This window comes from Lolium rigidum, chromosome 2 (genome assembly GCF_022539505.1).
Source record: "Lolium rigidum isolate FL_2022 chromosome 2, APGP_CSIRO_Lrig_0.1, whole genome shotgun sequence".
Lineage (NCBI taxonomy): Eukaryota > Viridiplantae > Streptophyta > Magnoliopsida > Poales > Poaceae > Lolium > Lolium rigidum.
The window spans coordinates 293,262,565-293,332,394 of NC_061509.1; the positions used below are offsets into that span (position 1 = coordinate 293,262,565).

General features: G+C 46.4%; 8 protein-coding genes across 9 annotated transcripts; 3 read left to right on the forward strand and 5 right to left on the reverse strand.

Moving 5' to 3' along the window:
* Positions 1–3,316: 3,316 nt before the first annotated feature.
* LOC124689089 (auxin-responsive protein SAUR36-like) lies at positions 3,317–3,799 on the forward strand. The gene has a single exon (XM_047222686.1). It carries the CDS (start codon positions 3,334–3,336, stop codon positions 3,754–3,756), a length of 423 nt encoding a protein of 140 aa, XP_047078642.1. The 5' UTR covers positions 3,317–3,333; the 3' UTR covers positions 3,757–3,799.
* A 1,666-nt stretch (positions 3,800–5,465) lies between these two features.
* LOC124689090 (auxin-responsive protein SAUR36-like) lies at positions 5,466–6,232 on the forward strand. Its single transcript, XM_047222687.1, has one exon. The coding sequence runs from the start codon at positions 5,485–5,487 to the stop codon at positions 6,070–6,072; it is 588 nt and encodes a 195-aa protein (XP_047078643.1). The 5' UTR covers positions 5,466–5,484; the 3' UTR covers positions 6,073–6,232.
* Positions 6,233–13,131: 6,899 nt separating this feature from the next.
* Positions 13,132–15,331, reverse strand: LOC124691147 (pentatricopeptide repeat-containing protein At4g28010-like). The gene is made up of 2 exons (XM_047224421.1): positions 13,421–15,331; positions 13,132–13,217 (listed from the first exon to the last, which is right to left on the reverse strand). The coding sequence occupies exon 1, from the start codon at positions 15,329–15,331 to the stop codon at positions 13,439–13,441; it is 1,893 nt and encodes a 630-aa protein (XP_047080377.1). The 3' UTR covers positions 13,132–13,217; positions 13,421–13,438.
* A 17,761-nt stretch (positions 15,332–33,092) lies between these two features.
* LOC124693643 (cyclin-D2-2-like) lies at positions 33,093–35,481 on the reverse strand. The gene is made up of 6 exons (XM_047227129.1): positions 34,959–35,481; positions 34,552–34,638; positions 34,357–34,455; positions 34,067–34,268; positions 33,832–33,956; positions 33,093–33,744 (listed from the first exon to the last, which is right to left on the reverse strand). Exons 1-6 carry the CDS (start codon positions 35,238–35,240, stop codon positions 33,514–33,516), a joined length of 1,026 nt encoding a protein of 341 aa, XP_047083085.1. The 5' UTR covers positions 35,241–35,481; the 3' UTR covers positions 33,093–33,513.
* A 2,617-nt stretch (positions 35,482–38,098) lies between these two features.
* Positions 38,099–40,103, reverse strand: LOC124693645 (dolichyl-diphosphooligosaccharide--protein glycosyltransferase subunit 4A). Its single transcript, XM_047227132.1, has 2 exons — positions 39,993–40,103; positions 38,099–38,425 (listed from the first exon to the last, which is right to left on the reverse strand). The coding sequence occupies exon 2, from the start codon at positions 38,423–38,425 to the stop codon at positions 38,312–38,314; it is 114 nt and encodes a 37-aa protein (XP_047083088.1). The 5' UTR covers positions 39,993–40,103; the 3' UTR covers positions 38,099–38,311.
* A 1,187-nt stretch (positions 40,104–41,290) lies between these two features.
* On the forward strand, positions 41,291–44,851 carry LOC124693644 (ADP-ribosylation factor-like protein 1). Of its 2 annotated transcripts, none has more exons than XM_047227130.1 (7): positions 41,291–41,341; positions 41,819–41,981; positions 42,137–42,277; positions 43,195–43,303; positions 43,416–43,477; positions 43,938–44,041; positions 44,352–44,851. In XM_047227130.1, exons 2-7 carry the CDS (start codon positions 41,889–41,891, stop codon positions 44,452–44,454), a joined length of 612 nt encoding a protein of 203 aa, XP_047083086.1. In that variant the 5' UTR covers positions 41,291–41,341; positions 41,819–41,888; the 3' UTR covers positions 44,455–44,851. The 2 variants fall into 2 exon arrangements, with proteins under 2 accessions (XP_047083086.1, XP_047083087.1); XM_047227131.1 differs by lacking the exon at positions 41,291–41,341 and adding an exon at positions 41,352–41,374.
* Positions 44,852–44,987: 136 nt separating this feature from the next.
* LOC124693642 (AP-4 complex subunit mu-like) lies at positions 44,988–49,451 on the reverse strand. Its single transcript, XM_047227128.1, has 13 exons — positions 49,320–49,451; positions 49,145–49,239; positions 48,185–48,388; positions 47,871–47,987; positions 47,618–47,746; positions 46,995–47,121; positions 46,505–46,608; positions 46,300–46,404; positions 46,090–46,184; positions 45,898–45,985; positions 45,683–45,743; positions 45,536–45,609; positions 44,988–45,327 (listed from the first exon to the last, which is right to left on the reverse strand). Exons 1-13 carry the CDS (start codon positions 49,375–49,377, stop codon positions 45,229–45,231), a joined length of 1,356 nt encoding a protein of 451 aa, XP_047083084.1. The 5' UTR covers positions 49,378–49,451; the 3' UTR covers positions 44,988–45,228.
* Positions 49,452–50,060: 609 nt separating this feature from the next.
* On the reverse strand, positions 50,061–52,916 carry LOC124689092. The gene is made up of 2 exons (XM_047222688.1): positions 51,391–52,916; positions 50,061–50,359 (listed from the first exon to the last, which is right to left on the reverse strand). The coding sequence occupies exon 1, from the start codon at positions 52,914–52,916 to the stop codon at positions 51,756–51,758; it is 1,161 nt and encodes a 386-aa protein (XP_047078644.1). The 3' UTR covers positions 50,061–50,359; positions 51,391–51,755.
* Positions 52,917–69,830: the final 16,914 nt, after the last annotated feature.

Genomic DNA, 69,830 nt, shown 5'->3' on the forward strand with positions numbered 1-69,830 from the left:
AGTTTTAACCATTGATTATAAACTTTAATGGTTAAGATTTACAAGATAATGCGTAAAAATATTTTGGTTAACAGGTACAAAATAAGTCCAATGCAGGTATATGTTATGGGTTATAAGAAAGTTACGCAACCAAGCTCAGCAGGAAAAAACAAAAAGAACGAGCTCAATAAGGCGTGTTGTTAGGTGTCCAACTTTTTAGGGAGTCCGTCCCATCACGTCTTAAATAGGGAAATCCAATTTATATCTCGGCTACAAATGAATATGTTGTGTGTAAACACATTTTAAACTGTCAAAAATATTGAAATACTTTTTTTTTACATATACATCTAGATATTCTATGTTTGTACATAACTTACGAGAAAATAATATTTGTACATGTTGGACTAGCGTGTCAAGATCTTTCCGTGCTGTGAAAAGTCATTGTCATATACGGCCGCATGCTAGAAGTAGATATGCAAGTCTTCTACAAAGATCAATAGGCAATGTTTTTTTCCTATTCAATACTACGTAGTGTTGAATATGAACTTGTACAAAGGAAATACATGGACATGACATGATAAGTACATGTTGATTGTAGAATAAATTTGGGATGTACAAAAATATATAAATATAAATCTCCTACTTCCAACGAGGAGGACGGAGCGCAAGCGCAGTGGCGGGCCCATACTCGATTTATCAGGTCGGGCGACCTTCGTGGGAGCCTTCCAACAGCGAGCAGAGAGGCAGGCAACAGAAAGGGCGGAAGTGGAGAAGATTTGAAAAGGAAAGAGGAGAAGAATATTTGAATTTAAATTTTAAATTTGCGGCCAGTTTGGTAACTTTTAAATGTATGAGTAACTTCTCTGAAAAAATATGCATCCCAGAGACAGATTATCCCAGACGGGACATGCTACTTTTTTTTACAAAAATGCCATTGAAAAACTGATGAAGACATGCTTAAAGCGTTTATTTTACCCATGGAATTTATTAGCATATCATTTACTATGATTATGGAATTGTACTAATCCATCCTTTCACAATTAGTCTGTATTCTAGACTTAGTCAAAGTCAAACTTTGCAATATTTGACTAAATATTTAGAAAGAATATAAACATTTGTAATGCAAAAGTTATATCGAGCTTGAAAAAAAAGGCTATACCAATATAATTGACATAAGCTATATATTTATGTTATATGAATTTGCTCTTATGGTTGTTAATATTTTTAAGATATTTTTAATCAAACTTCATAAGTTTGACTTAAAAAACCCTAGAACGCCAGATAACTAAAAGAAGGAGGGAGTGCATTAGAACACGCAATACACACTATTAAATTATTTCCGGACATATTTTAGATTATGTCGTCGCATTTGCGAGGGCCGCCATGCTAGTTGGGAAAAAAAACAAAAAACTCCAAAAGGTAAATCATTTAAACAAGATATTTCCAGAAACAGCAGAGCGTGTGGTATCGACCTAGCCAGCATTCTTCAGTGCATAGACCTATACCACCAAAGGAACAGCTCAACTAACACAACTGGAACTTGCAAAGAGCGTAACAAAGTATGCCCTCACTTCCCACTGCAAACACTCACAAGGCAAAGAAGAAACCTGAAAAAATGTTAGAAGAAATCCGGTGGATTCATTCCTTGCAAGTTTTCTAGCTTCGCATAGAAAGAAGGAGAATGAGATTGTGCATTGTGTCAATTTCAATGAAATGGTTCGCAGTCTTCCTGCTGCCACTGCGAGAAAATTACTATGTGATGCACTTCTGCTCTTGCAAGGTTGCAAGCACTCTTCACATATTGACATGCACAAGTACATGAAGGATTTGAAGGAAACCTAGAACTAATTTGGCAAAATGATATGGGAGAGAGTTGAAGAAACCATAGTACTTGCAAAAAAAAAAACTAGAATTAATTTGGCAGACTATCGATCAATAAGGTTCTAGGTAGTCACATAATTTAAATTTTTGAGCCTGTACTTAAGTTCATAACAAAAAAAAAAAATTGTGCATGTCATTAGCAGCTCTTTCCAGCTTATGTTCCTATTTTATAGTTTTTCTGATAATGTTTCTAACAGTATATCTGCACTCGTGCATCTACGGTTTGAACTGAGCAATGTGGTCCAAACGAGCTGCTCATTTGATAGTGATCAGATAGATGTAATCTTGTAGGTCATTGTAGTAAAGTCTAAGAAGAAGAAATGAAATGAATATGTAATCAACTGACATGAGATACCACTGATCAAACACCTTCAACTAAAGAGGTGATATGAACATGTGGAGCAACTGGTTATGGGCAAGTATGAACAACTGTCAGACTAGATATCAACATCACGATCAGGGGCCAGTCTATATATTTCACTTCACTAGGATGTCATCAAGCAGGCCAGTATGGCAGCACACTGTGATGTCCAAGGCTCCAAGCACCCAAAGCAAACACTACCAACAAGTGGCAAACTGATGGCCCAAGAGAAATCTAATCAATATCACACTGTTTGGCCTTTCAGTGGCAGCATTACATGTTCTGAGCTCATGGCACTGTCCCTTGCCAACTTGCTATAATAGGTACTCTTAAGCTGAATGATGCTTCTCTTCCTCCTGACCTATAAAATCCATCAGCTGAGCCCCGTCACCTCATCAGTGCATCCAAACAGGCTAAAGTAGCACTACTACACCTAGCCAAGAAAGAAAAGATGCAATGGAGACTACATGACACGAGATGCTGGACTGGAGACAGGAAGACATGCATGGAGCAGATCATGGGCTGAAGAAACAGCGACATCTGTCAAGCAAGTTAACTCAGGCAGAGGCACACCATCTGACTGATCAGCATTAAATCTGGGACAGAAGGTTCAACCGGTCAGACCATGAACGATTTCCTGGTCATTATTATGACATGTTTTCTTTTTCTTTCAGCTCGTCAAGGGCCAATTCGGACCTCCCAATAACAGCACAGTCAGCGACTCTGATGATATCTCAACTGGATACATCCATATCTGAAGAACGGAATAGATAATGGCATTGTCCCTCACCAGCTTTACCATGCCGACAGCTGATATGAGAGCAAACCAATGATTTGATGCTACCGCTATTGGCTCCGGCATGCACCAAACACTTGGCCCCGGCACAAATTAATCATGCAGCAACACTGCATGCGCCGATCCCATGGCCTTGTCCCTTGCCAACTCTTCTCAATGACAACAACTCTTCACCTTCACGACGCCCTTCCCCTTGCCTATAAATTCAGCGAGTGGCTAATCTCAATGCCATCAGTTCCTCATCCACCACCAACCGAGCATAACAACACCCATACCTCACTTCTGTAGAAGCTCAAAAGCAAGACCAGAACCAACCATGGTCAGCGCCAATAGACTTGCTCAATTGGCAAAGAAGTGGCAGAGGATGGCGGCACTTGGGAGGAAGAGGGTCACAGCGACAACCAAAGAAGATGAAGAATCATGTTCCTCAGTAGCGGTCAAGGGCCACTGCATCATGTACACGGCTGACGGGAGGCGTTTCGAGGTGCCATTGGTGTACCTCAGCACAACTGTGTTTAGCGAGCTCCTGAGGATGTCCCAGGAGGAGTTTGGCTTCGCAAGTGATGGCAAGATCACACTGCCTTGTGATGCCACAGTGATGGACTATGCCATGTGTTTGCTCGGCAGAAATGCATCTGCTGAAGTCGAGAAGGCCTTGCTGAGCTCAATGGTGACATCTTGCCACTACGGTGTTTCTGTGATGCCAACTGCTGGAGCCAGACAGCAAATTTGCTGTTAGTAAACCCTGAAAAACACACAGAGACCATGTTGTATTCTGTTGTTGTAGTTTATACCTGGATAGTGTAAGAGAGTTAGATAGTTAGATAGTTAGATAATAGGCAGTAGGAAAAGGAACATGTTATGTAGAAACCTGAAATAATGTTAAAAGAAATCCAGTGGATTAATTCCTTGCAAGTTTTCCAGCTTGGCATAGATAGAAGGAGAATGAAATTGTGCATTGTGTCAGTTTCAATGAAATGGTTCGCAGTCTTCCTGCTGCCACTGTGAGAAAATATACTATGTGCACTTCTGCTCTTGCAAAGGTTGCAAGCACTCTTCACATATTGACATGCACAAGTACATGAAGGATTTGAAGGAAACCTAGAACTAATTTGGCAAAATGATATGGGAGAGAGTTGAAGAAACCCTAGTACTCGCAAAAAAACTAGAATTCATATGGCAGACTATCAATCAATAAGGTTCTAGGAAGTCACATAATTTAAAATTTTGAGCCTGTACTGAAGTTCATAACAAAAAAAAAAGATGTATGCATGTTCTTAGCAGCTCTTTCCAGCTTATGTTCCTATTTTATAGTTTTTCTGATAATGTTTCTAACACTATATCTGCACTCGTGCATCTAAGGTTTGAACTGAGCAATGTGATCCAAACGAGATGCTCATTTGATAGTGATCAGATAGATGTAATCTTGTAGGTCACTGTAGTAAAGTCTAAGAAGAAGAAATGAAATGAATATGTAATCAACTGACATGAGATACCACTGATCAAACACCTTCAACTAAAGAGGTGATATGAACATGTGGAGCAACTGGTTATGGGCAAGTATGAACAACTGTCGGGCTAGATATCAACATCACCATCAGGGGCCAGTCTATATATTTCACTTCACTAGGATATCATCAAGCAGGCCAGTATGGCAGCACACTGATGTCCAAGGCTCCAAGCACCCAAAGCAAACACTGCCAACAAGTGGCAAACTGATGGCCCAAGAGAAATCTAATCAATATCACACTGTTTAGCCTTTTTCACTGGCAGCATTACATGTTCTGAGCTCATGGCACTGTCCCTTGCCAACTTGGTATGATAGCTGCTCTTAAGCTGATTGATGCTTCTCTTCCTCCTGACCTATAAATCCATCAGCTGAGCCCCATCACCTCATCAATTCATCCACAGGCTAAAATAGCACTACTACACCTAGCCAAGAAAGAACCAATGCAATGGAGACCACGTGACACGAGATGCTGGACTGGAGACAGGAGGACATGCATGGAGCAGACCATGGGCTGAAGAAACAGCGACATCTGTCAAACAAGTTAACTCAGGCAGAGGCACACCATCTGACTGATCAGCATCAAATCTGGGACAGAAGGTTCAGCCACAACCGGTCAGACCATGAACGAGTTCCTGGTCATTATTCCGACACGTTTTCTTTTTCTTTCAGCTCGTCAAGGGCCAATTCGGACCTCCCAATAACAGCACAGCCAGCGACTCTGGTGATATCTCAACTGAATACATCCATATCTGAAGAACGGAATAGATAATGGCATTGTCCCTCACCAGCTTTACCATGCCGACAGCTGATATGAGAGCAAACCAATGATATGATGCTACCGCTATTGGCTCCGGCATGCACCAAACACTTGGCCCCGGCACAAATTAATCCAAATTAATCATGCAGCAACACTGCATGCGCCGATCCCATGGCCTTGTCCCTTGCAAACTCTTCTCAATGACAACAACTCTTCACCTTCACGACGCCCTTCCCCTTGCCTATAAATTCAGCGAGTGGCTAATCTCAATGCCATCACTTCATCAGCTCATCAACCACCAAGTGAGCATAACAACACCCATACCTCACTTCTGTAGAAACTCAAAAGCAAGACCAGAACCAACCATGGTCAGCGCCAAGAGACTTGCTCAATTGGCAAAGAAGTGGCAGAGGATGGCGGCACTTGGGAGGAAGAGGGTCACAGCGACAATCAAAGAAGATGAAGAATCATGTTCCTCAGTAGCGGTCAAGGGCCACTGCATCATGTACTCGGCTGACGGGAAGCGTTTCGAGGTGCCATTGGTGTACCTCAGCACAACTGTCTTTAGCGAGCTCCTGAGGATGTCCCAGGAGGAGTTTGGCTTTGCAAGTGATGGCAAGATCACACTGCCTTGTGATGCCACAGTGATGGACTATGCCATGTGTTTGCTCGGCAGAAATGCATCTGCGGAAGTCGAGAAGGCCTTGCTGAGCTCAATGGTGACATCTTGCCACTACAGTGTTTCTGTGATGCCAACTGCTGGAGCCAGACAGCAAATTTGCTGTTAGTAAACCCTGAAAAACACACAGACCATGTTGTTGTATTCTGTTTGTTGTAGTTTATACCTGGATAGTGTTAGAGAGTTAGATAGTTAGATAATAGGCAGTAGGAAAAGGAACATGTTATGTAAAAGCCTTTTGATCATGCAAGCAACTGGTACATGGTCAATCAGCACTAGCCATCATTGTTTTACTTAGATTTACATTGAAGACAATGATAAATACGGCTCTTCTTCTAAATGTGAATAGTTTCATACTGCTGCACAGGCAATATAGAACAAGTTTCTGTACAATCTAGCGTGTAAGTTCGGGCCTTTAAAAAATATCATAGACTCTGAGAAAGTGCACATGAAAATACATCTGATCTAAATAGTTGCTCGTAATTTCCAATCTTTGATTCTCGTAAAAAAAATCACTTACCGCGACATAGATAGCAGTATTACTTTCCTAATGTGTGGTTTCCCTATTTGTTACATATTTAAATAACAAAAACGAATTTTATTTTTAATTGACATGGTTGACCTACTACCTCCTAGAGGGCAATAGGTCATCATAATCAATCTATACCCTCAGATTAAAAGGAATGGGTGGTCCAGAATGGTTTTGGAGCGTCTCAAAACCAACTTCATTATAGCTCCAACGGGCCGGATTAATATATCTAAAAGAGTAGAATTAGTAATATTAAAATGCTTTCAGAAGTCACTATGATGCCCAAAGCGCCCTATTTATGTGGGATTGTGACATTGAACTTTATGCCGTGGACTATAATAATCATGTTATACATTTGCCATATCAAGATGCCATGTTAAATAGCACGATACCACAAGGAAATGCATATTTTCAAGGAAATCCATTGCTGCTAATAAACTTTTTATATCTTCTTACCACAGTCACACACAGAAAACCTCATATTAAGGGCTTCTAGAATGAGAAGCATATACAGCTGAGCATAAAACAACAAATTATAAGATGTCCAGGACTGGCTGATTTTTTAAGATGGACCCAAAACTTATTTGAGAAAATAAACTTGCCAAGAACAAGAATGATCTCTAGTCCCGTAGTAGTGCCAAGCTGATTCTAAGAAAGAGCAGACTGGAATCCCCTCAAATGTTAAATTTAGTAGCACTGTCGTGCAGATTAATTGGCCCACGATAACTAGTCAAGCCATATACAAACTCCAGCCGAAACTTCATAATGTATATCACAATTGCAGGAGTGACAAAAGGTAAGAACTTGTTCAGCGTAATGAAGGGAAAGGTTGGATTTCGCCACTCCCAAATCCCAATAATAACATTGCCAATTTTCCACCCATGTATCACTGGTATGTGGTTAATGAGGAAAATGTCACGGAGACATGAGGTAACAAACAGAGATCAAATTGCCAATCTCTGGAGCGGAAAATGGCACAATTCCCAAATAATAAAAATATTGCACAAAACCATAAAGGCATGAGGTTATACTCAGTAAATAACAATATATACAAGGAAAACTTAATGATAATACAATGTGGAGAAGCCATAATGGAAACTACTAAATAGTAATGAGTATTCAAGTATAATTCAAACAATTTATTTGTGTGTTCCCATCTATATTAGATAATAATAAACTCCTTCAATTAATTGATACAAAAAAAAAATTCGAGAAAACGCAAAAAGCCTTTGCGTTTCATTTCATTGGATAGGTAGAAGGTTTGCGGTTACATGCCCCCAAAGAGGCGATACAACACGGAAGGAACAAAGAGGAAAAAAAGGCTAGTGTACATCCCAGGTCTGAGGAAGGATCAGGCGTAGCCCCTGCGCTCCAGCCCTTGCCCATAATGCTGCCTCCTCCTTGATGTTGTTGACGACGGTGCTGATGGAGGGTTGAGCTCCATTGAACACACAATCGTTGCGGTGCTTCCAGAGCATCCATGGGATGAGCAGGGTGATGGAGGCTAGGCCCTTGTGGCTGAGAGTAGGGGAGGTCCGATGTGCCCTGTGCCACCAAGTCTGGAGCGAGTCGTCACGTTCTGGGGGGTTGCAGGTGGCGCACAGCCAGTGCCAAGACCTCGAACCAAACCCTGCCGGGAGAAGCGACATCCTGTCGAGGAGGTGCTGCATGGACTCCATCTCCCGATCGCAAAGGAGGCAGCGGGGGTGGTGTTGGAGTCCCCGGCGTTGTAGGCGTGCGGCCGTCCGAGCATCGGTCCGGAGTTAGCTAACCAATGGAAGAACTTGACGCGCTGAGGGGCCCAGGTGCGCCAGGTGAGCTTCCAGGCGCCGCAGTGGGTTGATCCCTGGAACATGGCGTTGTAGCAGGACTTGGCGGAGTAGGTTCCGGTGTCGGTCCACTTCCAGGTGAGGGTATCGGCCTGGTTGGACAGTTCCACGGGCTCAAGCTGTCGCCAGAGCAGGAGGTACTCGCCAATCTCTGGGATCCCAATCGAGCCGTGGATGTCGCGCGCCCAGGAGTGGTCACGCATGCCATCCGCGATCGTCCTGATGCGGCGTCTGCGTTTGGGGATGCACGTGTACAGGTGGGGAGCAATCTCGCTGATGGAGCGCCCGCCCAGCCAGCGGTCTTCCTAGAATAGCGCCGTGCGCCCGTCGCCGAGGACCATGGTCGTCGAGGCGAAGAACAGCGCACGTTCCACGGCCGAGAATTGCAGGTCAAGGCCCTGCCAGGCTGTGCTTGGGTCTGTTCGACTGAACCATAGCCAGCGGAGGCGAAGAGCGATGCCAGCCTTGTCTAGGTTTAGGACGCCGAGGCCGCCACGGTCGATGGGACGACAAACCCGGCCCCGCTTGACGTGGCGGCTTGCCACCATGGGCCTCCTTGCGCCCGGCCCGGAGGAAACCTCGCCGTATCTTTTCGATGAGGTGCAACGTCTTCTTGTCCGGGCATAGACGAGGAGCCGGTGGATGGGGATCGCACCGAGCATGGACCTTATCGGTTTCGGCCGCCCGGCCTTGTCCATCGGATGCGCCTTCCAGGTGGGAAGCTTTGCCGCAACACGGTCGATCACGGGCTGCATCCGAGCTCTCGTGGGGCGCCCGATGGCGAGGGAATGCCCGAGTAGGTGATGGGCAACTCCCACAACGGGGCATCCCAGGCCCGTGGTAACTGTGGCTATGTCATCGTCTGTGCAGTTGATGAGGGCCGCCGAGCTCTTGCCGTAGTTGACGTGGAGGCCAGATGCCTGACCGAAGAGGTGTAAGAGCTCACGGATGGCGGTGGTGTCGCTGCGGGAGGGGCGGCAGAAGAGCACCACGTCGTCTGCGTAGAGGGACATGACGGGGACATGGCGACGAGGGTGTAGCTGCTGGAGGATGCCGAGTGTCGCAGCGTGGCTGATCAGGCGGCCGAGCACGTCGACAGCAAGCACGAAGAGCTGCGGGGACAGAGGATCGCCCTGGCGCAGCCCGCGTCGATGCCATATAGGTGGGCCAGGCTCTCCGTTGATCAGCACACGGGTGCTAGCAGAGCTGAGCAGGATGGCTAACCAATCGAGGAACTTGTCGCTGAACCCGTAGCGACGCAACACCTCGAAGAGGAAAGGCCATGAGATGGAGTCGAAGGCGCGTGCGAGGTCGAGCTTCAGCAGTACCCTGGGTTCTTTGAGCTGGTGAAGCAGCCGCGCAGATTGGCGAGCGAGAACGAAGTTGTCGTGCAAGCTGCGTCCCGGGATGAAGGCATTTTGGTTCTTGCTCACCAGGTCGTCCAATTTGGGGGCGAGGCGCAGAGACAGCATCTTGGCGAAGAGCTTGGCCACGAGGTGGATCAAACTGATGGGCCTGTAGTCGCCAAGGGTGGTGGCATCGGGCTTCTTGGGGAGCAGGGTGAGCAACGCTTGGTTTAGCCTGTGAAAGCCACGGCCACGGAGCGCGTGAAGCTGCGCGAAAGCCTCGACGAAGTCCTCCTTCACCGTGCCCCAACATGCCCGCAGAAACTCGGCGGTGAAGCCGTCGGGGCCAGGGGCTTTCCGCGCAGGAAGGCGCTTGATGGTGTTCCATATCTCCTCTTCACCGAACGGGGCGTCGAGGTCAGAGAGAGCTTCGGAGGGCGTGATCAGGTGCTGCAGCTCGAGGGTGAGGTCGCGGGTGGCCTTGGTGCCGAGCAGGTCATCGTAGTGCGCGAAGACAGCTTCGGCCATGTCCGCGTGGTCCGTCAGGAAGTGGCCTCCGGCGCTGATGCTGCGAAGCTTGTTCTTCTGGCGGCGGTAGGAGCAGTGCTGGTGGAAGTAGGCGGTGTTGGCGTCCCCGTCCTGGAGGGAGGCTAGCCGCGAGCGTTGCCTGGCGATCGTGCGCTCGAGCGAGGCGAGGCCCAGATAGGCGATCTTCAAGTCCTTGTGCAGCCCGGTCCTCCCTTGCCTTGTCGAATTTCGAGATGAGCTCTCGGCATATGGCCATCTTGTCGCGGACGCTGCCGACGGTGCGAGAGCTCCAGCTGGTGAGACTCCTAGCGGTTGCTTGCAGCCTTAGCCAGATCCGGCGGAAGGGGTCGGCGTCGTGGACGGACAGCCAGGCCTCGGTGACGACGTCGTGGAAGCCGTCCATGCGCAGCCAAAACTCCTCAAACCGGAAGCGCCGGTGGGTGGTGGGCGATGGCGTGCAATCCAACATCAAGGGGCTGTGATCAGATGTGACGGAGGCTAAGCAGTGAAGGTGGCACTCGCCCACCATGGCTTCCCAATCCGAGGTGCAGAGCACGCGGTCGAGCAGGACGAGGGTCGGGGGATCTTGGCCATTGGACCATGTGTAACGCCGGCCATTGAGGTATATCTCCTTTAGCGCTAGGTCATTGATGCAACGGCGGAACTTGCCCATAAGACGCCGGTTGACATTGCCGTTGTTTTTGTCCTCGTCACGATAGATAAGGTTGAAATCACCGCAAATCATCCAAGGGCCAGGGCAGTCGGCACGCACGGTGCGAAGCTCATCCAAGAACGCCACCTTTTCCTCGTCTTCTTGCGGTCCGTAGACGACGCTGAGCCACCAAGAGGGGGAGGTGGGTGAGGAAACCTTTGCCGTGAGCGCGTTTGTGGTGAACAATGGGTCGGTGATAGACACCACCCTGCTCTTCCACGCAAGGAGGATACCGCCGCGAGTGCCCTCGGCAGGGAGGTACACATAATCATCAAACTCGGCACCAAGGGCCTCAAGCACAATGTACGAGAGAATCAGTTCCATTTTCGTTTCTTGGAAGCAAACGACGGACGCTCCAGAGGAGAGGACAAGCGAACGGATAGCGGCCCGGCGTGCGCGTGCGTTGAGGCCTCGCACGTTCCAGATTAAGATCTTGAGGTTGCTAAACATTAGCAACGACTTCGACGTGATGCGGCCATGGGCCTGAATAGCAACCGTATCTTAATTGATACAAAATTAGCATATAATAGAATATCACTGTCAAGGTAGTAACCGTATCTTAATAAAGCAGAGTCAGCATGTACGAAATGAATATACCTCTTGGACTGTCTGGAAAGCTATAGCAGAGGCCTTAAATATAACCTGTAATACGTCAGCCAGTATCCGCTGTTTGTAAATTTTATAGCTCGTTATCTTAAGTTCTCTCCTTCGCTGTAGTACTTCCACCTCTGAATTATATACCAGCTCTTCATACTTCTTTTACATGCCAAAATAAGCTGTTCTCGCTGGCAAAATACAAGCAAAGATTGATGAGTAACACCTAAATAGGGTGTAACTGAAATAAGACAAAATACAGAAGTAGAAGAGCAATTAAAGAAAGTGACCTTCTCTTGATGCCTCTGCTATCAGATCATGCAACTTTTGTAATCAACTCAACTCAATTGTAAATGGATTTGCTTCAAAGCCATCATCAGCCAGAAATCGCCCAGAAGTGGAGCCTGTTGGCAGCTGAGTGTCTGACACTAGAAAACGTGATGCCCCTAGACTGTGAACCTCAGTTCTTGCCGAATGAGCGATCATGTGGTGAACACTCAGGATATAACTTGAGAACATCATCAGGATAAGAAATACTGAAGTACTTAAAGGAGGAAATGGAAATGAGGTGAGTTTCTTTACTAGAAAACAAGCAAGTGATGCTTAACTATTACTTCAAATTTTAACACACTTGAACAGATAAAATGTTAGAAATGGCCATGGGCCTGAAAATGCTCAATGAAATGTAAAGTCAATACTGCATTCATTACATGCTTATTATCATAGCTTCAGCTAAGTTCACAAACTATGGTTTGTAGCTGGTCGTATGGCCCAGAGGAAAGTTCAGAGAAGGTGCTAACAAATGGATGCCATATGGAATGTTTATAAGTCAGGTCTTCAACAGAACTAACATATGACACTGTTCATCAAGTTGTATGTGTTGCATCAATTAACTCAGCCCCTTAAAAACTTAATCAAAAATTTAAGAACACACATCAAAGTATAAGCACAAATCCAATCAAGTCAGCATCACGTCTGTTAAAGTAAGACCACTGACAGCCGAAAGTCTGAACCATTCTTTTCCTCATGGCAATCAGAAGGCGTTTCTTCCAACATCGCATTGCACAGTAGCACCAAAACTGATCCTGACACGTCGAACCAAGTTTGTATGGGTTCTCTTGCTACTATCCACTACCATGACACTATGACAGTGTATTGTGATGCACCTGGCATGCACCAAACAGTTGGCGCCATGTCAATATCTAATCCCAATCACCTTGCCTTAATCTGCTTGCGGCATTGCAAAACTGTTGCTGGAAGGAAGCGACATGTAACACAGCCAGCAAGTTCAGGGGCTCAGGGCTAGACACGTGACGGTGCCATCGACAACTCCGCCACGACTCAGGCCGAAAGGGTCTGGTGACCATACCACCTGGTAGGATACCAGTGTAGATAGGTTTGGTTCAAAACCCACACCGAACCTGATAAATTGAGCAGATTTGCAGTTTGGGTCAAGCGATCTTAGTCGGTTGTGAATCCTGTGAATAGCCCTACAAGACTTGGTTGTTGTCCTTATAAAATATGGTCAGCCCTATGAACCATGGTCACCCTTGTGAACTACGAATTGAGTATCCACAACTTTTTTGAGGATACTGAATACCACACTATTTAACCAACAATCACTAATACGTGTGCGCCAGATTTGATACTTTGAGTAGGCGCTTTTATGCTCACACGGCATTGCTGTCAGCTCTGCTTTTGATGATATAGCCTGCACTGGAACATTGAGAAGAGAAAAGTGAATTAAGCAATCACTGCAATAATCATGAGGAAGATAGGTACATTAGATGCAATAACCATGAATGTGATGATTCATCAACTTTTAGGATGTGGGCCAACTGAAAGTAAGTTTTGAACAGATCTAGACCAAACAAACATATATTAGATTTCAAACATGAAGGCAACAAACGCACAAGCACCTGAATTGGGTTCAGAGATCAGCAACCAGCGGGAGGGTCAAGTTCTGTGCCAAGTTTATGTAGCATATTCACTACGTCACGGGGCGGAATAACGTCGCCTTTTGCTATTTCTGTATCAAAGCCAGGCAATCTTTGCAACAATGCTTGGCCTTCGTTGCTTGCTCCCAGAGAAGAGAGGATAGTTGAAACAATTTTTGCATCAAGTGCTATATCCTTGGCCAACATTTCACGAATTAACTCGAGTAGCTTCTCTGTATCCCCTTTAGCTCCGTAACCTTGGATCAGCGAATCAAATACAGCAACATCAGGCACAAAGCCACTAGCAGTCATCTGGTTAAGCACCCCCTTTGCTGCTTCTAAGTCTCCAGATTTTGCAAACATGTTGATTAGAATAGAATATGTGACAGCATCAGGAGTCAACCCCTCGTCAAGCATATATTTAAGAAACTCTTCTGCAGTTTTCTTGTCCCCTAATTTGCAAGCACCGTGGATCATAGTGCTATATGCAACAACATCTAGTTTGAATTTCATATCAATTTCATCGAACAAAGTCCTAGCCCGCGCCATCATGCCTTGATCACACACAGCTTTAAGATAAGGAATGTAGTGAACTAGCTCAGGCTCTATCCCGCGAGATCTCATCTCGGACAAGAGACTTTCCACACGGTCAACATGCCACATTTTGCAGAAGCCATTTATCAGTATGCCGTAGGTGAATGAATCAGGCTTCAATCCAGAACTAGCCATCTCATTCATCATCTCCGAAGCCTTGTTTATCTTGTGGACTCTAAGGAATCCCCCAATGAGCAGATTAAACGTCACCAAGTTACACATGCACCCGTTCTCAGCCATCATGGAACGAACTCGGACGGCCTGCGACATCCTACCGGTCTTGCAAAGCCCATGTATAACCGAGTTGAACGTCATCACGTCAGGCTTAACCACAGTCTCACCCTGAATCATCTCCTCTAGCAGCCCCATCGCCTCGTCCATCTCGAGCACGCCAGATAGCCCCGTGATAAGCGTGTTATAGGTCACGGTATCTGGCTGCACCCCCTTCTCCAGCATGTTCCTCCGCAGGTCGAGCGCCTCCCGCACAGCCCCTTCCTTGCACATGGAGTTGATCATCACGTTGTAGGTCACCACGTTGGGCTCCAGGCCCCGCTCCACCATCATCTCCATCACACGTGTCGCCTTGTTCACCTTCCCGTTCCTGCACAGGCTGTCGATCAGACCGGTGTACATCACAACATCCGGCTCGATGCCCCTGTCGGACATTTCCTCGAACACCTTGCCCACGCTCTCCCACCTCCCAGCCTTGCAGTAGCCCTGGAGCAAGCAGGTGTAGACGACCACGTTGGGCTCGATGCCACTGTCGCACATCTCGTTCAGAAGCTCGACGGCGCTGGCGACCTCCGCGGCGTCGCAGAGGCCGCGGATGAGCGTGCCGTAGGTGACCACGTCGGGGCGGACGCCGCGGGATTGCATGGACCGGAGCAGCCCGACGGCCGCGGGACTGCGGCGGTGGGCGCAGAGCGCGCGCATGAGGGTGGTGTAGGAGACGGCGTTGGGGCGGGCGGCGAGGCGCGGCTCGTGCGACATGGCGCGGAGGAGGAAGAGCGCGGCGTCGAGGCTGCCCTGCCGGCAGAGCGCGGCGAGGACGGTGTTGTAGGAGACGGCGTCGCGGACGGAGGGGAGCGCCGAGAGGAGGGCGGGGGAGTCTGGGAGCGGGAGCAGGCGGAGGAGGTGGTTGAGGCGCGCCGCGGCCTCCGCGCGGCCGCGGCGGAAGACGACGGCCAGGAAGGGAGCGGCGCGCCTTGGGACTTTTCGGGAAGGTTCTGCGGAGGCGATGGAGGCGGCGACCGCGACGAGGGCGCGGAGGACGCCGGGGGGAGCGTGGTTCCTGGTCATGGCGGCTGCCGCAGAAGAAGCGGCGCGGCGGCGCGGCACGGTGCAGAGCTTTTGTTAGGGGAAGCTCGGTATTGCGCGGGCGCGGGTGTGACTGACAAGTTTGTCAAGGCCGTGTGTTAGGGCCACTTTTGAGAAATTTGCTGGCTGGGCCTCGACTGACGATGGGCTTATTGCCTCACGCTCATCTAGTGACTATACGTATGGGCCGGCAGCCTCATTGCACCCTGTGGAGGGCTAATGGCCCATGGACCAGCAGTGATACGAAGCCCATGATATTTTTTTTTGTCAATCCCTCAAAGTAATACTCTTGTATTTTTACTCATAAACGCCGAGTAGGTGAGTATCATATATGCGTGCACCCACGTCGCACAGCACCCACCACACCACATGTATGGTGTTCTCATGTACACATGCATATTTTCAAGTATACTCGAAACTATAATGTATAGGTTTATGCTTGGCGGAGTCACAACAAGTTGCGTGTTTTATTTGTTACATCGATACCAAAAATAATAATCAACCAAGCTTTTTGTGTGTGAGGGCATGCTTCCATACATATGACGCCAAAACTAGGATCAAACCAATATCTTATTGGAGCTACAATCACCGTTCACTAACCATCCAACTATTTCTCAAATTGCATCAAAAGCATGAACAAAATCAGGCGTGCATTTCTTTGGGTCGGTACAAAAGAAGTCTCTATAGGAAAATGCAAGATAAACTGGTACGCCGTGTGTAGCCCTACTCAACTTAGCAGGCTTGACATTCCTCATTTGGAGAAATTTGTGTGTGTGTGTTCCTGCTTTGATGGCCTTGGTATAAGTGGAAAGAGCCCAATAGGCGATTGATATGGATCTTTTCTATGCTTCTACTACTATCTCCATATGCAATGGGAGGATCGCGCCATTTTGGAAGTTCCCATGGCTCAATGGAAGAAACCCTAAATACATCAACATGCTCATCTTTGAGCTGTCGACTAGAAATAAATGAAAAAGAAATAAAAATTGCAAATGCGGATTTTCAGATGGGTCCAACGCAATGAACTGATGAGTGATCCCCTAGCCTAGAGCCCTACCAGCTTGCGCCGCTGCTCACGAGCTGATGGGGGCTCACCCCACCGCTGAAGCTGGGTTTTTACTTGCTTCCAGGCCAGGGCCAGGGACCAAGCAGGCAAGCCATGTCGTCGGATTGTACCGGGGGCCGGCAGAGTCACGCAGGTCACCAGGCCAGCGTGCTCCAGTCAGGACCAGCCCGGCGGCACACAGCCCCCACATCTCCTAAACCTTGGCCTGCCTGCCGGAACCCAGCCAGCCAGCTCGACCTACCGAGAGATCGGCCGCTGCGCCGCATTACGCTCGTCACGAGCAGTCGATGCATGCGCCTCCAGCATGCTTGCTTGATCGTATGTTTCGCGTGTGCTGCTACAGCTAGCTAGTAGTTCACGCACGCAGATTAATGTCGCTCCAACGTCTATGTCGGAATGTTCTTCGAACAAATGATCGATTACATGGCGTAGCATGCAGCTGGATGCATGCATGATTGGGTACTTGGATGGATGAATGAATGCGGAGGGAGAAGATCGAGCATGCCCAACCTAGTATTATCGCCGTCACGAGGGAGGGTTGTAGAGGTTACATTACATGCGTGCCTATCTGCACCCTGCTGAATCGCCTCTGGATTCGATCTGGTCACTCATGTCTCACTGACGTAGCAGCAGGATACGCTTTGCTCCTACTACTGCATTTACACCCCAACGGGAAGGAAGAGGAAATACAGATCCAACCCATTGTGGGTGTTCGTCAGAACTCCACGTGCTCCCTCCGTCCTAGAGTATAAGTCACAATTCTCTAATATCTTGGCACAAGGCATAACGTGATTGGGGCAAAAATTATGACTAATTAGGCTGAACTGTGATGTTTCGTAACTGCAACCGTCAATAAAAACAGCTCCATAATTATTGCATGCATGGTGCAGTGAGTCTCCCGCATGGCTGCATGTGAAGGAGAGGAAGGTGCTGGCTGCATGCATGCGCTAATTAACTCTAATTAATGCAAAATTGTGTCTTATTTGCCTCATATGCCGGACAACCTGAAAACGGAAATGTGACTTACACTCTAGGACGGAGGGAGTACTACTAGTTTACTACAGAGTATTTTGGGAGGAAAATGCATTTCGAGTAAAATGCACCGACCCGCCGTGCATCTACTTGACAAACTAGCCCACCTTAGTCGCTCGATTTCGGAATATACAATCCACGGTAACGAAATATGGCTCACGGGCCGTGACGGTCACTGGAGAGGGCACACGTCGTATTGTCGTGGCCTATATTTGAGCCCATGTGTCGGCAACCCGCCATCTAGAGAAACCATTTTTAGATAATAGAAAATTAAAAGGGCTAAAATGGAAAATTGCAAAAGAGATAGGGATCCCACCCCCCATCGGCACGTCGTCGTCGTTGCCTCTTGCGGCCGAGTATGGAGCAAGCAGCGCGACATGTCTTAGCCCTGCACCTATGTCGCCGTCGACATAGGCATGGTCATGCACGCACGACACTGCCATCATAGCTTGGCTCGGTACAACATGGAAAGGCATCCTTAGCGGCGGAAATCGTTACGGCTGAGGTACGTAGGGGATGGGGTGGTCATGATTCTGGGTCTGGATATGAGATTTTGAGGGTCATTTTTGCAACACACAAAAAACGTTCAACTGCAGGTCTAATGGAGGCCACATCAGCAAAATATGACGCTCTACTCTTGCCAATTTTCATAACGGGCTCGTTACCCGTAGATAGCGTGTCCCAAAGACAAGTGACCAAATCATGCTAGGTTGTCTAGTACTTCTTCCGTTCGGATTAAATTGACGTGAGTGTAGGAGAACATATCTAGTGATACCACTCCTTATTTGATACCATGATACCACTCTTCAAAATTTAAATTGTAAGTGTCAAAAAATTCGGAACCAAAATTTTGGGTGTTCACAAGTTGTGTGTTTACATACCCTGTAACTTTCATAACCAAATTCAAAATATCCTTAGAGAAACAAAAAAGAGAAATCTAGCATGAATAGTGTCACATAAAGACAAAAACACAAAATGCCACTATTCACACAACATTTCACTTTTTTGTTTCTCTTTGTGTATTTTAAATTTGTATATGAAAGTTCTAGACAATGTAAACACACATCTTGTGAACAACCACAAATTTATTGTAAATTTTTTTATCACTTAGAAATTTGAATTTTGTGAAGTGGTATCATGGTATCATGTGAGGTGTGGTATCACTAGATATTTTCCCGTGAGTGTAGCAGAGGGAGTAGCTAGGTTATGTACGTACCTACTCTAGTCGATTAAGTGGCTGCATTTTTCTAGGGAACACAAATGATGTGCTCAAGTCGTAGGTACTGGGTCAAACCCGACCAGGAGCTAGCTATACATATATACGCTTGGTAGCTGCAAGCATAATAAACTCCTCACGAGCCATAATAACTCCTGGGTCACTCTCTCAAGTCTCCGCAACGGCAACACGCAAAGCAGGCACATGGCGTCGCGACCCCTGGAATCAAGTCCAATGCGATCGATCTAGATGGCAGATCGCTTTGATCGATCTGCCGATACTACATGGACCTCACACACACTAGAGGAGGAGTCACGAGGAATGAATCCGTCTGCCTGGCCCTCGAATCCGCAACCTCAATCAGCTGGCTGGTGTCGATCGAGCCCTCTTTTTTGGTAGGCGGGTTGTTGCGTCGCATTACGCTCGTCACGAGTGCCCGATCGCCTGACCGGGGTTCTTCTCCAGTTCTCCCCACGAAATCAGTTGAAGCAACGTGGCCCAAAACGCCCCAGAGTTGGTTGCATCGCAGCGACCCGTCACGAGTAATAAAACCCACACGGCGTCCACCACCACCGCGAAATCAGTGATCAGTTCCATACTACTATTCCCTTGTCGCACAGTGCTAGCTGCCACCTCTGTTCTGTTGCCGCCGCTGCATCAGAAGGCAGCAGAGCAGAGCTAACGGAAAACTACCCGTCACTGCACACTGTACTGCACCTCCTTTGGATCATCTCTCTATATATACGATACAGTGAATTGTGACGATTGAGTTTAAATATTTCATCTCTGTGGTTCCAATATAAGTTTCGATTAACCACCACGTAGAATGCAACATTGTGTGGTAGCAACAACTATATGTGTGGTAGCATTGAAGGTGGAGCGTATGTGGCGGCCCTCTAGCTTCCCGCCCGCCAACGCGGGAGACGTAGCAGGGCGTGAGCCCAATCGCTTGGATCTCCGCGGCGCGGCTAGCTGGAATGCCTGAAGAATTGACCGGCCAAGGTGGTCGGTAAATCGGGACTCCCGCACCTCATATCCGACAGTTATTTACCGAGCTCGGCGGGAATCTAGAGTGATATGTGGCTAAAGCGGAGGGGGAGGGTGAAATGTTGATGCGGTTTACCGCATTTCATCCTCGTAACATGTAGTTTGTAGTGGTTTCGCTGGGGTATTTAGGGTTTGCCCAAGAAAAAATTGTGGTTCGGGCCTCTCTATGGTGTCTTCTCGTGTCATTATTTTCTCAAAACTAGAAGGTTATGTGGGTCGGGGCCGGTTGCGGCATGTGCTAGAAATGCTCTCAGTACTCACCACTATTCTCTCCATGGGCCTTGGAGAAAGGATGATCAAAATCGGAAAAAAAAAAATTCAAGAAGACTCGTGTGTATTCATTCATTAAGGTTGAGAAGATTTTTTGCGTTGCATTTATAAGAATGAGTTCAGTCACAAGCGACTCAAACTCAACCCCTAGCACACCCACACCAAGGGTTTTAGGTGATTCCCTTATCGGATCCACTTCCACGTCCACACAATTTGGCCTTTAGCAAGGTTCTGGACCAGAGATGCTAAAGAACACTAAAAGAAGATTCAAGGTTCCATGTTTTACAGAGATCATCATTTTGGCATGTTGGAATATATGGAAGCAGAGAAACAACAGGATTTTTAAAGGAATACCGCCAACATTCAGGAATTGGAGAGCTGGTTTTGTCTCAGATGTTACCCTTCTTAAGTATAGGGTTAAAAAGTGTACTGTTCCCATTTTTCCATCATGGGTTGACAATTTGTTGTAAATATTAGGCTAGTTTCCTTTTTATTTATTTTAGTTTGTAAACCTCTGTACATATTTAATTTGTTTGAAATAAAAGGCTGTGGGGGGCTTCCCTGCAGTACTTAGCTTAAAAAAAAAATTGGCCTTTAGCCGTATGTCGAATTCAGACTTGCTCAGCTGACACAACTCCGCTGTCATGACAACCATCTTGTCAAAGACTCAAGCATTACGTTACGGCCACAGTTCTCTAGCGATCAACGAGACGAGAGAGTTCATTTGCTTCCTATATAAAGAAACATTGACCAACGGGTGGAGATTTTCTCCGTTGGCTATATGCTATTAGATAGATAATGTGATCTCTTCAGCAGTGAATTTATACACGCTAGATAAAAGCTTTTTAATTTGACTCTCCCTATGGCTCGAACTCGAGTAAGCTGGTTGCACAATTACAAGGTTTGCCACTGAGCTAGCACTAAGTTCTCATTTGCTTCCTATTGTGTGATGCAAATGCAACCGCCTCCAACAGACGAGGGCAGCAGCGTTATATTGTGTTGTCAGGGTTAGGGGTAAGCCTCATGAAGTATCAAACCTCTCTCGCATAGCAGCATTGCAGAGTTAGGTGTTGGATGGTTTCCTCTTCCTCGCAGCAAAAAACACATCATTGGGGGTACTCCAAACCCTTTCTCGCAAATCGATCCGCAGTTCACAATCGGTCCTTCATGGCTAGCCAGGTGTGCTGCTTGTACTTCAGGGGAGGCGCCGCATATCCTTTGTCGAAGCCACAGTAGATCGTCCAAGGAAGAAGAGGTCGTAGGGTGGTTTCCAAAATATATTCCATTAGCATTTGGCCGCCAGCTGACCATGTCCTCCATGGCCTTCGTGACAGATAACAGATGAGTTGCCTCCCACAACTGAATGAATCAGGAGGTACGACAACGATCGGATCGATCGATTGCCAGGCGTCGTCAGTTGCGGGGAGGATCTCAACAAAGTAATACTGTGACACTGTCTTGAGCAAAGGAATTATACTCGGCCGAGGGATTTTTACTTCAATGAAGCAACTGGGGGAGTTCAGTAGTTCATTTAAATAATTACGGAACTAGACTACTAGAGGCGAAAGTACTGCTTGTGCTTGCTTGCACGTTCATCGTGTGCTGCTGCTAGCGTTCACGCACGCGGATTAATAGCGCTGCAACGTCCATGTCGGAATGTTCTTCGAGCAAAACGTACGATCTCATTCTCGTCGCGTGGCATGCAGTTCCATGATTCGACGGACGTACGTACGAACGGGCGAGACTTCGGTAGAAACATGAATGAATGCTAGGAAGCGTGACCTGGCAGCTGTTGGGGTGTAGAGGTTCCATGGCTATCTGGTCAGGCATGCATCTCCGACTGTACTTTGCAGATACAGCAGCGGATTAGCAGAGCTCGATCGGGTGCATGCTACTCATTGCTACTGTATTTACTCCCCAACGGGAAAAGAAGAGACAACTGATCCAAATACTGGACCAAATTCTCCAGAAAAAAATAAATTTCGAACTTAAAACGATCTAAACATTTTGAATATAATGCCCAAATCCAAATGAAATTCAAATGGATTGAGATGTTTCACACAATGAAATTCATCGACGGGAGAGGGCTGCGAACTTTGGTTACCGGCCGGTGTATTCCACTCGGTAACCAAATCCATGCAAAACCCCTTTTGGTGTACCGATGTTCACCCTAAATGCTCTGCGTAGGTAGCAGTAGCACGGCCACTACTAAAAGTCGTACGTACGTATGCGTACGTACTGGGTCAAACCCGACCAGGAGCTATACATACAGATGCATACGCCTGGTAGCTGCGGCATGTTAAGCTCTCCTCACGAGCAATAACTTCTCGATCTCAACTCTCAAGTCTCCGCAACGGCAACAAGCAAAGCAGGCACATGCATGGCCGGCACCGCGACCCCTCAAACCAAAGTCCAACGCGATCGATCTATCTGGTACTAGCTAGCTCGTTTGATCTGCCAGGACGAGAGAGGAGAGTCACGAGCGAGCAATGAATCCGTCTGCCTGGCCCTCGAATCTGCAACAACAAAAAACCCCAACAAGCTGGTGTCGAGGAAGGCCAAGTTGTTGTACGTACTAGGCTAGGTTGTTGCGTCGCATTACGCTCCTCACGAGCGTCGTCTATGGCCCGACCGTCTCCATTTCTCCCCTCAAATTAAGCGACGTAGTTGCAATCGCAATCGCAGCAACCCCGTCAGGCCGTCACGAGTAATAAAACCAAGCACCACCGCGAAATAAACATGGACCTTCGCACGCGCATATGCATATCGATTGATCAGTGACCAGTCGGTCGGTCAGTTCCACGCTAGGCGCGTCTTCTTCCCTTGTCGGCGTCGCACAGCTGCTGCTGCTGCTACAGCTAGCTGACACCTCTGTCGCGGCCGCTGCATCAGAATTCACAAGGCAGCAGAGCCAAAAGGGAAAACAAGCCACGGAGAACAACTACTCGTCACTGCACGCACGCAGTACTGCTGCAGCTCCTTTGGATCCTCTCCTCTTGTCTATAGATTTTCTTTGTCAAAAAACGGATGGCAGTTTTTCTTCTTCTTCAATCTATTAATTATAAGCAGCAGCCAATTGTCCCGTCACTTACAAAAACGTAGGGCAATGTTTCTCCTTCGTCAATTAACAGCAAACCAGGGAGAAAACTACTAAACCAACATCACACACATAGACACTTTTTTTATCGGTTTTGCTATCTCAGTCAACTGAGATTTTCTTAAGTCTAAGTCACTTACAAAATGTGCTTTGATTGCACTTTTCCGACTGAAATGTGCAACTGAATCGAGTTGTACTTTTTTTTAAACTGTAGTTGCACTTTTGACTGAGACTTAAGAAAATCTCAGTCAACTGAGACATAAGCACACCTTTTTTTTTTTTGAAACGGCACACGCAGACACTTAAACCAAAGTTTTGTAACTCCCTTATCGCCAAGGCAGATCTGATCAACCCTTTATCGGAAAAGAGATCTGATCAACCTATTCTCCCAATCCGTCGTGACTGCAAACTCACGGCACATTGATTATATCACTTGAAACTAAAGAATAAAGATCTCGGCAAAACTAAAGATGAGAATCATCCATCAAGTAGTTGGCAGTTGCAGACGCCTTTCTTGTGGGATTTTTTTCTTTTTCCTTTACCCATTCAATATCCTTCCCCGGTAGAACGCATCCAATCTATTTGTTGAATACAGGACTAGCCGTCTTGAAATTAACGAAAAACTCACAAGTTCTTTAACAACAAAAAAGGTGTCGACGAAAACAAGGTGTTGGCTGGCCTTTTGAGATGGTGGCACGTAAGCCACCGCTTAACTTATGAGAAATATTTTTAATACTATTCCCCTTTGATACCAACAATGAAAGGTTACGTACTATTTTAAAAATCAATTCGGCCCATGGACTCATATGTTTCCTCTACAAAAAAATATACATTTCGAACTGTTGAATTTTTTGGACAAAAGTTTACATCTCCATAATATATGTGTGTTCGTCAAGTTTTTTTTTAAAATAATACCATTTGTGGTCTATGTAAAAAAGAGAAAAATTATCTTATGAAAACCTTATTTCTAACACCAATTTTTTTTATATCTTGTTTATACACGCCACACGACAAGTCGATTTTTCATGAAACGTCTTTATTGGTGCATAGCACATGAAAATGTATGTATGGAACTTTTTGTTCCAAAATTTTCAGCATTTTCATAGCGTATGTAAGATGTATTTTAAAATAAAAGGAGTATATGCTGCATGAGCGAAAACACGACTCTCCGTACTAGTATACTACTGTACTGTGCAAGTGTACTGCACTAGTGCACCTGCAGGCTGCAGTAACCAGTCTAGTACGTACTCTACTCATCTCTCTTCACGCGGTTTGTGGATCGATCGAATCGACAGGCAGGTGCTACACAACATACAGTTGCGATCGATCGATCGATCGATGGCTCTTGTCCGGTCTGTGCAGGGAGGATTGATCGATGGGTACGGTGGCGCTGCAACAAACTGACAGAGCTATTACATTCGGAATCAGTGCTCGACTCGATTGCTCATCAGAGACAATGTGGCGTCAGTGGCTCAGCAGTGGAGACTTTCTCGTGCTTGGACGCGCCCGTGCGTTGGCTCGCTAGACATGTCTCCGTCTCTGGCTGCACGACATGGATGGTACACACGGACGCACGCGTACAACGGCCAACGGGATGCAGCCAAACGGCGTCTTTGCGCCAGGGCAAACGACAACGGGCGTCCCTGCCTGACTGAGCGCGGCCGCCCTATCACGATCACATCTCCCCCACGTACGGCAATCCGATCGAGCCGGCGAGCGGCGACCGTGGCTGGCACCTGATTTCTACCATGTACACCGCCTCCGCGGTGGCAGCTAAAATTCGGGGCCATCATATCATCTCTAGCTCAACGTCGCCGGCCGACGCTCTCACCCCCTCCGCCCTGCAAGTGTTAGACCATTTGACTGGGTGAGTAATGTATTTGCTTTGAGCTCTTTTACGGTGATTGGCACGGAACTTTGGTTCCGTCTAATCAAATTTTGGTTCCGTCTAATGTAATTTTTTGTGACCGTTGATTAAATCTGTGATAAATTTTCTGTAAGTTCTATAATGATATGACAATTGGGAACGGACGTTTTAATCAGTAATCCAAATAAAAAAATATCTGAATCAGATCGGATTGTGAGATTACATCTCGATAGAAAATGCTGAAAGAACTCCCACGAGTACAGCCGCCGCCCCGCCGACGCCGCCGCCCCGCAGCCGACGCCCCACCGACGCTGCCGCCCCGCAGCCGGCGCCGCCGCCCGTCCCCCCGTTGTGAGTCGCTGCCTGTCGGCCCGTCACGGGGACTCAGCACGAGGGCGCACGCCTCGGTGCTGCAGCAGGCGCCCGCCGCCGCGGCGTCTGGCGTCGCGACCCAAAAGGTCACCGTCCACGACCGGGAGCACGGGGTCGTCCACGAGTTCGTCGTGCCCCAGCCCCCAGGTATGCGTGTGTACCTCTGATTGGTGTCAATGGTGTGGCCATGGCCGCGTACAGGACCAGTACATTCTGCATACCGCGAACAGAACAACTGAATTAAGCAAGATGATGCATGCTGGTATTCCGTTTTGCTGTTGTTGAATTGACTCGAGTAGTTGCTGCATTTTCAGAATTCAGTTGGTACTTAACCTTGAAATTCGCACTCCGCCGCGAGTCGCCGCCCATCGGCCCATCGCGGGGGCTCACGGCCCCGACCTCTCCGTCGTCGCCGCCTTCAGGTATGAAGCACTTTAATAAAGAAAGCAAATCCCATCAAGAAAACTAAACGCTGCATCCTCATACTATTTTACATGGTTAAAATTTTCAAGCACATGTCACTTCACTCATAATTGTGACATCAATAGAAATATTAGGATAGCCGGAAACAAAATATCTATGGTAATCATGAGAGAACCTGAATACAGTCAGTGACGATCTTATTCAGAGTGTGCACTTTGTTCGGTCAAATACATGTGTTGTTCTTGTAGATGGACTTTTGAACTTGTGTCCTTTTAATTTTGCAACAGGAAGATCACTACGGTTAGGTACACAATGAGGATAGAAGCAGTCATTCAATCCTTTTTTTCTCAAGGACAAAACATGCATATTTTCTTCAATAAACTCACATGCCTGCAGGAAGGATGCAAAGTAGGTATCAGACTTAGGAATTCAAGATTAGTAGCTTACTAATGCAGAGTACTTTTCAATGCTGCCATATCAAGAAATTTAGGCCAAATGTAGGAATTCAGTTGGATGCACTGTCTGACCGATGACTCCACCTATGTCTGTCCAGAAAGAATGAACAATCCAAACTACCGATAGTATATACTTGTTTTATAATTCAGTACTTTCTAATTTGTATCTCCTAAGTGGCTGATTTACAGTGATGCAGAGGAGGCCGGCGGTGATTCATGGCCACAAATCATCGTGTGACCTAGACGATGACCGACAAGGGGGCTTCGTCTTTGACGGTGACAATGGTAGCTGGTGGCATAGCGGGGCTTCCGAGCGTCTAGACTACCAGAACAACTCACCATTTATAAACATGGAGTACAGCTCTGGCAGAATAGAAACAAGGCAGGAGCGTGATGACCCTTATTCGACAGAGTCCCAGTGACCCTCTAGTTAGGCTGATGTTGTCATCTGCCTTGAGCTGCATGCTGTCCCAGAATAGTCAGGACACTGAAATTTGGATGAACTCTGAATCTTTCAGGTGTAGACTTGAGTGGACTGATTTGGTGTTGTAACAGATGTATGAATGTGATTATGTTTTAGCCCTGTGTCTTGCAGTTGCACAGATTGCTCTGCATATTCTGCCATTGCTTCTGATAAAATGAAAATGATGAGTTGCTTCTCCCATTGTCATTCAGTTAAGACTCTGCAAGTCAGCTCCTACGCAACTTGGAACATGTAAAACTCATCGTAAGCTGTGTCAGCGTTACAAATATAGTATTTGTGCTCAACTGCTTATATTATTGGTATCGTTCCATATTCACACTGCATTTTTATAAAACTTAAACCGTAGCTTGCGGTCGATCTCTCAAACTTGCTAGTTGTTAAATTACTGTCAGCTCATGCTATAACTTCTAATGAACTTACAGAAGATGGCATGGTATCTTGTATTGGAACAACTTCCAAGGTCAGACACCCTCTGTTTTGCCCCAAAAGAGTACTATGGAACAAACAGACTGAGCAGAAACCTGACCGTGTAAGTTGTAATTCTACAGCTGCCACTCCATACAGTTGTCGAAGTCGAGGCTGCTCGCGCAGTTGCGCAGCGCTGCTCATACCGGCATATGTAGTTCAGGCCGACGAGCAGCTCACAGATCACAAGCAACCGTCTTCTCCCGATTGGCAATGTACAACGTCTGCAGCAACAGCACATTCCCGTGGGAGCAGCACATTACCGGCATATGTTGGCGTAATGTAGCGCAAGCACCGAGCCGCCGATCGTCGATGGCAAGGCCGAAATGCAGCCGTTTCTTCTTGGTCGCCGGCGGTGGTGTGGACTTGCCGCTGAATGGCACGAGCATCCCTGGCCTGATGGTTCTGATGAAGCTAGCGTCTGCCGAAAAGTCGTCCTCAAACCCGCAGTCCTTCCACAACGGCGAGCTTCTCAGGCTCAGGTACTCCATGAGCATGTTCCCTCGGAAATTCGAAGGCCGGAGGTTCGCCGGAGACGGCGCGTCGACAAGATTGACCTTCCTCGCCTAGCACTGGTGGCCGACAGCCACCCACGGCCGCCTCCGCTCCTCCCCTCGCCGGGCTCGACCAATGTCCCCTCCGTCTTCACAGAGCAGCTACAGCTTGTGGTCGGCGGCGTCGCCCTCCCGCCGGCCGGGATGGGCCACGAGCGCAAAGGCAGCAAACATACAAAATCGTCCCGGGCACTCTTCTTCTTCAGGAAAGCAATTCGAAGGCCCGAGGCTCGCCGGAGGCGGCGCGTCGACAAGACTGACCTTCCTCGCCTAGCACCGGTGGCCGACAGCCACCCACGGCCGCCTCCGCTCCTCCCCGCGTCGCCCCCAGGAGAGATACGCACAATTGGTGGTAGCTTTAAGATGTGTGCACCTATACCTAATTAATTATTGCTTTAAGATTTGTGTAGTCTCATTAGCGGCTGAAAAGGACGTTCGTTTTCCATAATGTTCACAAAATATATTTGAGGTTCCGGTCACACAAATTTTGGTTCCGGTCCTACATTTATGGTTCCGTCAGTTTGGTTCCGTCTATTTACTGCCGTCGGATCAGGGTGGATGGACGGTTATTAAAAATGCCAATCACTCTAAAACTTGTAATTTGCTTTTTGTCAATCTAATTCGGTATAGTCAATTCTATAGTTTTATTATTTCACAATCCAATTCCATGTGTTTGGCTTTTTCTTGCGAGGAAACCACGGTAATATTAAAGGGAGAACATTACAGAAAGGAACCCAACAAAGATAAAAATTACACTCCAGCCCTTTACGCAACTCAAAGGCGTCGGCATGGAGCAGGACGTGCCGATGGCGCGCCGCCGCCGCGTCTTCCTTCAAGCCTTGAAACAGAAGACGACCCCTGGCGGACGGGAAGTCGCCGGACCTCGAACTCCGTGGAGCCTCCACCCAACTCTAGCTGCATCTTCGTCTTCCTTCAACATCACCGACTTCATATTCGGCAACCCAGATCCGCCGTCTCGTAAGAACTGGGAGGGGGATGGCGCTCCGAGCAGATCTCCTGATCCGAGGGAGCGGAGGGGGCAGGCACACCGCCGCGGGACTCCACCGAGCTCCGCCACCGAAGGAAGCACGTACCTGCACCAAAATCACCGTCGGCGACCCAACCTCCTCCATGGCGCCGCCGGCTGAAGAGCACACAAACCCTACACTATCTACAACCGAGAAACGGGGATCCCCCGCCCTCCCGCCGCCGGAGCGGCCGACGGAGGACGAGGGATCCGGCGGAACTCCGGTGAGGCCGTGGATCTGCGGGCGGGCGAAAAAATCACCTCTCTCTACTGTAGCGGGAGAGAGGAGACGTCCAGGCTCGTCTAATGTGTTTGGCTTTAAATAGTTTGGTTTGGAATAAAAAAATTACAAAGTTAATTATAGGTGATCGGGCTAGAAGCCGCTTTTGTTTAGAGGACTAAATATATAAGTTAAAAGATAAGAAACTAAATCAGAGCATCTCTAACTAAAGCCTAAAAAGTCTTTAGAGGACTAAATATACGCCCCTAACGCCTGAAACTGCCTATAGCCGAAGTCCTAACAACTTCAGAGGAGAAAAAAATTAGTCCTCAACCTCCGCGGCACCTAAATTTTCTCCTCCGCGGCCGCTGGAGAAAAAGTTTTACTCCTCCGACTTCGCCTTCGCTCCTCCCCCGCAATGTTGCATCGCCGCTGTCAGCTACTCGTCGACCAATCCGGCGACCAGACCGGCCGTCATCGACTCCTGCTAGGCTCCCCGACCCTCCTACCTTCTCCGTGTAGCCACCGACAGCCTATATCGTCGAAATCGGGCGGCTCAACCTCAAGCAAATCCGTCGTCGATGCCAACGGATTCGAGTGACCGCGGCCGGGGTTCATCGAGGTACAGCCGGATTCGCGCGGCCACGCACCTCCAACATGTCTTCTTCGTCCATGCGCCGCCGCAACTCGCCGGATTTAGGGTTGAAGGACCTCAGAAAGCTCGTGCGGGCGCCGGCGGCAGCAACACACCGGCTCCAGCATCAGCTTCGGCGCTGGCAACATCCCCTGCACTAGCACCAGCGCCGGCACCGGCATCCGATCCGCTAATGTGTGTTTTATCCCCTTTTTCTTTAGTTAAATTTAGTGAATTTCGGTGGATGAAGATGATTATTGTTCGTTTAGAAACGTAACAAGAGGAAGAGAGAAGCAAAATGGAGTGAGGATGAGGACAATGATTTGTACTTTGCATGGCATCATCAAACACTTGTTGAGGATCAAGCAATTTTGGGAGGAGATCCATGACAACTTTAATCAAAGAACTAGTGAAGATGTTTGGTCCATGTCATCAAATGATGAATAGGTGGCATGTTCTAGTAATGCGCTCTAATAGGAGGAAGTTTGTTTTAGATGACGGTGGTTAACAAGTGTTTCTTTGTGGTATCAACTTGTATGACTATCAATTTGTCGGGTTCAGATGATGATATCAATTTGTTTGACTATATATTCATTATGAATCTACTTATATGTATTATAAATCTACTTATTTTATATGTTGTCATGTATTCATGTGCTCAAATTTGCAAATTATGTGGAAAACTTTTTTTAATCCTCTAAGTTTTTGTGGTAAGGTTCTACGGCGCAAAATTAGAGGACTAAATGTAGGAAGTTAAGTTATGGGAAAGCTCTTTGTCCCTAAATTTTTATACTTCGGCTAGAGATGCTCTTGTATAAGAGATCGGCTAGGGTGCAGCACAGACACACACGATCGCTCGTTGGAAGCAGCTTGGAGGACATTTCTATATACATCATGAGTACGTAAATATTGTGAACCATCGGGCTGGAATTTTTGAGTCACTAGCGGTGTCACCCGTGAGCAAGGAAAGGTCAAGACAAGATAGAGAGATGGATGTTGCCATTAACCGTCCTCGGTTGTTCTTTTCCCTCTCTTGTTCTATCTTCAGAACGACGACGTAGATGGATCGAGAATCCTAGGGGAGCAGAGAGCGATAAGTATTGATTTTCCTTACCTATCTTGGAGCATTAAGATGCATGGACGGAGCTAAGAAGAATCCTATGGCACAACGGACTAATCAAAACGCGCACGTTAACACACACACACACTAGCTAGCTGGATTCATTTGGCGCCAGATCTGATGGCCTGCGTGTTCGATGCTTCATATTGTTCGATCACTCCAACTGCAAATCTGTCCAAACAAACTGCCGCCTTGCAACGTCAAGTATAAAATTACATATGCCGATCGATCGTGTCACGTCGATCGTTAAATCAATGAACTAGCCGGTACGGGTCTGCAACAGGGAGTAAGCAGTGGTGTTCTGCTGTCAGACAGGAAAAACTTCGATCAGTATTTTGTCTGCCGATGTAAAGAAAATTCTGGATGCACGCATGCAGCGATCCCGATCGATCATCACATGATAAGATAGTGCGAGGGAGATTACGCCGACGGAAACGTACAAAACGGCCATCCATAATTCTCGTGTCAACATGTGCTCGTGTATCCAAGTACGCTCGCATGTGCACATATAGTCCATTACTGAGAGTTTTGTTTCTCGAACAAACAATATCTTCCGTGATGTGCTGGCCCGTTGCCTCTAATTTTTCTTTACCCCGCGCGTACGGAATGGCATCTAAATCGACGTGAAAATGCCACTGGAATCACATCAAATTCGGTGTCAAACTGCCACTCTTCTTACGCAAAGGGGACTCCCTCTTTTCGAAATGCCGATGTGTGTAGATTGTATAGACTAGTGAGGTACTTATATTTTTGATTTGCCATATTGCCACTACTCGGCACATCTCTGTGCACGTGGGTTCTGTCTATCTCCTATCCGTTATGCTCCCTGGGAGAGATTGTTCACCGGTTTCTAATTTCAAAACTAATCTCTCCTGATTTAGCCTGCAAATCTACCAGAAAGTAATTGCGATGTCTGACCAAATTGACCTGAATATGTTAATTAAGTTCCATTAGATGGATGGACCCTATGGTATGCATCATCAGTGTCTACACATGTGTCTCCATATCACATGCTTTGGTTTAGTGGAGGACACCTGACATATGGGCACTCTGAAAATCTCATGTGGTAAGATAATTTTCTCTCTGATGAAATAGTCGGTATCCAAAGCACAAAAGGACTGTAAAAATGATTGGTCGTACTAGGGAAGAAACCCAGCAGCACAGTGTTATTGATAGCGGTAATTGTGTGCACAACACCGAGAATGCGAGTACGGACACTCGAACTCGGGCGGGCTGAGAGCTATCAGCAGCTCACTGCCACCAGGCTATGTCTTGGTTCACAAAACTGTAGCAACTCTGATCTGAGAATGCTTCAATTTTGATCATAAAATTCAATTCCATTGGCTCAGTTTGGGGTCTCTGCCTAACGATGCCAGGGCCTTCATGGGAAACTTGCAGCCATGTTTATCATGGGCCCACGGTGCAGAGACCATAGCAGGTATTGACAGTGGTGAGGCCAACACACCCCACCCCACCCTTGCTTGTAAAAGCAGTTGGCAACTGGCATTGCAGCCTCTACTACTTGACCCATTTCCTTGTGCAGCTCCTGACCTCTCAGGGGCACTGTCCTACCTATATGAAAAAAGAAGCTGCAGGCACCAATAAGTTTTCATTGCAGGCTTCTTACCAGCCCTTTTAGGTGAATTTATTGAACACTCATTCAATTAATTAATCCTGTCCTGACACCTACATTCAGAGAAAAAAAATAGAAGATCAACCAAAGTGAGATTTATATATCATCCACAAATCATACACACCTCTGTCCCTGAACATCAGAGCTGCAAAGTGCCAAGTCTACATAACACTACTAAGGTTGATATGGAGATGAGTCCCTTATGAAAAGAGTAATCTCCTTAGCACTGTCATGTTGTTTAAAGAGCACATGAATCTGTGCCTGTTTTATACTGTGATTGCTTTCTGTGAGGCCCCAAGGTGCTCCTTAAAAAAGAGATGGTCCTGAAAGGTTTTGATCTTATATTCCCACGAGGTAGGTATGCTTTCCTCTTGCTATCTATTAACACTGTTTGATTGGAGAAAAGGGAATAAATAACTCAAGCAACAAAACAAAACACAGACAAGGCCATGGAAATGGCATGATTCCATCATTAGTTTAGGAAATAAATCTCATTAGATAATTATATAAGCCATACTACTAATGGTAAATGGGAGTTCAGAGCTTCAGATTGGGGACCCATCGTGTCTGTCCTCTGCTTTCCTCCATCTCACCACAAAGACAAACGCCATTTGTTTTATATGTGGGAAGCCATACCAAGATTTGTACTTATGATTGGTTTTCTTGATACAAAATATGGGGCATGGAATAGTCACAAAAACAGGCAGTCAACTCAGGAACAGGAATGCAGTGATGAATCAACAGCAATACACCCTTTTTCAGCACTGGAATGCAACAAGCCTTTTTATATGGTGAAACAATAAATAAACAAAACGAAAATCCATTTTTGCTGATTTTCTCACATCTTCCATCTCATATCCACAATGATCTCCTGGAGTAGCCCCCAGAGAAGGAAAAAAGAAAAATAAATAAATAATTAAAATGAAGAAGGGGGAGACAAAATTGTAGGAGCAAGAACACTCCCTCCTCCCATCAGCACACACACCCTCCTCCCCTCTTTCAGAGTTCAAGAAGCCGGTACTAAGCTTATTGCTGCCCACATTTCTCTAATCGGCACAATGCTCACTATAATTACTATTGCACCACAACTTGTTACCCTGATGACTGATGGGATTTGGGGATAAGATGATAATCGAATGAACAAGCCGAGAGCAGTGCCGAGTTATATGTATGTACGGTGTATCAGATTGGTGATGTGCCTAGCCTTCTCTTCTTCGAAGCCGGAGCAGAGGCCTGATCGTTGTTGCCGCTGTTGTTATTGTTTGATGGCGATGATCCTGGTGTTGTGTCATCGCTCCTAAAGCTGAAGCATGCTGCATCCAGCACGCCGATCGGGCTCTGCGGCGCTGAAAGGCTTGCACTCAAGTTCCCTCTCATCCTTACCAACAGCTCATAGCATCTCATAATCATCTCCTGTAGATGTGATTTCAGAATTCAGAAACAGTGCAATTGTAATGGTGCATCAGTTTTCGTTTTCCATAACTCAAAGAGGATGATCACCTTATTTACAGGGATTTCAGATGCTGCAATGGCACTGCTGAAGCCAATGACCTGATTCTCAACGAGCGCCAAAAGAACCACTGCGGCAGCAATCTCAGAAGGTCTGAATGACAAGAATCTGTAGTCTGTAAATCCATGGAACATGAATGCTCTAGTTAGTATATCATCACTAGATATTGGCCATTGGCAATGCAGGTAAAACTATTGATTAATTCATCAGGTACTATCGTCGAACCTTTCACAGTGCCAACAATGAGCTCGGCGCACCGTGAGGCAAGCATGTAACTCGGTGGCTTCCCTTCGCTGAACTTGTCCAAGAAGTAGCAGATGAAAGAGAATGGGGTCACGGCGTGCAATCTCCAATTCAGGGTCTCCATCACAATGAGCTCCATCCTCTTAATGTTCCTAGCTTCAAAGATGTTCTTCGCGCCACAGACCTGTCGTACATGTTATCCCATTTTAGCAACATCATCGAGGGATCATCGAACAATTATCGGTTTTACAATGCTGTAACTCCTCCTTCACCTGAAGGTCTACAGGAAGAGGGGCCACGGTCTCCTCCATCTTGACAGCAAGAGATAGGCAAGCAACTGACATCAACTGTTGCATCCAAGATTTGTCATGCTACAACACCAACATACAAACAAAAGCAAGAAATGCAATGATCAGTAGCAGATTAAGTTTCACAGATGTTAGCAATGCAGAAGTTGAGATTCTTACTGGGAGATTAAACGTGGAGAGGAACCGATCCAGGTAGTTCACGGAGAGGCAGAGGCTGAGTGGTCCAAAATTGTAGTAGGAATGGACCTGCAGCCCACATGAGAGAAGACAAGATGAGTACTCGACAGGTTCTTCTTAAAACCGGTTTGTCCGGATGAAGGAAAGGGGGGGAAGCATCCGCCTCATTGCTAGCATCTGGCAATAGTTGTCAAATTGGCAAGAAAAGCCACAGGAACATGATGCAACAAGGACATACAGCCAGCCACAACTGGATTCACAAAGGGTCTCAGACGCACGCACAGTGCAAGCATGCAACAACCTACTACCTAGAATCAATTAATCCATCACGCTGGAAAAGGAAACTGATTGCAAGAACCAATAAATCCTATAGATTTTATTTTTCTCACCTTGCAAATCCAATCCATGGCATCTTTCCTGCAGGAAGACTCGAATCCTCCTTGCTCCAATCTCTCCAGATAGCCGCCCTTGGGCTGATGATCGATCTCCTTGAGCACCAGCACCCCGACGACCTCGTCACAGTCCACTGGGAACAGAGCGCCGGCCTCCAAGAAATCCAGGCCGCTCCCCGCCTCCACCACCTCGCCGTCGCCGCCGCCCAGACCGAGGACGCTGTTCCTGTCCTCCCCGCAGAGCAGGGTGGAGGAAGCACCGAAGCAGAGGATACCCATCTCAAGATCGCAAGAAACAGCCGCCGCCGCTCTCACTTGGGGTTGGGGAGTAGTATCTGGTTCTTTCGCAAGGATCGGCGTTCTTGGGGCCTAAAGGTTGCTGCTCTTTCCCTCTCCGGCGGTGGCCTAGATAAAGGTGCTCCAATGGAGGAGAAGGCGCCGCTCTCTCTCCACTGTATCGGCGTGTGTCTTGGGAAGTGGCAAAGGGAAAGACAAGATGTGGGGGGAGAGAGAGAGAGAGGAGAGGGTCTCCTGGGGAAGAGAAAGGGAGAAGGGCTTTGGGAGTTTTATAGGGTGTGTGGTTTTAAGTGAGGAAATGATCAAGCAATAATCTCCGCACTAGGTTTAGCGGCACATTTTGGGTATTTTGCTCCGTCCACCCCCTAATGAATCCACATGGTGCCTCGCCCTCTCTGGTGGCGATAAATCTGCCCGGTGTGTATAACCGTCGAGTCGTCGACGGACTAGCGTTATTTGTACTCGTGTGAATGAAATAATGAGCTGGAATGCCGACAAATGGGAGTTGGCCGGTGAATTGTACCCGTGCGATTGAAAAGTTTTACTGGCCACCGGCGAGTTGCAATGCCGACAAATGAGATTAGACCGGTGTATTGTACTCGTGCGAATGGGTTGGTTTTTAACCGCTACTCGACATGAACAGTGGAACTTGGCTGATGTTATTAGTCTCGCATGAATGATAAATCCACATGGCGTGTACAGCCGTCGAGTCTTCGACGGAGTAGTGTTATTGTACTCATATGAATGAAATAATTTTAGCAAGATGGAATACCGACAAATGAGAGTAGGTCGATGAATTGAACTCGTGTGAATGAAATAGTTTTATTGGCCACTGGCGAGTTGGAATGCCGACAAATGAGAGTAGACCAGTGAATTGTACTCGTGTGAATGGGTTGATTTTTAACTCCTACTCGACATGAACAATGGAAACAAATGGAACTTGGCTGATGTGATTCTAGCGCCAAGTCGACAAGCGAAAATGTAGACGTCGAGACTGATGTGTTTTTTCATTCCACTCCTTTGATGAGAGCAAAGAAACTGATGCATCCATCTCTTTCCTTTTGGGGGTCTCCTTTTGTTAGTCCTTTACGACATTGACAAGGTCCTCGATGATATACTTTGGTCATCAATTTGGTGAAATATGTTGAGAATAACTATGCATTCCGAAAGTATATCTTGTGATTGATTTAGTAGTATGAATTTAATGTTGCAATATTGATAAATCTTTATTAATTGATAGCCAAATAAAGTTTTACCGGTGTGGATTCTAAAAGGACAAGTGTTACGAACTAGATAGAATATGTCTTGTTGTTCAACATTTAACTCGTTGCGCTTACTAAAGGTTGTAGTCACACTGCGCAAGGTTTACAAACTCTTCAATTGTTTCGACATCGATGAAAAAATAGCCTCGCGCTAAAGGAATTATATAGATTAAGACACCTATGATTAGTACCCCTAGTGCACTAAATATACGACCATCCCGGTGGTCTCAGTTTTCATTGTAATTCGTGTTGTATTCACCACAAAGAATTAACTACATAAAGACAATAAAATGTAGCACTTCTTTCTTATAATTACCTTACCCTTTGAGATCATGGTCATGTTTCCTTGTTTCTGCATTGCAAGACTAACTTGACATCAGCAAGAGGAGAGGGTCTCCTAGGGAAGAGAAAGGGAGAAGGGCTTGGGGAGTTTTATGGGATGTGTGGTTTTGAGGTAGGAAACTAGGAATGATCAAGGAATAATCTCTGTGGTGGGTTTAGTGGTAGATTTTGATTTTGGGGGGCATTTAGCTCCACACACACCCCACGAAGAACTCACACACATGGAGTTCCACCTTTTGGTAATATGAACCATTTAACATGATTTAGTAGTATGGACCATTGTTTCTCCAATGACAGACTAATAGGTTTTTTTTAGATTGAACGGACTAATGAACTTGACAATCACCAAAATGACAGTGGATTTTCACTAGCCATCAAACCTAAGGATATATGGGCACGATCTAGAGCTATTAAGTTGCCATTTGCTAATTCTCCGTGGGTCGACAAAAGTGGTTTACAAAACCCACTCGGTCAGGTGCTTGAAAAAATCATGTGACAACAGTTCCTCCCACTGCCCTTTTGGATTAGCCGAAGATTTTCATAGATGCAGCTGTCAGCTGTGGGCATGGGACAGGATTGCGGTCGATGCCGATCGAAGCCAGGATGGCAAACGTCCTAATCGCACCCAACTGGTGGCACGCAGGACTGCAGGAGGATTTGGTTATTAAAGAAGCTCCTAGAGAAGTGCACACACGCTCGCTCGATATATAAGTAGCCACCCAACAAAAAAGGTAGCCACTACCACTAGGGAGCGCGCGAAGCTGCCTCTCAGATCTTGATGCCGCCCCCGCGTAAAGCATGAAATACACACTCCCTTTCTTCTTTGGAACAAAAATGATTTGATCCAGAGGCACGATCCGCCGTGGAATATCTGAGGTATGAGGAGTGCGTGTTGCGGAATCGCTTACGTGTCACCGTGTTTACCATGACGACCGCAAGAGGCAATGGCCACCCGTGGCCATCATTGTCCTGCTCGTCATAACAAATACATATACGATTGGCAAGAAGAGTGCACAAAACAGGGATGGGACGTGGAGAGGTTTCAAGTTGTCAACAGTGCCATGATATTGCAATCAACGCAGAATGCAGGCAAATTCCTGCATTCAGACTTCAGAGTGCCTGTCGAGAAAAGATTACTGGCTCGAGAATGCTTGATGACAAGCGTCGACTCTCAGACATCCGAGTGCACAGTAACAACGTCATCACGAGCAGCAAACAACAACTCAGCAGCAGATATAACATAAGTAAAATCGCTTCTTAAATTTCCGCAGTTCACTAGTTCAACGGATTAAACACGGTTCAAGTCGCAATGCCAGAAGCTGCACCTCCAATTTTCACGATAAGCAGTAAATAACAGTCAAGTGCCCCCCTAGCATTAATTAACAGACATATTTCCCTATTTTGATTTGATCCAAGTATAATACGGTGACATCCTCAACAAAAAGGTGATCAGTTTCCCTCGTACTTGGGGTCTGCCATCACAAAGTGGTACGCGATGACCAAGACAAATATGAAGATGCCCAGGAAGTTGGTGAAGAAACCCAGGTCCTGATCGTCAAACATCTGCAGCAAAGGTTGCAAACAATGGTTAGTTACGATCCGAAAACAAGCAATTCATGATAATAACAAAATGTAGTGGTTGCCACTTGTCAGAAGTATATGACATGGAAGTAAAAGCTAAAGTGCAACATACAAACAGAGGTTATACACGAGCTGTGTGTATAATATGAAAGAAGAGATCATGAAACACTACAGGCTACTGCAGGATTATGGTGACAGGTTGTCAATGCAAAATGGAGCAAGTCAAAACGAGTGGAGAAACCACTTCTTAATCATCATATGATCTTGATAATTCAAAACAAAAAATTCTGACAACTGATCCATACTCTGGCAAATCTAACTTGATGACAAAGTCAGCATCACTCTAACTCCACTTTCACCAAATATATAAGTGTAGTCCACTTTTATCACGGTGGAGAATAACTGTCGTTCAGGAATGGAGTTGTGGGGGCTTGGTCGGCTAGCTAAATAAAAGTTTAGTGGTGTAGCGTGATTAAAAATGACCATAGAGACCCGTAAAGAACACACTGCCACTGAAGTGTGGAGGTGGAAAACATAAGATGGTGTAAATCAACCTGCACTACTGTGGGCATGCTACAAAATCTAATAATTCAGGGCTACTAGTATCCAGAAGAAGTTTCTAATAAAAGCATGTCAGAAAGTCAGGAGATACAATACATAAATTTTTGACAAGCAAAACCTATGCTACACATGAGTGGAGGTGAATTTTAGTTGATTGTTGCAGATGAGCACTCTCTCCACATTGCAACAGAGCATGCAGAAAACCTGCATTGTTATTATGCGCACATGGCATACAAATAACATAATCTACCCGTAGCAGCAATTCATGGGTCTTCGAATCTTCGCTACCCTTCCCGAATACCTTTTACCAAGAGGACTCTTAAGGAATGCAACACAAAATTTAAACCCCGCATCAGGTTCAAGGCTAGCTTCTACCTTATGTTCAAAGAATGAAGGGTATAAGACGGTAAGACCTATCCTCCAGTATAAACCTACACAAATTCAGCTCCTCAGCTAACCCATTCAATATAGTTTAACCTGATCTCTGGGTTGCATAATCTCCTAGAGTTAAAACTGGAGAATTACTTTCAAATTCTTCCTAAATGGATATGAGACATAACTGCATCTAGCTCCTGAACCTGACCAAGCGGATTACGTCCACCCACCTATGGCAAGCCACACCCACCGGAAGACTTCCAACGCATATACTGCAACAAATTAACCTCATGTAGCACACACACCTACAAACAAATCTAACAAAGGAGAACAGAATGAACTAGCCCGAACGATTCCCTGCCCGAATTCCGGAATCAAATCGAACGAGATCTCACGACATCAAAAGCTGATCCCGTCACGAGATCGCGGCAAACCAGCGTGACACTTCGTCAGAACCTAGACACAGCGCACACCCAGCTAATGATCCCGCCCCGAAATCGGACGGATCTACCGAAAATCACGACGAACAACGGCAGAAGAAACGGTGGGGGGAAGGGCGCGATTTCCTCCCGCGAGCACGCGATCCGAGAGAGGCGAAGAGAGAGGGACGCACCTTGCCGGCCGCTGCTCGGATCTCTCGGGGAGCCGGGGCAAGCGCTTGCGGTCGCGCTCGCCGTCGCCGCCTTGGTCCTGAGTCTGACTAGTGCACTGCTCTGGAACTGAAACTAGCGAGTTGCGGAGAAGAGGAAGAATGGGCCGAAGTGTTTTATTGCGATTTACATCGGCAAGGATGACTGGGCCGCATGTACCTGGGCCGAACATGCTGCGTTATGTTGGGCTGGTTAGTGCTACGTGGGCCAACTATCATTTGGTACTATCGTCGCAACTCGGTCGCATTCCGAGGGCGGTCAAATCAGCAAATCCTATACACCGTCAGTTGCGGCGCCGATCATTCGTGCTGCGTACCCCTCCTAGGTGTGCTTGCGGTGGTAGGCCAGGGCGCAGGTGGCGGTCGCGTCTTCCTCTCTTCCTCGCGATCGGCCAAATATCTTAGAGGTGGAGGTGCAGGATGCAGCGTCGGTGATGTAGGTGAGGCCAAGTCCTCACGGGAGGCAGGGACAACACGGTTGGTCGCGACATTTACGACAAAGGTGAGGAAGAAATCTTAGGGTAGGGGTCGGGTGCGGTGGGGTCTCGTCGGTGACCAAACTTAGGGGTGCAGGTTCCCACCGGTGCCGGGGGAAGGGGTTTAGAAGGATGGTCGACCGTGGGGCGGCAGACCGACGGAGGTTGCGCCTCGGGCATGATGGGCGGTGAGGCGCCAGCCGCGGGTGATAGGAGACGACGGTGAGGCCCGCGACGAGCACATGGGTCCACAAGTACCAGGAGAAATCTTGTGGCAACCACTTCGCTTACATCGTCGAGCAAGAAGAGAAGAGGGAGGATGATGGTGGGTGCGGCCTAGATGGTTGGCATGTGTGCACTTCCTCCTCTTCCGTTCTAAGAGAAAAATTCCCAAAATCAATATAAACATGTCATAGAGGATCCAGGGTAACATCGAAAATGTTCCGAGGTTACCCTATAGCGGTATATAGGGGGTGTTCCCATCAAGTCGTGGCAGCTGTCCGCCGAAATGAAATGACAACAGATCGCAAAAAAGATAACGAAATGACAACACGACCGATAGGTAGGAGCGTGGGACCCTTTGCCAGCTTCACTACTTCCACTCTATGTTGACATGTGGCACCGACGCCTCACCAGCCCTATGTCCATGGAGGAGTAGTGCGCAATTTCACTTCTTTCCAGGGGGCTTGGCCTACCAAGGATTTTAGGATCGCGTAGGTACAGTGGCGTCAGGCGGTCTCGTCTCGTCTCGTGCCGTGCCCGGGGACGCCGACGCCAACGACCGACGTCGGCGAGGGGCCCAAGCGATCCGATCGCCGCGCGCCGCCGCCTCCTCCGGTGAGCGATCCGGATCTTCGCTTCAGCACCGTGGTTTACACGCTTTTACCCTCTCCTCTCTCGAATTTTGTTTTCGCGACCCCGGATTTGACGCGCATTGGTTTACTTCAACGATTCCGCGGTGGTAATTTTCGGGTGTATGCTAATTATCCCGCTCCTCGACGGAGTTGGGATCTGGCAGGGAGGGTGGGTATTGGTGAACCGGATTGGTCGTGCTTGGGACGAATTGGTACCGCTCGTCCAGTTTGATAATCCGAAATGGTGGCGGTGGATGGTTAGGATTAGCCCAGGGTTTGGAAATGGGTAGTTCGTGCTATCACGCAATGCAAGTGTGGAGTTGATGATACCGTACTGAGTATTCATTGCGATTTTGAAAGCCGGAGCCTGCTCATTATCGAGTGTTTAGTTGTTTCAGATTAATATCTCAGATTAGTTCTAGGAGGAAATATTTGTGTAACTTGAGATTGATTTATTCAGGTTGTGGGATCATCGGTGCACTAAGGTCGGAGCCAGCACGTAGCTGATTGAGAAGAGGGGAATACCAGCAATGTTCTCCTTGTTCTACGGCCTGTGGAACCATGTATTTAGCAAGACAGAGTTCCGTGTACTCATCCTTGGAGTCCATAAGGCTGGGAAGACGGTAATTCATCTGACACTGATGTTTATATGCATGAAGTGTCGACACAATGTTGTCTCCTTTTCTTGTCAGTATCCTTGTGTGAAGATTGAGTTTATTTGAAGTACATGATTAGGTTTATACTAAAACTTGACATGCTTCTAATGATGACTCTGCAGACCTTGCTAGAAAAGTTGAAGTCAATCTATTTGAAAGGAGAAGGGCTTCCACATGACCGTGTCGTTCCAACTGTGGGGCTTAATATTGGACGGATTGAAGATGCAAATGTGAAACTTGTTTTCTGGGATCTGGGAGGCCAGGTATGGTTTCTTGTGCTATGGACAAGCTTCTGCACCATTTGGGGTTGTTTTCAGTTTATCGAAGATAGATTGACATTTGCTCATATGTTAATGGAGATTAAAATGATAAAACCTGGGAGAGAATCTTGCTCAAAAATATTAATTGTAACCATAGTAGAGCTGCACATGGTTTATCTAATTTTGCTAGAACCAGACAATACACTGATTGATATTAGGCTGCACTGGTCACCAGATTGTGTTTCACATCTTATTTTAGTTGATTGTGAACCTTTAATTGATCAACAAATGTGTCCTTCCATTTCAAACAGAATGACTCATTGACGCTACAATCATGCAGTTGTATTTTCTCCATGCCGTCACTCTAATTCCTGGAGATAGAACACTCTAGCTTGATTAGGTAGCTGGCAAGTGTAGGCCAGTTTTCATTCCCTTGTTCAGAAGCCTCAAACATTAAATTTTCCTGGAGATTTGCAAATTATTGAAACATTACTGTCAATGTTCGTACTGAAGGCATGTAACCATCATTTTTTAATAAGTTTTTCCACGTTCATGTAAGATCTTCAGCAAATGTTTATCTTATGTAAAACCTTACTTCGATGCTACAGAGATCTTGGTCTACATCTTTTATGTACCTAATAGCTGTGCGAAAGTTTCTTGTTTACTGCTGTCTGTTCTACTTTCAGCGTTTTACGAATATAAGTTTTGGCTATGAATGATGATTGACAAGTTACACCTTCCACGTTTTGTGATTTATTTTTACTTAGTGAGGCATATTAAACTGTAGATATGATCGTAACTTCATGGCAGCTAATAAGGAGGAATCAACTTCATTCGTAAATGTCACAAATAATACAAGTTTGATAATAATATTTTTCTAGCTATTGCAAATTCCAATGCTGATTACATGTTTTTGACAGCCTGGCCTGAGAACAATATGGGAGAAATATTATGATGAGGCACATGCTATAGTGTATGTTATCGATTCTGCTTCCGCATCAACATTTGAAGATGCCAAATCTGCTCTTGGTAAGTTGCTTCTGTTTCTTCACAGAACATTGGTGCAACCTGTATCTGTCCATGGGACTGGAAATTTTTTGATTTACTGGAGTTAATCTTGACTTGAACATTGTTGCTGCAGAGAAAACGCTTCGACATGAGGATCTGCAAGAGGCCCCACTACTCATATTCGCAAACAAACAGGTTGAGGTTTACCTTTCAGTTATCTGAAATGTCATATATACTACTAAATTACCTTACAAAACTCGATACATTCACTCTTAGTTAAAAAAGGAAATTTCTTGGATGAAAATTGGCCCTTGTGGAAGAATTCTATCATGTGATGCACATTAGTTGTAACTTTGGAATCCAACTCATACTGAGTGTCAGAAGATATCAGTTTACTTTCCATGCATCTTAAGGTGAAGAGCTCAAAATATGGAAGAGTAGAAACATACATTTAACCATGTGCTTGCGCTGATAGTCGAATTCTTTTCGGTCTCAGTGTTGGAGATCACAATATTTTCTAAGTGGAGCAAGACAGACTGGGAAAAACAACTGTCCATATTATTGCTCTGAGTCCTTTGCAAGCTCATTTCATCTTGATATGTTGCTTTCGCCAGTAAGTATTCATGTTTGAAGGCTTACCTGTATCTATCAACAGGATTTACCAGCAGCAGTCACAGAAGAAGAGTTGGACAGACATCTTCACCTTAAAGAGTTTGATGAGAGGCCATACATGTTTGTGGCTGGGTCTGCCTATGATGGGTAAGTAGAGGAACCCCTGAAGTTTCCGAACTTATTTGCCTCACATTGGAAAGATGATTCGTTATTATGCTTACTGTGGTGCATATTTCTACTAATTTCTCCCCTAGTTGGAGAATGAATAATTCAGTTTAGGCTAGTGATTACATCACTTCTCTTTCTTGTTTAAATTTGCACTGTTGCAGAATAATCTTCAATGGTATTCAAGGATAGGACTGCACTAGCCATTTGAAGTCTTTTCTTCTTGACCAGTACTAATAGGAAGAAAGTTTTGCAGACTTCTTGTGTTCTTTAATGATTTTTCTTATGGCAGGACGGGCATCAAACTTGGTATCGACTGGTTGGTAGAAACAATGGGAAAGAGTAGGCGCACCGAAGCTCTGAAGGCACGCACTGATACGTATGCAAAGATTTAGCATCATGACCCAGGACTCTGCCAACTCAGAAAGCATTTCATGACGATGGCTGATGTCATTGATCTCGTCAATACACACTTTGGCACAATGTTCATGATGAACCATCCTCATCAGCACTCTGGTCCATATAGCCCCAGAACAAAAAGCCTTACATGTTTGCACCTGTGCTTGTAGTAGTTCTGTTGTAGCGATGGCCGAAGCAGCCGTTTGTTGGCTTATTGATCCTGATAGCAATACAAATGTATCCAAGGATCTACAGTTGTTACTCGTTAGGGACTTAGGTTTCGTGTTCATATGAGTTCGATTACATGTGACAATGTGGAGCACGTAGCAGCTTTGTAAATCCAGCGAAATCTTCAATAAAGAGTGGAAGCTTCCAAAAATGATAATTTCATTATCTCATTTTGTATCGATAGTGCCAGATCCAGATTTAGATGCAAGACAATGCAGTAGCAGTATGAGCAGCCTATGATGTGTTGCATTATGCCAGGGCTTCTGTTGTGTTTCCGAAATGAGGCAGTTTCAGTTTGTGATTACAGGATGAACAAGAAATTTATTCATTTCTCATAATACAAACACCAGTATGTATTTCCTGCATATTCCAGGAGGAAAATATGACACTAAAAAAAGTTCAGCTACAGGAGCAGAGTGATTTTGGGATCCCCCTATAGAGTTAAAATACATGCCACTCTGTCCAAGCTTGAAGTCTGACCAACATAATTGCACAAGGAACAGCGGGGAAGGACCTTTGAGAGAATTGTACAAACAGTGTCCTCATAGACGAGCTACATATGAGTTGGCCTGCGTCACGTATCTCACCCACCTGTATGGATTGTATGTTTTGGATTTCTTCGCTATCTGTAGATATCTGACCTGCAGGGGGGAAGGGGAACAGTCAGTCGTGTGGGTTAAAAGTGTTCTGCGTAAGTATCTGAAACTGAAGGTGTTCAAGAAGCATCAAAGCTGCACAGAGTTCCTAGTTGTTCAAACATACCAAACAGTATAATATCACCAAGAAAAATGTATGGAATTATATTAGTGTCAGCACAATGATAACAAACTTGACAGCAGATGGTCTTACCTGCAACTTTGAAGCATTGTACATAGGTATAGTGAAATTCATGTTTACTGGTCCGGCTTCCTTTGTGAGATTTCCTGTATTCCAGAAAGATGTGTCACAAAAAAGACACTCAGCATAGACAGGCCACAGCAAAAGTTAAATGCATACCGTGTGACTCCTGGGAAAATGTGAGCTTTGCACGAAGGGTATGCTCAGAACCACCAACAATCTGCGAAAAGTTAAACTTATTCAGCAAAGTACAGCAAAATGGTTAAATCAGGCTTACATGATTGCCAATGATTATCTTCGAATAGGGCGTGCATATAATAGATTGCAAACCCAATGGACAAGAGCAAAGAGATTAAATCTTTTTTTAAACTAGCCTTTTTTAGATTCCACTCCAGTCTCCTAGTTCCTTCTTTAAAATCTGTTGTCTGTCCCATTGCTCCAGCTTCCAGTTCAAAACTTGCCCTGCAAAGTAGTCCATAATACAACTCTTAAACAAATTATCAGAAGCAGACGTCAATATTTCGCTCTTTCTGAACTCAAAGGAACAAAATAAAGCCGCATTTCACCTCATAGTGTAAGAAGGCACTGGCATTTGTACTGTGATTGTGTTAGCAGTGACATTCGCGGAAAAGTCTGCCCGTATTTTCAGTATAACTTCAGCCTACATAACATAAATCAATATCTTCAATTAGATGGCCCAGCTTCTTCAATTAGTGCGGTAATGCGGATATTGAAATATCAGTTTTATTAGTGCCTAAGAAAAACATAAACCATACCCTAGATGGCCCAGCTTCTTCAATTAGTGCGGTAACGCGGAAGGGCGGCTTAAATTCTTGAGTCATCCGGTAGTTCATTACAGAAAATTCTCCATCATGTGGTATCTATTCAATGGTAAATATAATTGTCAAACTTGCTGATGTGTAGTTTTGCAGCAAAGATATCATAAGGAAACAAGACAATAATGTCAGTTGTAGTACATACCAAATGCAGAGTTCTGTCAATGTCAAAACTATCTAGCTGCACTGACTCATGGAAATTGCAATCATCAAGGATGACTGATCCTCCCCCAGAAGAACTTCTGTAATCTGGTATAAAAATAATTGTAGTGTTCTTCATCCACAAGATATTGAAAGATACGACAGTAACCAGATCAAATTTGCATGATATGAACAGCAGAATACATGAAAACTACTGTGGAGTGAAAAAAATAGAGTGAAATACCAATTTTCAGTGAATTATAGTAGTATAAAGGCATATATAGTCTGTCATGGTGAAATATATCAACTAAATAACCTATAACATTCCAAGTATATGCGACTGGTTTAACATTAGATGCACATGATCAAGAATAAAAAAGAAATACAAATTCCATGTTATGTCCAGACATACATAAGTTCGCGAAAATAGTACTACAACATTTTCCTAAGTTAGGTGATAAAGGAAGAAAAGCTAATTGGAGTAAGGGACGTACCATGTGTAGAAGAGCCACTCCTACCAATGCCCAAATCCTCATTCAGGGCTAGACGGATTTCTGGATTTCCACTAAGGTAACTTTTCATTTGGATGGTTCCATCAATCTCTGAGGTAAGTATATAACCCTGTTAAAATGAAAAATCAAATAAAACATAGTGAGCAAATGAAAGCACTAGTGCTGCAATAAAACAAATTCATCAATCATCATACTTATATCACAGTATATAAGATAACAAATGGCTTGCCACTCAACTACGAGGAGTGGGATTATCATATTTAGTGTGTCACAAAGTTCAAGAAAATCCGAGCAGTTCAGAACTAAATGGCCATGTTCATTAGAGTGCAACAGTGCATATCCCATGAATTTGGAATTTTACAGTAAGAGGCAACAATATGGCATCTTCTTCATGTCCAGTGTAAAATTGTAAACACAGAAGATGCTCAAGGAACTGAATGATAAACGTGATACATATTGGTGAAACTATCGGCACTAAATTGAAGTACTTAGTGTTCACTATTAATACTACAGAGTAAACATATTTGAGATCTCAGATCAGGAAGAATAGGAAACAAATCTTGAATCTCTCTGATGAGAAGATGAACTAACAAGGGGGAACTTACACTCGAGCTAAATGTCACACTTATTTTCTCGATGATGTCAACAAAAATTTCCTCTCTCTTTTTCCCACCAGGCTCATTAGCAACAACAGATTTTGTAACAGCTGTACCGGGCATCCGCTTCGTGCCTTGCTGCAGAAGGCCATGTGTCAAATCAAACCACAACATTAACAAAGTAAAATGGAGAATAGCACATTGCTTGGTCAAGTTAGACCCTAATGTCATGCTTTCTTGTGAAAATAGGCAGAAGTATTACCATGAACATAGCAGCAGGACCAAGTGGTGGTAGTCGGCCGGCATCAACCATGATTGGTTCATTAAATATGTACGACTTCAGAGCCTCGGTGGAGGTTGTTTGTGGGTATCCGAAGTCCTAATCACACAATTTAACACATAAATAGTGGCATACGCTTCTACCAAAATATGACTGTATTTTTGTGTCCTAAACAGATGAATCACATTAATTCCATGATAAACAGACAGAATACTTTGCTACTGGCCTAAAAACATGGTCAGCAAAAGGTTGTACCGTTGCATATTTTTTGAAGAAAGGCAGCATGGAGTACTTACAATGACTTCATCGAGCAACTCGTACACTAAAATGAAATTCTTCCTCAGAGAATCTTCATTCAGAACACCGAGATAATCTTTTGTAACACGCGCGATCCTTTGCAAAAGTTCCAAGAGAAGCGATGGCGAGATATTGACCATTGTGGTTACCACAAAAAATAGTCCTGCGACTTTGACATGGATATAATTAACGCCATCGATATTCTGTCATTCACAAAATGTAAAAAAGAAGCCATATGTCAGATCAAGTGGGAAAGCAATGGGTGAATCAACAAAACAAGGAATATAATCATTGTGGTTTCTTCAACACGATAAATATGCCACTTATTTTTTCAACTTTATCAAGACCCGGATATGCTAAAAGATAATAAAATCTCTGTCACCCAGCTTAAGATTTATCCATACACAGATCCTTCAATGCAGGTCCCATGCACATACCACACGGAGCCAGCTAATTGCACGTCACACTATAACCCAGCTCACTGCCCAAAGAACCATAATGCAGAACATGCACTCAAATTTCCTTTCCTTACTGAGTTTAGTTCAACCATGCCACTCCCCCTAAACAGTTGAAGAGTTGCTGGAGGTACTAATTCCATTTTGTTTTCTGCCCATCTAAAGCATCTGCCCTACGAGATACTTACACCACAATGCAAATGTTAACAAACGCTCAATGAAAGTAAAACTACCGATTGGAGTTAGAATGGTGAGACCCGAGGCGGCAACACTATCCTGCAAGGGACCAAACATGCTAGCCCCAATGATTCCAAACAGAAGCAGCGGCACATCCAAATTTGTGAGCGCATGATCTATCTGGAAAGCGGTGGTGCTATCAAGCTTCTCAAAGCAGCTATCAGCTCATCACAACGACTTAGAACACTAGCAGGCCTCAGAATCGGGACGGATTATCAGAATGTTGAGCATGAACAAGGGGCCCGGAGAGGGGGAGCGGATGCGTACAAACACTGGAGGGGCCTCCTCGGCCTCGTCCTCGTTCCAGAACTTGACCTTCCGGAAGAAGATCTCCGCGCTGCCCTTGGGCACCTCGCCGCGATCTGCAACGCAAAAATCAGCACAAGATCGCTACTGATTCCGGGGAAAATAATCAGCACGGGGAACAGGATCCAGATCTTACAGTCGCGGAAGACGATGTGGTCGCCGCGCTGCGACAGCACGAAGAACTGCGAGATCATCTCGCTCCCGCCCTCTACCTCGCCGGCTCCCGCCTCGCCGCCGGCCGCGCGTCTCGTGGCTACGACGGAACGCCGGGGCGATCTGAAGAACGGACAGAGTAAACACGGGGAAGTGGAGAACGAGGGGAAGAAGACGCCGACGAGGCGGGCACACGGGCGGCTGGATGAAGCGATCGTAACCGTTGGTTCCTGATCTGACGGCTCTCAGCCCGGGATGATTCTAATTATCTGAACTGAAGACAGCACAGACTGAATATACTTGCTGAAGCGAACTGGATTCAGTTACTAGCAATTCTTTTACTAATTATTTTCAAAGAAAAATAGCAATTCTTTTAACTGATTGTAGGAAAAGCAATTACCTTTTTCTAATAAAACAATTCTTCGTTTGAGTAAACATAAGCTGGATTCTGAAACATTGCAAGCGTAGCTGCACATAGCAGTGGAACAAGATATTGCAGGTGAATTTTGGTCCTTCTAGATTCCATATATAATCTACACGCAAATAATCATGCGTAAATACAAACAATGGCTCATAGCTCTATTCGCCAACACAAAATGTTGCGGTAGTGAAGTTATTTCCATCATTAGGATAGGAGGCAGAAATGCAGCATGCGCAAAAAGAACACCGAGGGAGTTGCTGCTGCCAAAAACACACTAATTCCAGCAGCAAACATGGACATCAGTTCGAGGATCAAGAGCTAGCTGATTATTATGGCGATCAGTTAGCAGACAATGGAGCCTGATAATTGACACGGCGAACAAGTAGCAAAAACAGACACTGCTGGCATTTTCTGCTTACATTTCAAGCTAGTACACTACATGACCAGCTTAGGGAACAACAAAAGGGAGAAGTTCAGCTTGCAAGCTACTGATAAATATCCGCTAAACCAAGCCATGCGCTTCTCTTATTCAGCTTCTTTGATGAGTGGTCAAGGCAATCACTGACGTCGCCAAACAAATGGAGCTTTTGTAGTCCAGACAGCTGCAATAAACAAAAGGGCATAAAAAATAGTTCAAAATTGAACATGCAATTCCAGGATATGACCAAGGTACACTGAAAGGGAAACTCAAACATGGGAAATTTTGATAAAATTACAAGTACAAACAAGTATCTCCAGGAGGCCAGGACCCCAATAACTTACGATTTTCATGGCATGGACTGGGATGCTTCATAATTTTACACCAGGATACATGTAGAAGGCAATTGTTGGATCAAGAAAAATGGTGGTACAAGGTTGGATCACGGTTTGAAACAATATATTCTATCAAGCTATTTTGATACATCTATGCATATTAACTCAGCTGTTGTTTGCTGCAATTTTAATTAAGTTGTCTATATTTTTTAAGCGGTTCTACCTGTATGTTTTATGAAGTGGTCTAATGAACTTCCTGTTAGTAGCATGCAAGAACACAACTTGCAGTTAACAGGAACATTATCCAACACAGCTCATGGACTGTATGATACAGTACTAGCCGTAGAAACCATGCTCAAACAATGCATTTGGAAGAAAGCATATTGCAAGCCTACCAAGTGTTAAAGAACTTAAGTCCATGTAAGACACAGCATATAGCATTTAGTTGCTGTTACTTTTTTGCTATAACCAACTGTGCGCTTTATTGACACAGGTCCAATTCATGACGGTTCCATGTGACCTGAGTATCATTTGCATATGCTTCACAGTTTGGAAAAAAAAACGAGTACGCGCATAAATATAGTTCTTGTCTGATGTGATTTCTGATCAAAATAAAATATACATGAGATTTATTTCAATAAACAGGTAACAAAACGGAATATCAATAAGATAAATGGAGCTAACAATGTGAATTACTATATTAAGGTCAACATTTTACATCCACGGGCATGCATTAGCAAACTCAAAAGCATTACACTAGAAACTTTGTGAAATATTTATTGAACAGTACAAACTGAAGCACACAATCAGGAGTAAAGTGACAAACATGGACCTTCAAATAAAGGAGAGCATTATGTCAGCGAGGAGAACTTAAACTTACTTCTTTGGGGGGCTGCTCCATGAGACCTCAGTTGCATGATAAACTCTTATAATAGCCTGACCGACCGATCATCCATGAAGGGAGCCTTATTTGCTTCACCAGTAAGCTCCTTGAGTTGATTTGGGGATATCAGATACTGCAAATCCCCAAAACTAATATAGGGATGCTCTATAATCTAGAGTACTCATCTAGTAGATGCTACAACAGAGCACCAACTATCTACATACACAGGGTAGACTACTACGAAGCATAAGACCAACATAACTGACACGACACTAAAAGCAAAAGTGACAGCAAAGGATACTCCTCCAACCATCATATGCTACACTACTTCTACGGTATAATACCATCACCAACCACAGCAACTAGAACAGCCGTCTGGAACTGTCATCCTCCCTCAAGAATGGCAGGCTGTGCAAATTCCCCATTATATCATCCGCTGCATCAACATCCAAGTCGAACCCGATGTCCGCATCCCCGCCAAAATGCAACATTGTGCTGCCGCCATCAGTTGGCTTTGCCACCTCATTTATGTTGATTCCCTTGGAGTTCACCGCGATTCCACCCTCCACGTTCCCGTTCCAATCCGACCCAAGCAAAGATGGCTCGATGCCGCTCTCCACACCACTGGAAGCATGCTTCTTCGGGGCAGAGCCGACCTTCTTGCGGGCTGTTGTCTTCTTCATTTTACCTCTGGGTGGCCCTGCCACGACGCCGCCACCAGCGCTCGTAGCTGCTGGATGCGCATTTGATGGCGGTGCATTGGCATTAGTATGTCCGCTGTTATTCAGCACAGTTTGTTTACTGACAGATGATGGCTGAGGTGCTGGCTGTGGAGCAGATGCATCCCGTGGCGGCATCGGGCGGAATGGCTTCCAGTTGGTGCTCACATCGGCGGGCTTGGGGAAGCCCATTGGGACGAAACCCCAGGCGCAGTAGTACATGTTGGTGCCCGGCACAATAGGCGGCGCAGACGGGATCTCGGTGGCCACGAATGGTTGCCGGCACCCGGCGCTCGGGCACCTGAGCTTGCGCCCCGCCAGCGCAAGCTCGTACTGGTGCACGTGGCAGCAGTGGGGGCAGGCCGTCCAGAATGTATCTGCCGCGGCGGAGGCGCCGCCGGGAGCAGCGGAAGGGGTGCCGCTGGAGGTGGTCTCGGAGAGGTGGGCGTAGGCCTCCTCGACGGCGCGGAGGGCGGTGTCGGCGCCGGGGTGGGGATTGCGCGGGGAGGCGAGGAGGTTGGCGAGGCGGCGGAAGGAGCGCTTGACGTCGGCGGCGTCGGGGCCGGGCTGGAGCTGGAGGACGGCGAGGGGATCGGGGCGGCCGGAGGGGAGGAGGCGCTGGGACGCGAGGTGGACGTCGGCGACGGCGAGGAGCTCGTCGGCTCCTGGGAGGAGCGGGTCGGCGTCCACCGCGCGCTCCGCGAGGCGCTTGCAGCCGACCAGGTCCCGCGCGGCGAGGAGCTTTCCGGCGATATCCAGCCAGCGGGCCGGCTCGCCACGGCCGCCGCCGGCGGAGAAATCCATGGGGTGTGGGTAGACGAGGTGGGGGAAGTCAGCCAGTGCTTTGCTGGGGCACAGCTGTCAAAACCTTCGTTCCGGTGAGACCGCTGATGACTCTTGTCAGAGCAAATCTCTACCCGGATACTGAATTACCTCTGATAGTTATATATGGCAGGAACAATTTACGGACGCAGTGAAAACTCTCCATGTTTACCCACCAACGCTGGAGAAATGTCTTTCTACCATACACCATAGGGAGACGGCTCCTCTGCAGTCCTGTTATTACTGTATGTGTGCTGTAGTTCTCATAATCCACCGTTCCACTCCAATCCAAAGGCTCTGGTCCTCTTGCTTAATAATCCTTTTAATTAACTGATGAAACAATACTCCACCTTAGAACGGCAGCGACACCCAGAAACCCATGGCCGCTGCGGTGATCCTCATACTTCTTGCGCCGGCCGGCTCGATTTGTTAGCAGCAGGCAAGTGAAGCCTGCGCGCGACGGATCGCCGAAGTCGCCGCCGGCGAGGAGCTCACCCGCCTTGCGGAGGGGCTGCAGAACAAATCAATACATGAACTTCCCCACTGCTCCTAGTCAACCAGCTCGTTTTCCGCTACACGCTCCAGCCTAAAAAACTACAATGTGGCTCTTTTCGGTTCCTGTATTCCGTACGGCAGCCTCGATCTATACGAGGCCGGCGAGTTAGCAAGCTCCCACGGCGCCGGCTTCGGTTTCATCTCGCGGCTGTGCGGAGAACCGAGCTTGCCGACGCGAGTGAGCATGAGCAGCCTAAGTATGAGGACAGCCATGGCGGCATCCCCGACTCCCTGTAGTTGGTTAATCGTTTTTCTTTATTAATTAACGGGAGAATTAAGAGGGAAGAAGAAAAACCTTTCGATTAGACTGAACGGTAGATCTAACCGTTACAGTACCGTACAGTAACAATAGGACTGCAGAGGAGCCAAACCCACACCGGAGACGGCTCCTCTGCAGTCCTGTTATTACTGTATGTGTGATGTAGTTCTCATAATCCACCGTTCCACTCCAATCCAAAGGCTCTGGTCCTCTTGCTTAATAATCATTTTAATTAACTGATGAAACAATACTCCACCTTAGAACGGCAGCGACACCCAGAAACCCATGGCCGCTGCGGTGATCCTCATACTTCTTGCGCCGGCCGGCTCGATTTGTTAGCGACGAGGCAAGTGAAGCCTGCGCGCGAGCGGATCGCCGAAGTCGCCGCCGGCGAGGAGCTCACCCGCCTTGCGAGAGGGGCTGCGGAACAAATCAATACATGAACTTCCCCACTGCTCCTAGTCAACCAGCTCGTTTTCACGCTACACGCTCCAGCTAAAAAACTACAATGTGGCTCTTTCGGTTCCTGTATTCCTGTACGGCAGCCTCGATCTATACGAGGCCGGCGAGTTAGCAAGCTCCCACGGCGCTGGCTTCGGTTTCATCTCGCGGCTGTGCGGAGAACCGAGCTTGCCGACGCAGTGAGCATGAGCAGCCTAAGTATGAGGACAGCCATGGCGGCATCCCTGACTCCCTGTAGTTGGTTAATCGTTTTTCTTTATTAATTAACAGGAGAATTAAGAGGGAAGAAGAAAAACCTTTCGATTAGACCGAACGGTAGATCTAACCGTTACAGATACCGTACGAGTAACAATAGGACTGCAGAGGAGCCAAACCCACACCGGAGACGGCTCCTCTGCAGTCCTGTTATTCTGTATGTGTGCTTGTAGTTCTCATAATCCACCGTTCCACTCCAATCCAAAGGCTCTGGTCCTCTTGCTTAATAATCCTTTTAATTAACTGATGAAACAATACTCCACCTTAGAACGGCAGCGACACCCAGAAACCCATGGCCGCTGCGGTGATCCTCATACTTCTTGCGCCGGCCGGCTCGATTTGTTAGCAGCAGGCAAGTGAAGCCTGCGCGCAGCAGATCGCCGAAGTCGCCGCTGGCGAGGAGCTCACCCGCCTTGCAGAGGGGCTGCAGAACAAATCAATACATGAACTTCCCCACTGCTCCTAGTCAACCAGCTCGTTTTCTGCTACACGCTCCAGCTAAAAAACTACAATGTGGCTCTTTCTGGTTCCTGTATTCATGTACGGCAGCCTCGATCTATACGAGGCCAGCGAGTTAGCAAGCTCCCACGGCGCTGGCTTCGGTTTCATCTCGCGGCTGTGCGGAGAACCGAGCTTGCCGACGCGGTGAGCATGAGCAGCCTAAGTATGAGGACAGCCATGGCGGCATCCCTGACTCCCTGTAGTTGGTTAATCGTTTTTCTTTATTAATTAACAGGAGAATTAAGAGGGAAGAAGAAAAACCTTTCGATTAGACTGAACGGTAGATCTAACCGTTACAGTACCGTACATTAACAATAGGACTGCAGAGGAGCCAAACCCACACCGGAGATGGCTCCTCTGCAGTCCTGTTATTACTGTATGTGTGCTGTAGTTCTCATAATCCACCGTTCCACTCCAATCCAAAGGCTCTGGTCCTCTTGCTTAATAATCCTTTTAATTAACTGATGAAACAATACTCCACCTTAGAACGGCAGCGACACCCAGAAACCCATGGCCGCTGCGGTGATCCTCATACTTCTTGCGCCGGCCGGCTCGATTTGTTAGCGAGCGGGCAAGTGAAGCCTCGCGCGCAGCAGATCGCCGAAGTCGCCGCCGGCGAGGAGCTCACCCGCCTTGCGGAGGGGCTGCGGAACAAATCAATACATGAACTTCCCCACTTGCTCCTAGTCAACCAGCTCGTTTTCTGCTACACGCTCCAGCTAAAAAACTACAATGTGGCTCTTTCGGTTCCCTGTATTCCTGTACGGCAGCCTCGATCTATACGAGGCCAGCGAGTTAGCAAGCTCCCACGGCGCGGCTTCGGTTTCATCTCGCGGCTGTGCGGAGAACCGAGCTTGCCGACGCGGTGAGCATGAGCAGCCTAAGTATGAGGACAGCCATGGCGGCATCCCCGACTCCCGTAGTTGGTTAATGTTTTTCTTTATTAATTAACGAGGAGAATTAAGAGGGAAGAAGAAAAACCTTTCGATTAGACCGAACGGTAGATCTAACCGTTACGAGTACCGTACATTAACAATAGGGACTGCAGAGGAGCCAAACCCACACCGGAGACGGCTCCTCCGCAGTCTCGTTATTACTCGTATGTGTGCTGTAGTTCTCATAATCCACCGTTCCACTCCAATCCAAAGGCTCTGGTCCTCTTGCTTAATAATCCTTTTAATTAACCGATGAAACAATACTCCACCTTAGAACGGCAGCGACACCCGAAACCCATGGCCGCTGCGGTGATCCTCATACTTCTTGCGCCGGCCGGCTCGATTTGTTAGCAGCGAGGCAAGTGAAGCCTGCGCGCAGCAGATCGCCGAAGTCGCCGCTGGCGAGGAGCTCACCCGCCTTGCAGAGGGGCTGCAGAACAAATCAATACATGAACTTCCCCACTGCTCCTAGTCAACCAGCTCGTTTTCTGCTACACGCTCCAGCTAAAAAACTACAATGTGGCTCTTTCTGGTTCCTGTATTCCTGTACGGCAGCCTCGATCTATACGAGGCCAGCGAGTTAGCAAGCTCCCACGGCGCTGGCTTCGGTTTCATCTCGCGGCTGTGCGGAGAACCGAGCTTGCCGACGCAGTGAGCATGAGCAGCCTAAGTATGAGGACAGCCATGGCGGCATCCCTGACTCCCTGTAGTTGGTTAATCGTTTTTCTTTATTAATTAACAGGAGAATTAAGAGGGAAGAAGAAAAACCTTTCGATTAGACTGAACGGTAGATCTAACCGTTACAGTACCGTACAGTAACAATAGGACTGCAGAGGAGCCAAACCCACACCGGAGACGGCTCCTCTGCAGTCCTGTTATTACTGTATGTGTGCTGTAGTTCTCATAATCCACCGTTCCACTCCAATCCAAAGGCTCGGTCCTCTTGCTTAATAATCCTTTTAATTAACTGATGAAACAATACTCCACCTTAGAACGGCAGCGACACCCAGAAACCCATGGCCGCTGCGGTGATCCTCATACTTCTTGCGCCGGCCGGCTCGATTTGTTAGCAGCAGGCAAGTGAAGCCTGCGCGCAGCAGATCGCCGAAGTCGCTGCTGGCGAGGAGCCCAACCCACACCATAGATAGTAGGCACCGATTCCATCCTCTTTTTCTCTGTTTTATTTTGTGTGCGTTTTTTGCCAAACGAAGGTCACCAAAAAAATTATACAACAAATCATGAGAAATTCATATTTCCCTTTTTCATAAAAAAGGCGCACTGTTTTTACGGAGAGAAAGCCACTTTTCTAGTTGGATTAGACATGCATGCCGACCAGATTCCCCGTTCTCCACTAACGACATCGATGTCCTAAGTTATAACCGCTATGTCCGACGCGAGCCGATGATTACGTGTCTCACCGTATGTCACAACCCGCCGACAAGCATAAACCTAACCTTAAAGGGGAGGAGGGAGCGAGAGGAAACACAACGTTTTTGTCTTGCTTTGTTATTTGGCGTGCATGTTTAATCCACCGACGTAACTAACATCATGATGATCTTCTTCCTTTGCAACCTTCTTGTGACTCTGACCACACCAGCGAGGTGGTTGAATGAGATAAATCAATTGCCAACAAGAAGAAAATAGTCACCTAGCACAAAAGCACACACATGGACATACTTTCTTACCCATAAATGATTTGAATACAGGACTATAAATACAATCAGTATGCAATATGTGGAATTAGGATACTATGACTTTTAACTCCCAACCCCGGTTTTTCAACATCGGTTGGATCCCGCAACATTGGCGCACCAATGGGCGATCCTTTCTTGAGGATGCATGTTGTCTAGAGTACCACACTAATTTATTTTGTTGGGTCTCAGAGTGATTTAGGTTCTCGGCAATAGGGCTAAGGCAGGCTATGAAGAAAAAAGGTAGCGTCAAGACCCGCGCCCTTGGTTCTGGAGACATGGCATCCTCCCTTTTCCCTTTTAGTACTTTTTTTTAACAAGGAGAGGCGCAGATGGCGGCAAATTTCATTCAACTCATAAACATTGTATAACATGTATTACATAGCTATGAACCTGTAAAGATTGGAGCAATGAAATGATGGGGCAAAGCTTGTTCCTATGAGTTGAACTAGAGCAACTTAAAAGAAAAAAGTCCATTTTTCATCGTTCAACTTTGTGCAGAGTTCACTTTTCGTCCTAAATGTTTTATTTGGTACAAAATGGACCCTAAACTTTGCCAACCCATTCACATGTCTTGTTCTTATGATTTTCTTCCGTAGATGATAACCAAGGTTCAAAAAAAAAATCAGATCCGAACATACCTCAATAAGAAGTAGTCCTAGACCAGAATCTTGAATCCCACTCACGACGCGAGCAAGAAAAAGAGGATGGTAAATAACCTGGCAGCCTCATCTTTCCGCCGCTCCAGCGATTCTCACGTAAAGGGCAGCAACGGTCCTAGTAGCGCCGCAACTCATCAACCTCTGCATATCGCCCAGCTGGACGCACCCACTGGTGTATGTGAGGGCAGAAAGGGAGGGAGAGGTTGACCGATAGGAACCACCTCTCCATGTTCAACCGCAAAAGTAGTTGGAAGATTGTTGTGGGTGTCATTACATCCAGCTTGATCTAGTGACGGACATCGCAGTGGACAATCGGGATGTTAGACGAGCGATGGATGCCGATATCGAGCAGATAGATAAATTGCGGCGACCTACTCAAGCCAGAGGATTGGGGATTTATTTTGGCTGAAACTGGCTCGGTACGATTTATTTTGGCGAAAGGTTGGGTATTTTCACTGTGGTTTTCGTACTGCTTGGTTATGTTTTGTATCTTTTTTCAAAAAAATCAGCAGAATCAGACCTCGTTTGAACAAGTTGGTAAAGTTTAGGGTCTTTTTTTGGACCAAGTGAAATATTTGGGATCAAAAGTGAACTTGTGTGAAAGTTGAAGGATAAAAAATGGACTTTTTTCAACTGAAAATAGGCTGAGACAATGTCTGTTTAATCGCCTGATGAGCACAATTGTGGGCTACACCATTGAGACTTCTCTTAATGTGAAATACTGCTTGTAAAACTAGAGAATAATGTTTGGATGTTTGGGTTGCTCAACGCTAGAAGCGTGGCCCCTGAGATATATATATAGATCAATACAGAGATTACATCTTACACGGCATACACGGTATAGTCAGAGTCCTATACAAATACAATCTGTCTAATACAATCTGTCTAACATCCTCTCTTAATCTTAACCGTGTCTAGAAGGTTGAGATTGCGCCGACAAGCCTGGAATAATGGCAATGGCAATGGTTTGGTGAAGATGTCAGCAAGCTGATCCCTAGAGGAGATGAACTTGATGTGAAGGAGCTTCCGAGCGACACGTTCCCTCACAAAGTGATAGTCAACTTCAATGTGTTTTATCCGGGCATGGAAAACTGGATTTGAGGATAGGTATGTAGCACCAAGATTATCATACCATAGAACAAGCGGACGATCTTGTTTAATCCCCAACTCATGTATCCAAATAAGCTCGGCAGTAGCATTGGCAAGAGCTTTGTATTCCGACTCTATACTCGAACGAGAGATCATGGCTTGCTTACGAGCACTCCAGGCGATCAAGTTAGAACCATGGAATATGGCATATCCCCCGTGGATTGCCTGTTATCAGGATTGCCAGCCCAGTCAACATCAGAGAATGCAGACAGTAGGCTGGAGGGAGTAGACCAAAAATGCAAGCCATGAGAGACTGTCGAATTGACATATCGAAGAATACTCTTCACTGCGGACCAGTGGGTGATGCGAGGAGCCTGCAAAAACTTGCACACTTTATTGACAGCAAAGGACAGGTCTGGACGAGTGATGAGAAGATACTGCAGGTCACCAACAATACTGCGGTAAGTAGTGATCTCCTCCGAAGTGAGAGGAGTGCCATCAATAGCGGTAAGAGAATCGGTCGCACTCATAGGAGTATAGACAAGCGCACACTTGAGCATACCAGCACGACGCAGAAGGTCGAGAGAGTACTTCTTCTGAGTAAGAGCAATACCGTGAGCAACCATGGAGACCTCAAGTCCAAGAAAGAAGTGCAACACACCGAGATCCTTAACTGCAAAGTCTGAACGCAACCTCTGGATGAGACGATCAGCAGCAGTCGTGGAGGAGCTGATTAGAATAATGTCATCAACGTACACCAGTAGATACATAGTCAAGTCAGGGCGATGAAGCATGAACAGAGATGTGTCAGCTGTCGAAGGAACAAACCCATGAGTGCGAAGGGCAGTACCAAGGCGAGCATGCCAAGCTCGGGGCACCTGCTTCATACCATAGAGAGCCTTGGAGACGTGGCAGACATGGTGTGGACGATCAGGATCCACAAAACCAGGCGGCTGACGCATATAGACCTCCTCCTCAAGAACACTGATGTCTACGCACGCTTCTATTCCTGTAGACAGTGTTGGGCCTCCAAGAGCAGAGGTTTGTAGAACAGCTGTAAGTTTCCCTTAAGTGAATCACCCAAGGTTTATCGAACTCAGGGAGGTAGAGGTCAAAGATATCCCTCTCAAGCAACCCTGCAATTAAGATACAAGAAGTCGCTTGTGTCCCCAACACACCTAATACACTTGTCAGATGTATAGGTGCACTAGTTCGGCGAAGAGATAGTGAAATACAAGTAATATGGATGTTTATAAGTAGTAATTGCAATCTGAAATAAAAATGGCAGCAAGCGAACATGTAGCAGGACTTGTTAGAAATGGTGTTTCAATGCTTAGAAACAAGGCCTAGGGATCATACTTTCACTAGTGGACACTCTCAACAATGATCACATAACTGAATAAATAAATGCTACTCTCAAACACTCTCTTGTTGGATAACAAACACCATTCATTGTGTAGGGCTACAAAAGCACACCTCAAGCCGGAGTAAACAAGCTCCACAACTTCATAAAGGAATCACACACGATGCCCACACTATCACCATCACACCGTGGAGAGTGAATCTGGAGTTCATATTAAAGTAACCTCTAGAGTGCATAATAGACCGTTGCAATTTAGACCGAGTACTAACATAGCATACACATTGTCACCAATAGCTATGAAAGGGGAATAGATCACATCAATACTATCATAGTAATAGTCAACTTCATAATCTACAAGAGATTACAATCATAACCTACGCCAAGTACTACATGATGCACACACTGTCAACTTTACATCATGGAGGAGGGATAGACTACTTTAATAACATCACTAGAGTAGCACATAGATTAATAGTGATACAAAGCTCATGATCACATAAAGATCACACCATGGGAGAGAGAGATGAACCACATAGCTACCGGTAGAGCCCTCAGCCTCGGGGGAGAACTACTCCCTCCTTATCATGGGAGACAGCAACGGCGATGAAGATGGCGGTGGTGTCGACGGAGATGACTTCGGGGGCAATTCCCCGTCCCGGCGGCGTGCCGGAACAGAGACTTCTATCCCCCAAAACTTGTCTTCGCGATGGCGGCGGCTACGGAACTCTTCGTGGAATATCGTCGATTGTTTTAGGGTTTTCGATTCTGGCAGAATATATAGGCGAAGGGGCGATGTCGGTGGAGTCCTGAGGGGCCCACCCCATAGGGCGGCGCGGCCATGGGTGGGGCCGCGCCTCCTAGGGTGTGGCCGCCTCGTGGCTCCTCTTCGTCTCCTCTTCGGTGTTCTGGAAGCCTCCGTGGAAAATAAGACCGTGGGCTTTTGTTTCGTCCAATTCCGAGAATATTTCTCGTGTAGGATTTCTGAAACCAAAAACAGCAGAAAACAGAACCGGCGCTTCGGCATCTTGTTAATAGGTTAGTGCCGGAAAATGCATCAAAATGATATAAAGTGTATATAAAACATGTGAGTATTGTCATAAAATTAGCATGGAACATAATAAATTATAGATAAGTTTGAGACGTATCAAGCATCCCCAAGCTTAGTTCCTACTCGCCCTCGAGTAGGTAAACGATAACAAGGATAATTTCTGAAGTGACATGCTACCAACATGATCTTGATCAATACTATTATAAAGCATATGAGATGAATGAAGTGATTCAAAGCAATGGTAAAGATAATGATTAAACAACTGAATCATATAGCAAAGACTTTTCATGAATAGTACTTTCAAGACAAGTATCAACAAGTCTTGCATAAGAGTTAACTCATAAAGCAATAAATTCTTAATAGAAGGTTTTGAAGAAACACAAAGGAAGATTTAAGTTTCAGCAGTTGCTTTCAACTTTCAACATGTATATCTCATGGATAATTGTCAACACAAAGTAATATGATGAGTGCAAATAAGCAAGTATGTAAAAATCAATGCACACAGTTGACACAAGTGTTTGCTTCTAAGATAGAAAGAAGTAGGTAAACTGACTCAACATAAAGTAAAAGAAAGGCCCTTCGCAGAGGGAAGCAGGGATCCTTAATTACTCATGTGCTAGAGCTTTTTATTTTGAAAACATGGAAACAATTTTGTCAACGGTAGTAATAATTCATATGTGTTATGCATAAAACCTCCTATAAGTTGCAAGCCTCATGCATCGAATACTAATAGTGCTCGCACCTTGTCCTAATTAGCTTGGACTTCCATGGATTATCATTGCATTACATATGTTTCAACCAAGTGTCACAAAGGGGTACCTCTATGCCACCTGTACAAAGGTCCAAGGAGATAAATCGCATTTGATTTCGATTTTGATAGATCTCAACTTGAGGACATCCATACCGGGACAACATAGAAAATAGATAATGGACTCCTCTTTTATGCTTTAAGCATTCAACAACAGATAATATTCTCATAAGAGATTTGAGGATTAATGTCCAAGCTGAAACTTCCACCATGATACATGGCTTTGGTTGGCGGCCCAATGTTCTTCTCTAACAATATGCATACTCAAACCATTCAACTCATGGCAAATCTCCCTTACTTCAGACAAGACGAACATGCATAGCAACTCACATGATATTCAACAAAGGTGTAACAGTTGATGGCGTCCCCGTAAACATGGTTACCGCTCAACAAGCAACTTATAAGAAATAAGATACATAAGAGACATATTCATTACCACAATAGTTTTTTAGGCTACTTTCCCATGAGCTATGTATTGCAAAGACAAGGAATGAAATTTTTAAAGGTAGCACGCAAGCAATTTACTTTGGAATGGCATAAAAATACCACATAGTAGGTAGTTATGGTGGACACAAATGGCATAAATTTTGGCTCAAGGTTTTGGATGCACGAGAAGCATTCCCTCTCAGTACAAGGCTTTGGCTAGCAAGGTTGTTTGAAGCAAACACAAGTATGAACCGGTACAGCAAAACTTACATAAGAACATATTGCAAGCATTATAAGACTCTACACTGTCTTCCTTGTTGTTCAAATACTTTTACCAGAAGATATATAGACTTTTGAGAGACCAATCATGCAAATAAAATTTTAACAAGCTCTACGGTAGTTCTCCATTAATAGATTTAAACCACATGATGCAAGAGCTTAAACATGATCTACTTGAGAGCTCAAAACAATTGCCAAGTATCAAATTATTCAAGACAATATACCAATTACCACATGAAGCATTTTCTGTTTCCAACCAAATAGAAATAAATGCAGCGGCTTTCAGTTTTTGCCATTGAACATTAAAAGTAAAACGAAGAACACAAGTGTTCATATGAAAAAGCGGAGCGTGTCTCTCTCCCACACAAGGATTGCTAGGATCCGTATTTATTCAGAGAATGAAAATAACAAAACGACAATAAAAGCACACGGATGCTCCAAGTAAAGCACATAAGATGTGACAGAATAAAAATATAGTTTCACTAGAGGTGACCTGATAAGTTGTTGATGAAGAAGAGGCATCCCCGAGCTTAGATGCTTGAGTCTTCTTGAAATATGCAGGGATGAACCACGGGGGCATCCCCAAGCTTAGACTTTTCACTCTTCTTGATCATATATATTATATCATCCTCCTCTCTTGATCCTTGAAAACTTCCTTCACACCAAACTCAAAACAATCTCATTAGAGGGTTAGTGCATAATCAAAAAATCACATGTTCAGTAAGGACACAATCATTCCCAATACTTCTGAACACCCAAGGTTACTGAAATTTAATGGAGCAAAGAAATCCACTCAAACACAGTAAAGGAGGCAATGTGAAATAAAAGGCAGAATCTGTCAAAACAGAACAGTCCGTAAAGACGAATTTTTTCGAGCCACTTAACATGCTCAGATGAAAAAGCTCAAATTTAATGAAAGTTGCGTACATATCTGAGGATCACTCATAAATTTTTGCAGATTTTTTAAACTCTCCTACAGAGAGATCAACTCAAATTCGTGATGAGATAAAAATGCATTCTCGCGCAGTAAATCCAAATCTAGTATGAACTCTCTATCAAAGACTTTACTTGGCACAACAATGCAATAAAATAAAGATAAGGAGAGGTTGCTACAGTAGTAACAACTTCCAAGACACAAAAAAACAGTAGCAAAATAAAAACATGGGTTATCTCCCAAGAAATGCTTTCTTTATATCCATTAAGATGGGCTCACTAATTTTAATGATGCTCTCGCAAGAAATAAGAGTTGAAGCAAAAGAGAGCATCAAAAGCAAATAAGAAACACTTTTAAGTCTAACCCACTTCCCATGAAAAGGAATCTTGTAAATAAACAAGTCATGTAAGCATAATGCAATAAGCATAGAAAAACAAGACAAGCGCAACTTCAATATTTTCAGCAAAAAGAGAGGTGTTTTAGTAACATGAAAATCCCTACAACCATATTGTCCTCTCTCATAAAGATTTTCAGTAGCATCATGAACAAACTCAACAATATAACTATCACATGAAACATTCTTATCATGAGCTACATGCATAAAATTATCATTACTCTCCACATAAGCATAATCAATTTTATTAGTAATAGTGGGAGTAAAGCTATCACAACCATCATTGTAATCATCATAAATTGCAGGCATGGTATAATCATAATAAACTTTATCCTCCATAGTAGGTGGCACCAAAATACCACTATCATTATTGTCGTTGCCTAATCGACGGTACCTCGGAGGAGGGATCCTCACGAGGGGGAGAAGAAGTAGGGGCCATAGGGCGGAGTGCTCTCGGGACGGTGGTACGCGAGTTACCCAGCTTCGGAACACCTGCACGATGACAGGGCCTACTGCTGCTTGTCCGGAATTATCCGGGCGCTTTCGCGTTGTTACAATGAGTTGTGGTTGTGCCTCTAGGGCTCCCGGGATCCGGCTTATAAAGGCGCACGGATCTAGGGTTTACATGGAGAGTCCTAGCCGGATTACAGATAGCCTAACTACGGTACAATATCTTGCCGTGTACGTCACGGATCCGCCTTCCATATACGTCATACTGGATCCGGGTCCCTCATGGGCCTCCATGGATCCGGGTTACTTCTATGTCGGTACGGATCCGGCCTGCTGATCCTGGGCTGGACTTCTTCCTTCATGATCAACAAGAATCGGGCCGCCCGATGGGCCACATGCCTCATCACCATCTGTGGGCCACCCGGGCTTGCCGGATCTTGGCACTGTCGATGGTACACCCATGAAGTATACCCACAACAGTAGCCCCCAGAGTTCTCCGAGTTTCGCCTGCAGTTTCCGCCTTGCTGGTCCAACACGATCTCCGGCAAACGTTGGTAACGCGGAGAAACTTGAAGAGCTCCAACTTTGCATTTTCTTCTTTTTCCCAACTTATAGCCGGAAAATGCTCCCATCCCGCGGGACTTCATCCATCGACGTTCCAAAGAACATTTCCGGGTTACTGCCCGTTCGAATGAGAGACAACTTATCTTCACAAAATTACCCGGAATCTTAAAAGACTCAAACGGCTTCGGAAATCCTTCATCTTCAGATCACACTCAACAACGGAAGTTCCTTATTCCCCGCGCACAACTTCCTTATTTCCCGCGCTAAATTTTCGCAGACGCAAATCTTCAGCCGGAATTTTCGGGAGCGCGCAGTCAAATCACCTCCACGCCGTTTTACCGCATTTGACCTAAACACGTGTCAACCATCCAACGGTGTGACCGTTCAGTTTCCACCGTCGGATCCGGATCCCGAATCTCCGAGCGCGGCCTATAAATACCCCGCGGCCCGGTAAAAATTCATTCTTTCACCCCTCTCACCACATCGTCTTCCTCCTCGCACCGCGCCGCCCGCCAGATCTAGACTCCGGCGAACTTCGTCACGGTGAACCTCGCGCGCCGCCGAACCGAGGCTCCCCTCGCACCAAGATCATCGCGTTTGAACGAGAAACTCGCTCCGCCGCCGATTCGTGGTTACGCGAGTCGACTTCCTCCAAGTTCAGCGACCTCAACTCCGCCGGAGCTCCATCGAGCCACCGCGCCATTAGCGGTAAGTACGCCGGCCTTGTAGAAGACAACGTAGTGTAGAAGATAGGTTCAATGATCCGGGTACTCAAACACTTTTGTATGGGTGCAGCCGGAAGCATGCCACTCGAATCGTCACTTTGCACTGGTAGCTCTTCGAGTAGCCCGGATCTCAACCAAATAGAACCCATATGCCCGGATCCCATATCATTCCTGCCACCATATATTTCCGACTTAAGACTAGCTCAACCTTTTTCCGCATCTTCCAGCACCGCTCCAAGCCGGATCCCTTCCCTCCAAGAGCTCCAAGAAGAACTTGAAGGGCAAGCTCGGATGGCAGCTAAGGTACAGGAGACGGAAAACAAGAAGGCGTCCAAGGCCCGGATCCGCGAAGGAGAAAGGGGTCAATGGTGGCCCTGCGAGACTACCGACGTGGAGCTTAGAGAACCTGCAACAAAGGAATGATCTCCTCACATTGGAGTTTCACACGTGATTCCGTCGTCCCCAAGCCGTAAACCGGAGAAGTTGTCATGACTAAGGCTTGGGTGGAGCGCGGACTTTCACTCCCTTGTTCGGAATTTTTTCTCTCCATCCTCAGCACCTACGGGCTCCAGCCCCACAACATCTGCCCGAATTCATACCTTCTCCTGTCCAACTTCGTGACTCTCGCGAAGGACACCTTGGGATCCGGCCGTACGTCAAGTTATGGCAGTTCTTTTTCTCGGGTGAAGAAAGAAACCAAAGAGAAAGCAATGGTGAACTCGCGGAAGCATGACGTTCATGCTCCGCCCTAGCCGCATGTACCCTCCCCATGACTCGCATGAGTCCGTCCGGTATCGGAACGCCGGATGGTTTTATGAGAGGAATGCCCCGGCTCCGAAAGTCCACGAGGGTCCGCCTCGCTTCATCAACGAACCTCCGGAAGAACTCGCGAGCCGGAGCTTCGTCCCTTCGCCGCCCGCACCCTATTCCGGAGAAGGCGGCGCGGAGAATCTCCTCGGCTAGTCCACGACGGGCTAACCGGAGCCCAGCCTTACACTTAGCTGGTTTTCCCGGAGAATCCAGCCTCTACGCTACAACGCGCGCCCGATGTGCGCATATACCGGGCGGATGATCCTCTCCGGGTTACCCGCCACGATCTTCCGACCGACTCTCGAAGAGAAGGATCAAGACGTTGGTGAAGATTCCGAGGGGCCAACAGGTCCCGGAACTAACCAAAGACATTTTTACAAACGACCAATGTCCTCCGGTAAGCTTCGTCCTTTTCACTGTTTCAAACTTCACAAGCTTTTGGATGTTTATCTTTAACTTTATTCATTTTCCCTCCAGCTCAACACTTTGGCGGAGGAAGACTTTCGCGCCATTCTCCGTGTTCCCGTTACCGAAGACACGGCGGAGGAGGTTCCGGATGACGACGAGGAGGAAGAGGAACAGGCACCTCGCAAGGCGGCCCCTCGACCTACAAAGCGTCCCCGCGCCAAGGCTTCCGGCTCTGAAGCCGGAGCTAGCGGCGAGGCCTCCGCCAAGAAACCGAAAACGGTAAAACCACCTCCGCTAGACTCAAGGAAAGCGGAGCGTGCACGTATACGGATGCTCTCAACAGCCGGCCAAGGCACGCGCCCCATTATCCCCGGCGCCTCGTAAGTTTCCGAGCATGACACGATTTTAACTTAGCGAAATTATCTCTTGTCTGAATCCTTTTACTTGTTTGCAGGAACCCGAAACCCGCCGCCACGCGGACCGCCAGCCAGGAGCCCATTACCAAATACATGAAGAAATCTCCGGCAGTCGGTCCAGCTACTCCGGCTCCGCCAAGTGCTTCTCACCCCACTCCTCAGCCATCTCCTCCTCAGGCTGACCCGTCTCCCCCTCCCGCCACCGACACTCCACCGGAAATTATTCCGGTCAGCAGCGACAAGGTAGGTGGAGAAGATCCCAAGGCCAAAGGCCCTGCCCAAGAAGATGCAGGAGAACAAGGCCAAGGAGGGGCTGAAGTCACTTCTTCTGAGAAGGCCGGAGATGGCGCTGGCGACATCGTCGTTTTTCCGAAGAACTTCGGAGATCCGGCCGACATCACTTCCACCCCCAAAGCGTATGCTACCAAGTTCTTCAACAAGCTGTCCGAGGCGGAGAAATGGGAGCTTGAACAAGACCTCGCTCAACGCCATGCTGAACAATGCCTGGGGAAACCCGATGCCGCGACATCGGAGATTCAAGATTTTAAAAAGGATGTCGGCCAGTTCTTCGACAAGCTCGTCTGTAAGCAAAAGGTACTCCCCAGCAGCCCCCAAGCATATATGCGGAAACTGAAATAATAGTTAGCGCTTATATGCTTAGAGAAAAAGGGTACTTCCGGGAAAGTTTTCAAATTGAACCAGCAGCCCCCAAGCATTATGGCGGAAAGATTCCGGCAATGATGCTTTTAAAAGAAACCACTGCTACAGGCGGAATTTTTACTCCCGCACCGTGTAAATTTTACAGAACAACAGCGCCGCACTACGAGCTACACAAGAACATTGCTCGCAGCCGCGCGTAACTCTGAGTCAGGCGGAAAATATCCGGACTCTGAAGGATGAAAATGCAGAGCTGGCTAAACAACTGACAGATGCCCAAGGTTGGTTTCCGCCTTCTTCGTTGTTTAACCACATTCCGACTTTGAACTTGCTATTAACTTATGCTTTTGTAGGCGCATCCTCCTCCCTGGCAACAACTTCGACTGAACTTGAGAACCTGCGCTCCTCGTACCAGGACTTGGAGACGAAGCTAAAGGAGGCGGAACTTAAGAGAGAACAAGCCGAAAAGCAGCTGGCGGAGAAAAACTCCGAGCATGCCAAGGAGAAAGCGGAGCTGAAATTGAAGCTAAACGTTGACAGTGAAACTATCAAATCTCAGCAAAAAGAGCTCAATGGACTCCGGAAGTATATGGAGACCGCAGAACAGCACTGGGATTTGCTCAATGAGAACATCTTGGGTACCGATACTAGAACCTTGCCCAGATATTTGTTCCGACATTTTACTTTATGCTTATGTCCTCACTGTTGTATGCAGAACCGCTTGGGTATTCTGAAGAGCGCCGGAATTTGTTCCCGCGAGATGACCTTCTTCAACTTGCAGGCGATGACTGCAAAGATCTCATCTCCGCCTCCCGCAAGATATGTTATAACCTATCCATCAAGAGGAGTCGTACTTGCGACGTCCGGAAACTTATTGGAAAGATGGATGTTCTGCCGGAGCTGGTGACGGATCTGCGAGCGTCGTCTGCCCGAGGCGCAGCTGCAATGGCCCTGACCATGTGCCTAGCACATCATTCGGATCTTGATCTTGATCAGGTAACCACGGGCGTTCCTCCAGATGCGGATGTTAGCGCTCTCCTGGATGCAGTGAGCGGCTACGACACCCGTATCGCGCGCAGGATCCGGCATGAGGAATTCTACGACAAGGTCGTCCTTCCTGCTGACGAGTCCTTAGAAGCAGAACTTCAGAAGGAACTCGCTGCCAAGGCACGACCTGCGGAATCCGGAACCCAGTTACTCTGGAC

What these genes read in the sequence shown, in the direction of transcription:
- LOC124693643 (XM_047227129.1), bottom strand. Translation starts at nt 35,240, where the DNA reads ATGGGTATCCTCTGCTTCGGTGCTTCCTCCACCCTGCTCTGCGGGGAG. An exon ending in CTCTTCCTGTAGACCTTCAG is followed by an intron (nt 34,269 to 34,356) that starts GTGAAGGAGGAG and finishes CATGTACGACAG; the next exon opens with GTCTGTGGCGCGAAGAACAT. An exon ending in CATTGTTGGCACTGTGAAAG is followed by an intron (nt 33,957 to 34,066) that starts GTTCGACGATAG and finishes ATGGATTTACAG; the next exon opens with ACTACAGATTCTTGTCATTC.
- LOC124689092 (XM_047222688.1), bottom strand. Translation starts at nt 52,916, where the DNA reads ATGGATTTCTCCGCCGGCGGCGGCCGTGGCGAGCCGGCCCGCTGGCTG.
- LOC124691147 (XM_047224421.1), bottom strand. Translation starts at nt 15,331, where the DNA reads ATGACCAGGAACCACGCTCCCCCCGGCGTCCTCCGCGCCCTCGTCGCG.
- LOC124689089 (XM_047222686.1), top strand. Translation starts at nt 3,334, where the DNA reads ATGGTCAGCGCCAATAGACTTGCTCAATTGGCAAAGAAGTGGCAGAGG.
- LOC124693644 (XM_047227130.1), top strand. Translation starts at nt 41,889, where the DNA reads ATGTTCTCCTTGTTCTACGGCCTGTGGAACCATGTATTTAGCAAGACA. An exon ending in TCATATTCGCAAACAAACAG is followed by an intron (nt 43,478 to 43,937) that starts GTTGAGGTTTAC and finishes ATCTATCAACAG; the next exon opens with GATTTACCAGCAGCAGTCAC. An exon ending in GCTGGGTCTGCCTATGATGG is followed by an intron (nt 44,042 to 44,351) that starts GTAAGTAGAGGA and finishes TTCTTATGGCAG; the next exon opens with GACGGGCATCAAACTTGGTA.
- LOC124693645 (XM_047227132.1), bottom strand. Translation starts at nt 38,425, where the DNA reads ATGTTTGACGATCAGGACCTGGGTTTCTTCACCAACTTCCTGGGCATC.
- LOC124693642 (XM_047227128.1), bottom strand. Translation starts at nt 49,377, where the DNA reads ATGATCTCGCAGTTCTTCGTGCTGTCGCAGCGCGGCGACCACATCGTC. An exon ending in CCACATCGTCTTCCGCGACT is followed by an intron (nt 49,240 to 49,319) that starts GTAAGATCTGGA and finishes TTTGCGTTGCAG; the next exon opens with ATCGCGGCGAGGTGCCCAAG. An exon ending in GTCCTGCTGCTATGTTCATG is followed by an intron (nt 47,747 to 47,870) that starts GTAATACTTCTG and finishes GGCCTTCTGCAG; the next exon opens with CAAGGCACGAAGCGGATGCC.
- LOC124689090 (XM_047222687.1), top strand. Translation starts at nt 5,485, where the DNA reads ATGACAACAACTCTTCACCTTCACGACGCCCTTCCCCTTGCCTATAAA.